Source organism: Salmo salar, chromosome ssa07 (assembly GCF_905237065.1).
Source record: "Salmo salar chromosome ssa07, Ssal_v3.1, whole genome shotgun sequence".
Taxonomy (NCBI): domain Eukaryota; kingdom Metazoa; phylum Chordata; class Actinopteri; order Salmoniformes; family Salmonidae; genus Salmo; species Salmo salar.
In genome coordinates this window covers 34,623,473-34,695,561 of record NC_059448.1, presented here as the reverse complement: position 1 = coordinate 34,695,561, position 72,089 = coordinate 34,623,473, and the positions used below count along the sequence as shown (strand labels likewise).

The following is a 72,089-nucleotide window of genomic DNA, read 5'->3' as shown; positions in this document are numbered from 1 at the left end:
CCCCTATCGTAAGCGGAGACGGTGGCTATGGAGACATATGTCTCCAAATCCCTGCGTCAGGGGTACATTTGGCCCTCCATTTCACCCGTCTCCTCGAGTTTTTTTTTTGTGAAGAAGAAGGATGGAGGTCTGAGCCCGTGCATTGATTATCGAGGTCTCAATAAAATTACGGTGGGGTACAGTTACTCACTACCTCTGATCGCCACGGCGATTGAGTTAATACACAGGGCGTGCTTCTTCACTAAACTGGATCTCAGGAGTGCGTACAACCTGGTGCGTATCCGAGATGGAGATGAGTGGAAGACAGCATTTAGTACCACCTCAGGGCATTATGAGTACCTCGTCATGCCGTACGGTTTGAAGAATGCTCCATCAGTCTTCCAATCTTTTGTAGACGTGATTTTCAAGGACCTGCACGGGCAGGGTGTAGTGGTGTATATCGATGACATTCTGATCTGCTCATCTATGGGAGTGGATCCCACTCCCATGATCCCAGCCTCTTGTTTGGTGGCACCGGTAGTGTGGGAGCTGGACGCAGACATTGAGCGGGCGTCACGTGCAGAGCCCGTTCCCCCTCAGTGTCCAGCTGGGCGTCTGTACGTTCCGTCTGCTGTCCACGACCGACTGATCTACTGGGCTCACACGTTACCCTCCTCTGGTCGTCCTGGGATTGGTCGGACGATGCACTGTCTTAGTGGGAGGTACTGGTGGCCTTCCTTAGGGTTTATGTTTCCTCCTGCTCGTTGTGCGCCCAGTGCAAGGCTCCTAGACACCTACCCAGAGGTAAGTTACAACCCTTACCCGTTCCACAACGGCCGTGGTCGCACTTGTCGGTGGATTTCATAACCGATCTTCCATCTTCACAAGGTAACACCACGATCCTGGTCGTTGTGGATCGTTTTTCTAAGTCCTGTCGTCTCCTCCCTTTGCCCGGTCTCCCTACGGCCCTACAAACTGCAGAGGCTCTGTTTACACACTTCTTTCGGCACTACGGGGTGCCTGAGGATATAGTGTCTGATTGGGGTCCCCAGTTCACGTCAAGGGTCTGGAAGGCTTTCATGGAGCGTCTGGGGATCTCGGTCAGCCTTACCTCGGGTTTTCACCCTGAGAGTAACGGGCAGGTGGAGAGAGTTAACCAGGATGTGGGTAGGTTTCTGAGGTCTTATTGCCAGGACCGGCCGGGGGAGTGGGCGGCGTTCGTGCCCTGGGCAAAGATGGCTCAGAACTCGCTCCGCCACTCCTCCACTAACCTCTCTCCTTTTCAGTGCGTGTTTGGGTATCAGCTGGTTCTGGCCCCTTGGCATCAGAGTCAGACCGAGGCGTGCGGAGGAGACCTGGGACGCCGCTCACGTCCACCTTCAGCGCGCCGTACGACGCCAGAAAGTTGGCGCAGACCGTCACCGCAGTGAGGCCCCGGTGTTCGCACCAGGGGACAGGGTCTGGCTCTCGACCAGAAACCTGCCCCTCTGCCTGCCCTGCCGGAAGCTGAGTCCTCGGTTTGGGGGCCATTTAAAGTCCTGAGGAGAGTGAACGAGGTATGTTATAGGTTAAAGCTTCCCCCACATTACCGCATTAACCCCTCGTTCCATGTGTCTCTCCTCAGGCCGGTGGTGGCTGGCCCACTCCAGGAGGCTGAGGTGCGGGAGGTTCCTCCGCCCCCTCTGGACATTGAGGGGGCCCCGGCGTACTCCGTTCAATCCATCCTGGATTCGAGACATCGGGCGAGGGGCCTTCAGTACCTCGTGGACTGGGAGGGGTACGGTCCGGAGAAGAGATGTTGGGTTCCGGTGGAGGATGTGTTAGATCCTTCCCTTCTGCGAGAGTTCCATCGTCTCCATCCAGATTGCCCTGCACCTCGTCCTCCGGGTTGTCCCCGAGGCTGGTGTCGAAGCGCTACTGGAGCCACGCGTGGGGGGGGGGTACTGTCACGACTTCTGCCAAAGTTGATGCCCCTCCTTGTTCGGGTGGTGCTCGGCGATCAACGTCACCGGTCTTCTAGCCATCACTGATCCATTTTTCATTTTCCATTGGTTTTGTCTTGTTTTCCTACACACCTGTTTCCAATCCCATTCATTACATGTTGTGTATTTAACCCTCTGTTTTGATTTTCGTGTATTTTTTTGTATTGGTGAGCATAGGGTATGAGTGTTGGTTTTTGGAGTTCGTGTTAGTATATTATTTATTAAACTACTCCAGTTATACCAAGTTGGTTTCACCTGCGCCTGACTTCCTTGCCACCTACACAGACGACGATGACACAAATACAGCTGTGCCAAGCTTGTAGCGTCATACTCAAGAAGACTCGAGGCTGTAATCGCTGCCAAAGGTGCATCAATAAAGTACTGAGAAAAGGGTCTGAATACTTATGTAAATGTTATATTTCATTTTTTTTATTATTACACATTTGCATACATTTTTATAAAACTGTTTTTGCTTTGTCATTATGGGGTATTTTGTGTAGATTGATGAGGGAAAAAAACAATTCAATCAATTTCAGAATAAGGCTGTAACATAATGAAATGTGGAAAAAGTCAAGGGCACTGTATGTGCTAGTATTATTTATCTAATTTACAAATGAAATTGTAAATGTGGATGGGTACGCTTGTATAACGTAGATACAGGAGTAGCCTATAGTCTACAATAATGTCTTTGAATGTGCTATAGTATAATTTATTTCATTGATGAATTAAATTGTAAATGGGGATGGTAGGCTACTTCATTCAGTGAATACTGAATGTTTTGCTATCTCTGGGAGTATGTTAAAACCTCTTACATCTAGACGTTCCGCTAGCGGAACACCTGCTCCAATATCCAATGATAGGCGTGGCGCGAATTACAAATTCCTCAAAAATACAAAAACTTCAATTTTTCAAACATATGACTATTTCACAGCATTTTAAAGACAAGACTCTCCTTTATCTAACCACACTGTCCGATTTCAAAAAGGCTTTACAGCGAAAGCAAAACATTAGATTATGTCAGCAGAGTACCAAGCCAGAAATAATCAGACACCCATTTTTCAAGCTAGCATATAATGTCACAAAAACCCAGAAGACAGCTAAATGCAGCACTAACCTTTGATGATCTTCATCAGATGACACACCTAGGACATTATGTTATACAATACATGCATGTTTTGTTCAATCAAGTTCATATTTATATCAAAAAACAGCTTTTTACATTAGCATGTGACGTTCAGAACTAGCATACCCCCCGCAAACTTCCGGAGGAATTTGCTAACAATTTACTAAATTACTCACGATAAACGTTCACAAAAAGCATAACAATTATTTTAAGAATTATAGATACAGAACTCCTCTATGCACTCGATATGTCCGATTTTAAAATAGCTTTTTGGTGAAAGCACATTTTGCAATATTCTAAGTACATAGCCCAGGCATCACGGGCTAGCTATTTAGACACCCGGCAAGTTTAGCACTCACCAATATCAGATTTACTATTATAAAAGTTTGATTACCTTTTGTTGTCTTCGTCAGAATGCACTCCCAGGACTGCCACTTCAATAACAAATGTTGGGTTGGTCCAAAATAATCCATCGTTATATCCGAATAGCGACATTTTGTTCGTGCATCCCAGACACTATCCGAATGGTAAAGAAGGGTCGCGCGCATGGCGCAATTCGTGACAAAAAAATTCTAAGTATTCCATTACCGTAGTTCGAAGCATGTCAACCGCTGTTTAAAATCAATTTTTATGCCAGTTTTCTCGTAGAAAAGCGATAATATTCCGACCGGGAATCTCCTTTTCGGGAAACAGAGGAAAAAATCACAAAGACGGGGGCGGCCAGGTCACGCGCCTAAGCCCACAGTCCCTTGATCGGCCACTTGAGAAAGGCGATAATGTGTTTCAGCCTGGGGCTGGGATGACGACATTCTGTTTTTTCCCGGGCTCTGAGCGCCTATGGACGACGTAGGAAGTGTCACGTTAGAGCAGAGATCCTTTGTAAAAGATAGAGATGGCAAAGAAGTTCCAGAAATGGTCAGACAGGCCACTTCCTGTAAAGGAATCTATCAGGTTTTGACCTGCCATTTGAGTTCTGTTATACTCACAGACACCATTCAAACAGTTTTAGAAACTTTAGGGTGTTTTCTATCCATATATAATACGTATATGCATATTCTAGTTACTGGGTAGGATTAGTAACCGGATTAAATCGGGTACGTTTTTTATCCAGCCGTGAAAATACTGCCCCCTAGCCATAAGAGGTTAATCGACAGACAGCTGAAAGTGTCCTCTCCTGTGACATCTCCTGCATTCCGTATCCTTTGCTGGGCAATCTTTCCATCTGTGGAAAGGGGATTTCCCACATTTGCGACAAACACTTGAACTAGCTACGGGTGCTGTCTGTGATTGTTTTCTCCACGTCTGTTTCTGTTCTGTGTTCCCCTCCGTTTTTTTAGCTCGGTATGAAAATGCATTTATTTCCTCACTTTCTTCGCTCTGCAAGGAGCTGCTGTCGCGCAATATCGTCTGCTGTCTTTTTACTGTCTCACTCTGCCTAACCTGGTTTACAGCTTTGGACAAGGTAAGCTGGGAATCCAACTGTAACTTTTCAGAAAGTGATATATTTCTTATTCCCACTACAATCCGATCTCGGATCAGCTCTTCCCTGAGCGCGCCAAACTGACAATGTTCTGCTAGTTTGTGAACAGCTGTGATAAAACTGTCGGTGGTTTCCCCCTGCTCCTGTTTGTGCATATTAAACCTAGCTCTCTCAAATATAATGTCGTGTCTCCCTACAAAATGCGTTTCAAAACAGTCTATAACAGCACTGTAGTTAAGTTTCTCTTCCTCAGTCAACGTTGAAGCATTTAATATATCCTCGGCTTCAGCACCCATAGAGTAGATCAGTGTATTAACTTGAAATGCCTCATCTTTCACGTTTAAGCCTGATTCTACCCTGTACCTTTCAAAGCGCCTGATCCATTTCGGGACAGTTTTGAATGTCCATACAAACAAAATTCTCCGGGGGACTAATGCGAAATCCGTCAGCCCTAGTCATTGGCCTGCCCGTTGAACTTGGTGTCGCAAACCCTGATATCCAGTTGCTTCCTCTTGCAACATGTTGCTTAGCAGTAACTTAGTCCTTGCTCGTTAGCTAGCAAAACAATGATATACGCTGTTTTATCTCCAATACTGTGCCCTCCCTGCTTTGAAACAGCCTGAATGTATGATTTACTTGGTACGTCCTTCACGTTTATGTGAATTTTAAAACCACTTCTGACACCATGTAGTATGATCTAAAATAAGGACGCGCGACAACGAGGTTCTAGCTCCAGCCTGTTTATTAACCTAACCCTCGCATGTCATACATAGGTATGGATACCCCCAAGGGACATCCTACTACAGTGACGTCACGATAACATGTGTTAAAGTGTTAATATTTGTATAAAAATTGCGTTTAACATTTCGCTAGCTTGATGTTAACCAAATGTTGCTTGGCTAAGCGCTAGCTAGCTGTAGGCAATCTTTCTGTCAATGTTAGCTTACATGTTAGTGGTTAATAATGGAATGGTTGTAGCATTGTTTCGCATAGGCTTCCAGTAATTTATATATTTTTCGAAATTGACACTGATAGTACAGTGAGTTATACATAATGTGTATGTGTAGATGTATTGTGACTCCAGGTTTGGATGAACAGACTAACCAGACCCTCAAGACTGCCATGGGCAAGTCCCTTGAAGGGCAGGAATGGTGGGAGGACAACCTGAAGGTAATTCTCTTTGCACAAAACAACAGCGTCCAGGCCTCCTGAGTACTCACCCTATCGCCTGCTGTACGGACGGGAGCCACAGCTGTTTACTGAGGTAAACAATGCAATTTCATATATAATTATTGCATAGAGTGGAGTATTAAAATTTGTGATTGGCTTAGTGTTGTTTGTCTATTTCTATTTTTGTATAACGTACTTTGAGATCACTGAAACTCCACCTGATGTGGTGGAAGTTGTCAAACCAGATCAGAACGTTTTCGAGGACCACCTTCATGCATGGGCTGAGAAGCATGTGGAGGTTTTTGACCCGGTAAAAAATATTGTCCGCGGTTAATTTATTTTCTGGCCCTCCAAGAGATATGTAAGAGACGTCTTAGTAATAATATGAAATATAATTTCATTTATTTCTAACGTTTATTTATTTAAATCTTAAATATTGTCTGATAGGTTTTCACAGCTGTTTCACAAGGTGTTCATTATTGTAAATTTTAACGTATCCCTTGACGGTATTTGTTAGTTCAACATTAATCATAGTTGTGTCCTAGGACCTACAATAGATATATATTCAATCACAATGGTGTACTAATGAGCTATATATTTTTTTTATCATAATATCGGACTACTGATATAATATTATTTCAGTGTAGATAAGGGAAGGACAGTTTAAAATGAAAACATGCCAGACAGACAAGCCAGTGTATGAATCAAATGTATTTACATATGAATGAAGTGGAAATTAGCTGACTTTGTTATCTGTAAGGTAAGTAACATTAATGTATGTGGGGGAGCATCGAAACAAATTATTATATATTTTTTACCCCGATGCCTGTTTATTCATAACAAACAGAAGCTAGAAAATAGAATTGATTGCAATGGTTAGCCTATGCAAATGAATAGGACAACATTAAAAGCTCATTAATAGGACTACATTTAGCCTAATTGGGAACATAATGTGGGGGAAAGTCAAAGGATCCTAGTCAGGCTATTTGTCAAACCAGATTAAATGTAGGTCTTCCTTTGTGTCAAATCTGTAGGTGATTGTTAGCTAAATCAACGACAAACTGCTGAAATGTTCAGGCTTCATCATGATCTGTGATCAAAACAGGCTGGGATGTTTTTGGTTCCGTTTCGGTTAAAGTTATGCGTAATAACGCAACTGCACTGAAATGAATTGCCTGATTCAATGCGATTCTCCTGAATAAAAAAGTGTACCTGTTAAGCTGTTTGGTATATGAATAGACCCATCCCGATTCTATCTTTCTGGTCTTTTGCTGTATGCATAGCCTACCACTAATATTCTAAATTAGGGAGCATTTAATAAAACAACCACACTTTTCCTGTGATGATGAGGCTGAGCAAGACCTTCGATAGGCTAGTAGACTATGCAGAAATTAATTGTGGAGTTAATCATTATTATAGCCTAGATCACTTTATATAACCCGGACTGTTTTCTAAGGCTAAGCAAACAAGGGGTAGCATATGCTTTTTGCCCGCCTAAATAACAAGGTTTAGGCCTATATCCTCACATACCTCCTCAATTCAAGCCCTGCTTTTAACCATAACCATATCCACAGAAATGTATAGCCTAAGGATTGCATGGTGACAGTGATTGTGTCTGTTGAACCGGTACATTTGTGGTAAACTTGGAACTCTGGGGAAAAAACGAGGTCAAATCATGACATCAGGGATTTTCAGGTCAGAGAAAGATGCCAGAGTTTCTGATTTGGAATTCCGAGTTGGATCACCGTTCAAAACTATTTTTCCTAGTCAGAGCTCGTGTTTCCCCCCCAAGTTCCCAGTTGTCTTGAACGCACTGAAGTCGGAATTCAGAGATTGCTGAGTTCCGAGTGGTTTTTGAATATTTCTGAATAGGGCTACCTCCAACAAAGAAACCCTTGTGTCTGTATTGATTTGAGAAATAGGCATATCTACACAGTAATGGTGGCTGGCTACAAATCAACTAGTCTAATAATTTTTGTATTGAAGTGATTTGCCTATTTTAGCTAAATCAACAAATGAAATTAATTTCATTACTGTGGCAAATGAAAAATATTTTTTACAAAATCATATACATGTAGACGTCATGTAGATGTTTGTAAGGCGTTCATGGTGAGATCTTTAATAATAAACTAAACAGACACTTAAACTAACACGTGACACGTAAATGTCGCGTGTACATGTACACGACTTGAAAGCATGATGTACACGTAGATGTCATGTAGACGTTTTAAGGCGTTCATGGTGAGATCTTTTGTAATAAACTTACAAGCAAACTGAGGGGTTCACTGTAAATAGAAAAAAACACTTCAAGAGCCATTCTAACAGTGACAGCATCAACACATCAACACACAGGTTAAATACGTCACAACTCACTGGAAAACTTGATATTACAAAAAGAATACAATTTGGAATGAAAATCATGAAAAGAATTGCTTGAATTAATGTTTATATAGCATGCATCATAGTATGCCACTCAGGAAAACACTGGGCTCTGGTTATCCTCTTTGGGCTAGGGGGCACTATTTTCACGTCCGGATGAGCGTGCCCAAAGTAAACTATAGCTAGGGCCAGGAGTTGTAATGATGAATTAATGATGAATAATAAATAAGCTAAATCATGCAAATATGACTTGTCTGTGTAAGCAGTATATAAGAGAATGTACAGGACTTCAGACCGGTACTTTATGCATCTAAGTTTGATGGTGACCTCTCCAGCTTGCTGTTAATAAAGAATGATTAATTTAAGATTGACTTTAGTGTCCCATGTGTAGAATTTTCACGACATACCCTTCCTATCCTGCCTTAGTGAGTGACAGTGAACGTATGTATGACACCTGACTATCTCATTCTCACTTCTCAGTCCTTGCTACCAGGGCCTACAACTAACTGTTTTGTCTACCAGCCACTGTGGCAGGTAAATAAAAAAATCTACCAGCCACTCAGATTTTTTACCAGCCATTAATTACACCAAAAAACACAAATCAAAATGGATGAGCATGCTTAATAATGTTTATAAAACAAGGAGTGTATGACTAATAAGAAGTAATGTGCTATTTTGCTCAATTTAATATTTTGTGACCTTTTAGCCAAAATATCACAGATGAGACAAAAATGTTCAGCTGCCCCTTTAAGCTTACCATAGAAGCCACTCAAGTCCTCAAGTGTGCCTTATAAGTACTGAGGGGACACTAAATATAACACGGCAGTGTTCAGTAAGTTATTAAATTCTGGAACGTTCATTTTAACAGACGGTGCAGTACTGAACAAATAGTTGAAAAACGGGTTGTGGATTGGGGATCGGTGTCATCATGGCCACTGCCCTTTAAATACATCAATCATTGCTTTATGGCGCTTTCAAGACACCTGGGAACTCTGGGGGAAAAAACGATGTTAAAACATAACGTCAATGATCTTCAGGTCAGAAAGTTGGAGCTCTACAAAGAGGCTCAAGTTCCTGACTTGGAATATCGAGGTGGATGACCGTTCAAAACTATTTTCCCAGTTGGAGCTGTTTTTTTCAGAGTTCCCAGCTGTCTTGAACGCACTGAAATCAGAAGTCGGAGATTTCAGAGTTCCCAGTTGTTTTGAACATGGCATTATTATGTCACACCTCGCCACACTAACCAAACGGGAGTAAACATACCTCAAAGTCTGTTCAAGAACACACAAGAACATTTTGGGGAAACATGTCGTTCAGGACAACTTTGGCTCTCCTAGATATAGCCACTATATTGTGATCACTAAATCCAATGGGTACGGATACAGCTTTAGAACAAAGTTCTACAGTATTAGTAAAAATGTGATTAATACATGTGTATGATCTTGTTCCTTTAGTGTTTGTAGGTCGATTAATAACCTGAACCAGATTACAGGCACTGGTTACAGTGAGAAACTTCAGCTTGATGAAATCAGTCAATATTCAGGTCCCCAAGAAAGTAGACCACTGTTTACATCACATCCACTATCAAGCTTTTCACACACATTATTTAGATACTGACTGTTAGCACTTGGTGACCTATTGCAACACCCCAACATATTTGTTGATCTGATGTGATTAATAAGGAGCATCCAGATGATGTACTTGATGAATTTATGAAATTGCTTCTTCCAATTATTGATAAACATGCACCTGTTAACAAACTGCCTGTTAGAACTGTTAAGGCTCCATGGATTGATGAGGAATTGAAAAACTGTATGGTTGAAGTATTTGGACCCATATTCATAGCACACAATGACTACATCAAGCTTGTGACTCTGCACATGTGTTGGATGCATTTGCTGTTTGTTTTGGTTATGTTTCAGATTATTTTGTGCCCAATAGAAATGAATGATAAGTAATGCATTGTGTCATTTTGAAGCCACTTTTATTTGAAATAAGAATCAAATATGTTTCTAAACACTTCTACATTCATGTGGATGCTACCATGATTACGGATAATCCTAAATGAATTGTGAATAATGATGAGTGAGAAAGTTACAAACGCACAAATATCAAACCCCCAAGACATGCTGACATCTTATCATTACAACAACATGGGAGGTTAGCATTTTTGGTGGGGTATGATATTTGCATCCAACAAATGTGTAGAATCACAAGCTTGATGTAGTCATTACGTGCTATGAAAATAAAATCTGACAGTCTGCACTTTAACCTCATAGTCATTGTTTGATTTCAAATCCAAACTTTTGGAGTATAGACACAAAAGATGAAAAAATGCATCACTGTTCCAATAATTATGGAGGGCACTGTAGATTTTTTGTTTGTTTTACTCACTGCTTTAGCACACTCTGCCAACCCGGATGTCTTATCCGTGTCTGAATCCTGGCTTAGGAAAACCACCAAAAACCCTGAAATCTCCATCGCTAACTATAACATTATAGATAGAACTGCCAAAGGGGGCGGTGTGGCAATCTACTGCAAAGATAGCCTGCAGAGTTCTGTATTACTATCCAAGTCTGTACCCAAACAATTCAAGCTTCTACTTCTAAAAATTCACCTTTCCAGAAACAAGTATCTCACTGTTGCCGCTTGCTATAGACCTCCCTCTGCCCCCAGCTGTCCCCTCGATACCATATGTGAATTGATTGCCCCCCAATCTATCTTCTGAGCTTGTGCTACTAGGTGACCTAAACTGGGACATGCTTAACACCCCGGCCATCCTACAATCTAAGCTTGATGCCCTCAATCTCACACAAATTATCAATGAACCTACCATGTACAACCCCAAAGTTCCGGGACACTGTAAAGTCCATGGAGAATAAGAGCACCTCCTCCCAGCTGCCCACTGCTCTGAGGCTAGGAAACACTGTTACCACTGATAAATCCACTATAATTGAGAATTTCAATAAGCATTTCTCTACGGCTGGCCATGCTTTCCACCTGGCTACCCCTACCCCGGTAAACTGCCCGGCACCCCCCACAGCAACCCACCAAAGCCCCCACCATTTTACCTTCACCCAAATCCAGATAGCTGATGTTCTGAAAGAGCTGCAAAATCTGGACCCATGCAAATCAGCCGGGCTAGACAATCTGGACCCTCTCTTTCTAAAATTATCTACCGAAATTGTTGCAACCCCTATTACTAGCCTATTCAACCTCTCTTCCGTATTGTCTGAGATTCCCAAAGATTGGAAAGCTGCCTCTTCAAAGGGGGTGACACTCTAGACCCAAACTGCTACAGACCTATATCTATCCTACCCTATCTTTCTAAGGTCTTCGAAAGCCAAGTTAACAGATTACCGACCATTTCGAATCCCACCGTACCTTCTCCGCTATGCAATCTGGTTTCAGAGCTGGTCATGAGTGCACCTCAGCCATGCTCAAGGTCCTAAATGATATCATAACCGCCATCGATAAGAGACATTACTGTGCAGCCATATTCATCGACCTGGCCAAGGCTTTTGACTCTGTCAATCACCACATTCTTGTTGGCAGACTCGACAACCTTGGTTTCTCAAATGATTGCCTTGCCTGGTTTACGAACTACTTCTCTGATAGAGTTCAGTGTGTGAAATCGGAGGGCCTGTTGTCCGGACCTCTAGCAGTCTCTATGGGAGTGCCACAGGGTTCAATTCTCGGGCCGACTCTCGTCTCTGTATACATCAATGATGTTGCTCTTGCTGCTGGAGATTCTCTGATCTACCTCTACGCAGATGACACCCTTCTGTATACTTCTGGCCCCTCTTTGGACACTGTGTTAACTAACCTCCAGACGAGCTTCAATGCCATACAACTCTCCTTCCATGGCCTCCAACTACTCTTAAACGCAAGTAAAACTAAATGCATGCTATTCAATCGATCACTGCGCGCACGTGCTCGCCCGTCCAGCATCACTACTCTGTACGGCTCTGACTTAGAATACATGGACAACTACAAATACCTGGGTGTCTGGTTAGACTGTAAACTCTCCTTCCAGACTCACATTAAGCATCTCCAATCCAAAATTAAATCTAGAATCGGCTTCCTATATCGCAACAAAGCATCCTTCACTCATGCTGCCAAACATACCCTCGTAAAACTGACCATCCTACCGATCCTCGACTTCGGTGATGTCATCTATAAAATAGCCTCCAACACTCTACTCATCAAACTGGATGCAGTCTATCACAGTGCCATCCGTTTTGTCACCAAAGCCCTATACACTACCCACCATTGCGACCTGTACGCTCTCGTTGGTTGGCCCTTGCTTCATACTCGTCGCCAAACCCACTGGCTACAGGTTATCTACAAGTCTCTGCTAGGTAAAGCCCCGCCTTATCTCAGCTCACTGGTCACCATAGCAGCACCCACTCGTATCACGCGCTCCAGCAGGTATATCTCATTGTTCACCCCCAAAGCCAATTCCTCCTTTGGTCATCTTTCCTTCCTGTTCTCTGCTGCCAATGACTGGAACAAACTGCAAAAATCTCTGAAGCGGGAGACTTATATCTCCCTCACTAGCTTTAAGCACCAGCTGTCAGAGCAGCTCACAGATCACTGCACCTGTACATATCCCATCTGTAAACAGCCCATCTATCTACCTACCTCATCCCCATACTGTATTTATTTATTTGTCTTGCTCCTTTGCACCCCAGTATCTCTACTTGCACATTCATCTTCTGCACATCTACCATTCCAGTGTTTTAATTGCTATATTGTAATTACTTCGCCACCATGGACAATTTATTGCCTTAACGTACCTCATTTGCACTCACTGTATATAGACTTTTTGTTTTCTTTTGTTCTACTGTATTATTGACTGTATGTTTTGTTTATTCCATTCCATGTTCCGTGTAACTCTGTATTGTTGTATGTGTCGAATTGCTATGCTTTATCTTGGCCAGGTCGCAGTTGCAAATGAGAACTTGTTCTCAACTAGCCTACCTGGTTAAAGAAAGGTGAAATAAAAATAAATAAAAATATTAAATTATTGTAAAGATGGGGAGAGGTCTATCCATACTAAAGAGATGTTCTTCTTTTTTGACACCACACTCCAAAAAGCAAGTCCTGCAGGCTCTTGTTTTGTCTTGTCTTGATTATTGTCCAGTCATGTGGTCAAGCGCTGCAAATAAATACCTAGTTAACCTGCAGCTGGCCCAGAACCGAGTGGCACATCTTGCTTTTCATTATAATCAGAGGGCTAATATAAATACTATGCATGCCCGTCTCTCTTGGCTAAGAGTTGAGAAGAGACTGACTGCTTCACTTCTTCTTTTTAGAAGAAACATTAATATATTGAAAATTCCAAATAATTTGCATAGTCAACTTACACACAGCTCTGACACACACACACACACACCCCACCAGACATATCACCAGGGGACTTTTCACAGTCCCCAAATCCAGAACAAATTCAAGAAAGCATACAGTATTATTTAGAGCCATTATTGCATGGAACTCCCTTCCATCTCAAATTGCTCAAATGAACAGCAAACCTGGTTTAAAAAAACAGATAAAGCAACACATCACAGCACAATGTCTCTTCCCTATTTTACCTAGATATTTAGTGTGTATGTATTGATATGTACAGTGGGGGGAAAAAGTATTTGATCCCCTGCTGATTTTGTATGTTTGCCCACTGACAAAATAAATTATCAGTCTATAATTTTAATGGTAGGTTTATTTGAACAGTGAGAGACAGAATAACAACAAAAATATAGAGAAAAACGCATGTCAAAAATGTTAGAAATTGATTTGCATTTTAGGGGAAATAAGTATTTGACCCTGTCACGTCCTGACCAGTAGAGGGTGTAGTTGGGTCAGGACGTGGCAGAAGGGAGTGTGTGTTTTTTATTGTTTCATTGATTTTGGCCGTGTGACTTCCAATCAAGCACAGCTGTAGAGGGTTGTGGTTGATTGGGAGTCACACATAAGTTGCCTACGTTTCCTTTGTGTTTCGTGGGTAATTGTTTCTTGTTTAGTGTGTTTGCACCTGACAGGACTGTTGGCTGTCAGTTTCCTTGTTTTGTTTGTTATAGTGTTCTTTCTAATTAAATTGAAAGATGAATACTAACTCCGCTGCATTTTGGTCCATTCCTGAAGACAGCCCTTACAGAATTACCCACCAAACCCGGACCAAGCGGCGTAAGAGGAAGGAGCAGCAGGAGTACAGCGTTATGGACCAATGGACTTGGGAACAGATCCTGGACGGAGAGGGACCATGGACTCAGGCTGGGGAATATCGCCTCCCGCAGTGGGAGATTGAAGCGGCAAGAGCGGAGACGCTATTACGAGGAGAGAGAGCGCAACGAGCGCGAGAGGCAGCCCCAATAATTTTTTTGGGGGGGCACACGGGACAGTCGGTGGAGCTGAGGTCGGAACCAGAGCCAGTCGGGATGACATTGGAGGTGAGCGAGGGATATGAGACAGAGACTGTGACGGGATTAATGGGGAAATTAGGAGAGAGAGAGATGAGAGAGCTGCTAGTATGGTGCATTAAGTACGGCATTCGCCCTAATGAGCGTGTCGTGGGAATGATGTCACCTGAGGCAGCTCTCCAAACTCGTCCTGAGGTGCGTGCTGGTTGTCTGGTAAAGACTGTGCCTGCGCCCAGAAACAGGCCTCCTGTATGTCTTCCCAGCCCTGCACGTCCTGTGCCTACGCCCAGAACCAAGCCTCTTGCATGTCTTCCTATCCTGGTCAAGCCCGTGTCTCCTCCACGGACCAGTACTCCAATGGGTCTCCCTATCCTGGTCAAGCCCGTGTCTCCTCCACAGACCAGTCCTCCAGTGGGTCTCCCTATCTTGGTCAAGCCCGTGCCTCCTCCACGGACCAGACCTCCAGTGGGTCTCCCTATCCTGGTCAAGCCCGTGTGTCCTCCGCAGACCAGTCCTCCAGTGGGTCTCTCCACCCTGGTCTCTCCTGTGCCACCTCCTCAAACCAGGCCTCCAGCGGGTCTTCCCAGACTGGTGAGTCCAGGGCCTGCGCCCAGAGCCAGGGCTCCGTTATGTCTCCCCAGCCTGGTGAATCCTGAGACGGAACTGCCAGAGTGGCCAGACTGACCGGAACTGCCATAGTCAGAGCTGCCCGCCAGTCAACAGTCGTCAGAGCTGCCCGCCAGTCAACAGTCGTCAGAGCTGCCCGCCAGTCAACAGTCGTCAGAGCTGCCCGCCAGTCAACAGTCGTCAGAGCTGCCCGCCAGTCAACAGTCGTCAGAGCTGCCCGCCAGTCAACAGTCGTCAGAGCTGCCCGCCAGTCAACAGTCGTCAGAGCTGCCCGCCAGTCAACAGTCGTCAGAGCTGCCCGCCATTCAACAGTCGTCAGAGCTGCCCGCCATTCAACAGTCGTCAGAGCTGCCCGCCATTCAACAGTCGTCAGAGCTGCCCGCCAGTCAACAGTGGCCAGACTGCCCTGAACTGCCGGAGTGGCCAGACTGCCCTGAACTGCCGGAGTGGCCAGACTGCCCGGAGCTGCCGGAGTGGCCAGACTGCCCGGAGCTGCCGGAGTGGCCAGACTGCCCCGAGCTGCCAGAGGTGCCCGCCTGCCAGGATCTGCCAGGGTGCCCTGCTTGTCCTCCGGCCCAGCCCGAGTGGCCCTCCTGCCCTCCGGCCCAGCCCGAGGGGCCCTCTTGCCCTCCGGCCCAGCCCGAGGGGCCCTCCTGCTCTCCGGCCCAGCCCGAGGGGCCCTCCTGCTCTCCGGCCCAGCCCGAGGGGCCCTCTTGCTCTCCGGCCCAGCCCGAGGGGCCCTCCTGCTCTCCGGCCCAGCCCGAGGGGCCCTCCTGCCCTCCTGCCCTCCGGCCCAGCCCGAGGGGTCCTCCTGCCCTCCGGCCCAGCCCGAGGGGTCCTCCTGCCCTCCGGCCCAGCCCGAGGGGCCCTCCTGTCCTCCGGCCCAGCCCGAGTGGTCTGTCTGCCAGGGTCAGCCCGAGTGGCCCGTCTGCCCGGCGCAGCTATCGGCGCCACCAAAGTGGGCGACGCCGAAGGTGGAGCGAGGTCCACGTCCTGCACCTGAGCCACCTCCAGGATAGCTGGGTTGGGGAGGGAGGGTGTAGCACAGTGCCGTCGGTGATGGCAGCCACCCTCCCTTCCCTCCCTTATTGTTTAGGTGTTCCTTTTTGTTGGGGATTTTCTTGTGTGTTCTTTTTTTAGGTGCATCCCGGGGTCTGCACCTTGAGGGGGGGGTACTGTCACGTCCTGACCAGTAGAGGGTGTAGTTGGGTCAGGACGTGGCAGAAGGGAGTGTGTGTTTTTTATTGTTTCATTGATTTTGGCCGTGTGACTTCCAATCAAGCACAGCTGTAGAGGGTTGTGGTTGATTGGGAGTCACACATAAGTTGCCTACGTTTCCTTTGTGTTTCGTGGGTAATTGTTTCTTGTTTAGTGTGTTTGCACCTGACAGGACTGTTGGCTGTCAGTTTCCTTGTTTTGTTTGTTATAGTGTTCTTTCTAATTAAATTGAAAGATGAATACTAACTCCGCTGCATTTTGGTCCATTCCTGAAGACAGCCCTTACAGACCCCCTCTCAATCAGAAGGATTTCTGGCTCCCAGGTGTCTTTTATACAGGTAACGAGCTGAGATTAGGAGCACACTCTTAAAGGGAGTGCTCCTAAACGCAGCTTGTTACCTGTATAAAAGACACCTGTCCACAGAAGAAATCAATCAATCAGATTCCAAACTCTCCACCATGGCCAAGACCAAAGAGCTCTCCAAGGATGTCAGGGACAAGATTGTAGACCTACACAAGGCTGGAATGGGCTACAAGACCATCGCCAAGCAGCTTGGTGAGAAGGTGACAACATTTGGTGCGATTATTCGCAAATGGAAGAAACACAAAAGAACTGTCAATATCCCTCGGCCTGGGCTCCATGCAAAATCTCACCTCTTGGAGTTGCAATGATCATGAGAACGGTGAGGAATCAGCCCAGAACTACACGGGAGGATCTTGCCAATGATCTCAAGGCAGCTGGGACCATAGTCACCAAGAAAACAATTGGTAACACACTACGCCGTGAAGGACTGAAATCCTGCAGCGCCCGCAAGGTCCCCCTGCTCAAGAATACATATACATGCCCGTCTGAAGTTTGCCAATGAACATCTGAATGATTCAGAGGACAACTGGTGAAAGTGTTGTGGTCAGATGAGACCATAATGCAGCTCTTTGGCATCAACTCAACTCGCCGTGTTTGGAGGAGGAGGAATGCTGCCTATGACCCCAAGAACACCATCTCCACCGTCAAACATGGAGGTGGAAACATTATGCTTTGGGGGTGTTTTTCTGATAAGGGGACTGGACAACTTCACCGCATCATTTGACGGGGCCATGTACTGTCAAATCTTGGGTGAGAACCTCCTTCCCTCAGCCAGGACATTGAAAATGGGTCGGGGATGGGTATTCCAGCATGACAATAACCCAAAACACACGGCCAAGGCAACAAAGGAGTGGCTCAAGACGAAGCACATTAAGGTCCTGGAGTGGCCTAGCCAGTCTCCAGACCTTAATCCCATAGAAAATCTGTGGAGGGAGCTGAACGTTCGAGTTGCCAAACGTCAGCCTCGAAACCTTAATGACTTGGAGAAGATCTGCAAAGAGGAGTGGGACAAAAGCCCTTCTGAGATGTGTGCAAACCTGGTGGCCAACTACAAGAAACGTCTGACCTCTGTGATTGCCAACAAGGGTTTTGCCACCAAGTACTAAGTCATGTTTTGCAGAGGGGTCAAATATTTATTTCCCTCATTAAAATGCAAATAATTTTATAAAATTTTTGACATGCATTTTTCTGGATTTTTTTGTTTGTTATTCTGTCTCTCACTGTTCATATAAACTTACCATTAAAATTATAGACTGATCATTTCTTTGTAAGTGGGCAAACGTACAAAATCAGCAGGGGATCAAATACTTATTTCGCCCACTGTAGGCTGTGTGTTCTGTTTTTAAATATATGTTGTTCTGTCCTTGAGCAGTTCTTGTCTATACATTTTCTGTAATATGTCATGTTTCATGTTTTGTGTGGACCCCATGAAAAATAGCTGCTGCTTTCGCTACAGCTAATTGTGATCCTAATAAAAAAACTAAAATACCTCTGAGCAAGATTTAGCCTCTCTCGCATGAGTGTAACCGATGTGAAATGGCTAGTTAGTTAGCGGTGGTGCGTGCTAATAGCGTTTCAATCAGGGACGTCACTAGCTCTGAGACCTGAAGTGGTTGTTCCCCTTGCGTTGCAAGGGCCGCAGCTTTTGTGGTGCGATGGGTAACGATGCTTTGTGGGGTGTCAGTGGTTAATGTGTGCAGAGGGTCCCTGGTTCGAGCCCAGGTTGGGTCGAGGAGAAGTGCGGAAGCTTTCACAGACAGAAACCTTTCAAATATGTTCACAAATGGCCAGAGTAAACTATACACCATCTTTGGCCCCATCTGCCCCCTATCCTGTGAAGCCTCAAAGCATGCATGAGGATTTACATACATGCAGCCTAGTAATTTGTTCTAAATTCAGTCTGTATTAACATTCAAATTCCCATTTAATGTGTGTTTCATGCTGGTTGAGACAGTCTAAATTTAGACTCACTCCACACATTTAGATTTCACATTCACATTGTTCTCAGCAGTGATTAGTGAACAATGACTATTATACAAGTCTTTCATAACAATGTGTTATGCCTGTGTTTCTAGAAATAAGACAAGTCAAATATGTTCATAAATGTGTCGAGTTTTGTTGTGTCAACCATATGCCCACCCGTGATGATTTCAGTGCCCCTGGGAGAGACACTTCAGGTCAAGAAACCCCGTTGGTAAGGTTAAAATTTAAGAGCAGTAATAACAGGAGAAAAACAAACAACACCGTTGGGAAAATTGATTATTGTCCCTGTATTGGCGATGGCATATGCAAACAATGCATCATAACGTCTGAAAAGAACTAGTATGCACGTATCGATCTATTAAGAAGTGTTGCAATATCGACGAATTTTTAGTGTTTTTTTTTATTGTCCCCGTCGCCATATTGGAAAACCCTTCAACTCAGTGACATCATAACGCGTGTTTCTTCCGTCCGACGCTGTGTGGACTTGTTTCAACTGAATGTGAACTGCTAGGAGACAAAGCGACGAAGTAAATCCCCCTCTGGATCAATCAAATGGGTCGTATTTAACTGTTTAGTAACAGAAAGCCAGTGAATTATACACTAAGATTTCAAGGTATGTATACTATCTTGGTCTGTGATTTCTAGGGGTTATTTTTGTTAAAATAACGTCGTGATTAATGTGCTGGGCTGATTCGGTTGGTCTGTGGTTCTTCTGTTCCATTACCAGGGAAGGATCTGGTTCTGTCTCACCAGATAGGTTATGCCCAGTATGGCCTAGCTAGCTGGCACGACCAGGTTCCGTACTGTATCGGACACTGTTGCCAGTTAATACACAGGCGGCTTCATATATGTAGTTGAAAGGATAGTCGGTTTGTGGTTTCCGATTTCTGTTTTAGAAACCTATATTGTGTGTGCATGTTTTTTGTGTAGCTAACCAGCTAACCTCAGACACTGGCATTGCTATTAACTTGGCTGGCTAGCTAAGGTTAGCACTTAGCATTAACTCAATGGGCTCCAAATTATGAGTTGAGTGAAATAACTACTATTTTAAAGCAAATCAATGTGTCACACCTTAATCCTGGATGTTGGTCGTTAGCTAACTCTAGCCGGAAAAGTACTAGCCATCCAACTAACGCTGTATCAGGAAATAAGGCTCCTGTAGCTAGCTAGCTGTCAAGCTAACTAGTTAGCTGTCACGCTAACTAGCTCATTAGCAGTTGGATAACGTTCTAGTTAGAAAAAGCAGTATGATACTACTCTAGTTGTTTTGTCTAGATTCCAGACATAATTATGATCCGATCGGATTATGTCTGTGGTTGCTGCAGTCTTGGTGAAACATAACATTCGTTGTGGTTTGCTGGTACGTTAGCTGGCTGACTGGCTGCATGCATGAATAACGATTAATTCCCCATTTGTCTCTTGTTCTGGGTTAGTTAGTTAGTTAGTTAAAGAACACTCCTCAATATCCCTGTGTAAATAAGCAGTTTAATTTATAGGCAAATTAAAGACATTGTTGCTAATAAAAGGTTTACTTTCTGTGGCAACCATGAAACCGGTTATTAATTTGATACCCAATAACAATGTGTTGTGTATTGTGTTCTAGGCTATTTTTCATTCATAAATTGGGAAATTATACTCCCATGATTTAATTACATTATATTATCAACATACCTACATTGAATATTGATAACATGTCACCAATGAATGTTAGACTATACATTTTGTCATACATTAGGCTTAAAGGATCCCAAAATGTGTCATTGCTGGAAGCAACATTGAAACCAATTGAATATACATGTTTTGGGTGGGATACCACCTAAACAATGGTAGGCTAGTATCACTCTGGACCTCGAAGCCAGTTGCACTGTATTTTTTGTTGTTGTTCCTCTCTAATCAGGGACTGATTTAGACCTGGGACACCAGATGGGTGCAATTAATTATCAGGTAGAACTCTGCACTGTCATACTGCTAAGCATGGCTAATATAACCTAAAACATCTGTTTTAGGGGTAATGTGAGGACCTTTGGATTGCAGCCTGACATGCTATAAACAGTTTCTAGTCTGTCAACTTGTTATTATCTGCTATTTGCTGAAATATCAAATGTTTTATTGAATTTCTCTCTCATTCCAGATCCTACTATAAAAGGTGGAAACTTCTCTTGACATGTTCGTAAATAGAGAAAATGGACTACAAGCTTGCTCCTGATCTGGACAAAGACTGAAACGTTGGTGTGAGAAATGCTCACACACTCATGAACTTTTGGCAAGCTGCGTTAGATAAGAACATTTGATTTTCTCCCAGAACTTTGGTCGGCTAACATGGACGGAGAGGAAGACCTCTCTCTTAAGAGTGAAGATGTAGTAGACTCAGAAACTAATGGCATAGAAAACAAGAAAAGAGAGGCAAAAGGAACATGTCTAAAAATTGAGGGGCAAGATGGCTACGTGTTTAAATCATACAGCATCACCCCCCATGACACTGCAGACGCAAAAACCTTTTGTCCGTCTAAAACACGGGCTAAAGATTCTTCCCCCGTGGCTTCTATTCACGAGGAGGAACCAGACAATTTATCTATTTCTCAGGTTGATGGACAATTAACAATTAATGAGTCTGTCAATGAAGCGGATGAGGCATGTGATAAAGAAGACTCTCTTAGGCCTACTTCTCCAGCCATTTCAAACAAAATCCTAAATCTAAACACTGAGGTCAAGATAGAAAATGGCACATCTGAACATAATAATGAGGAAGAGGAGGATCCAAACAGTATGACGGGGACCCAAGAGGATGAAAGGTTATCGTATGATAGTTCTGTAGGCCCCTTTGTTACTAGAGATGATACAGATGACAATACAGATGATTACAGTAGTATGCTTAGTGGGTACACAAGCACTCTTTATGATGTTGCAATGGATGCTGTCACTCAAAGCCTATTGTCATCCATGAGAAGTCCCACTAACGCTAATCCCAGGAAGAAATCCCCTGCCTGGAACCATTTCTGCATATCTCCACGCGATAGTACCAAAGCAATCTGTATGTACTGTATGAAAGAGTTCAGTCGAGGTAAGAACGAGAAGGACCTCAGTACAAGTTGTTTAATGAGGCACGTACGAAGGGCTCACCCCACTGTGCTTTTACAAGATGGTGACCTCTCCTCAAATACTCTGACTGCTTCAGTTGCCTCATCTGTAATACCCCCCTCAAATTCATCAAATAACGGAAGCCTGGCAGCTAGCATTACTACTCCTGCCTCACGAAACAACTCTTCACCGTCCACCTCTTCAGCAGAGGGCTCTGACATATCATCCAAAGAAGTGTTACCAAAACTCGAAAAGGGTGCCAAAAACGACACTGGCATAGTCTCATCCTCACATTCCAACAACAACCACGAAGAAGTGATGGATGGAGGTGGGTGTGAGCGCCTCGCTGCAACTCCCAAAAACTCAAGTTCTCGTAGAAGATCAGCTGTGTGGAAGCATTTCTACCTGTCCCCTGCTGACAGTTCCAAAGCAGTATGCATACACTGCATGAATGAATTTAGCAGGGGTAAAAATGGAAAGGACCTGGGCACAAGCTGTCTGATTCGCCATATGTGGAGAGCCCACAGAGAAATTGTCATTGAAGAAAATGGACAGGGCTCGAACATCCCACCACCATATACAAACCCATCAACTCTATTGTCTCGCTCTCAGCTGCATCAGGACTCAGTAGTGGAGATTAAAAAAGAATCCCCTTTCGCTCCATCCTCCCCAGAAACAATATCTGACGAACTGCCCCATAACAAAGATGAAAGCATGGATGTGAAGGAGGAGTCTGATACAATAAACCAATCAGAACAGGATTCCTCCCTCAATCTCTGCTTTGGACTTAGAGATGAGGATGTTCCTTTACCTCCCTCACTGTGTGATCTGTCTCTAGAGGGCTCAGGCCTGAAAGAGGATCCGGCGAGTTCAATTTTCCAACAAAATAAAAAAATCATGAAACGTGTGAAATCCGAAGTGTGGCACCATTTCATTGTCTCTCCAGTGGATCAGCTTAAAGCCCTCTGCCGATACTGCCCCTGTGTCATAAGCCGGGGGAAACGGGGAGACTTCGGAACCAGCTGTTTGATGAGGCATCTAATGAGAAGGCACCCTGATGTCCTCAAAAACCAAAAAAGCACAAATGATAAGGACTCCTCACCTCATCCCTACGCTACTCTCTCTGCTGCTGAGGCTGTTCCAGCCAAACTGACTAACAGCCCTGCCAAAGAGAAAAAGCCACATAACTCTGTATTCAGTAAAAAGACATCAAAGTTGTGGAATCATTTTTCTATTTCCCCTTCTGATCCCACTAAGGTGGTTTGTTTGCACTGTAGCCGCACAATAAGTCGGGGCAAAAAGACAACAAACCTCGGTACTAGTTGTTTATTCAGGCACATGCAGAGATTTCATGGAAATGTTCTTGAAAGTAACAGTACTATCTCAGGTGATGTGCCGTCTGCTGAAATTCACGTTAAACACGAACTCATGGACACTTCTTCTGTGTATGACGAAAACTGTGAAAGATTTGATGAATACCACCCGGTTGCCAAAATAATCACCAAACTCGTTGCCGAAATGCTTGCACTGGATCTTCAGCCATCAGCCTTAGTAGAGAACACTGGTTTGAACCGATTACTGGAGTATCTTCAACCCCAATATTCTCTACCCTCCTCTTCGTATTTCACCAGCACTGCCATACCAGACATGTATGAGAGGGTGAAGGAGGTTGTTCTCACACACCTGAAAGAGGCTGAGAGTGGTATTGTCCATTTTACAACAAGCATCTGGGTCACTAGCCAGACTCGGGAATTTCTGACTCTTACTGCCCACTGGGTTTCATACGAATCATGTGTTAGACCTCAGGGTGAGGACTTTCACTGCTCCGCTCTCCTCAGTGTGTCACAGATAGACTGTGACCATGACACGCTCAATATACAGAAGCAGCTCGAATACTTCTGGGACACCTGGATCAGCTCCTTAGGGCTGAAGAAAGGATTCACTGTAACCGACAACAATGCTATTGCAAACGTCCTGGAGGACAATGACCATGTCATCGTGCAGTGCTTTGGTCACACCATAGATCTAATTGTGAATGAAGCCATAAAGAGTCAGAGGATGGTCCAGAACCTTCTAAGCAACGCTCGGAAGATCTGCGAACGCGTGTATCGCTCAGACAAAGCAAAGGAGAAGTTGGCAGAACTGCAGAAGGTTTACCAGCTACCTGAAAATTGCCTCATCCAGGATGTTCCCTCAAAATGGAGGACATCCTTCTTCATGCTTGAACGTCTGGTGGAACAAAAGAAAGCGGTTGACGGGATGTCAGTAGAGTGCAACTTCAGGGAAATGATCAGTTGCGACCAGTGGGAAGTGATGCAGTCGGTATGCAATGCGTTGAAGCCCTTCGAAGTGGCCTGCAGGGAGATGAGCAATCGCACTGCTACTTTGGGTCAAGTCATACCACTGATCCACATCCTCAACCGGAAGATAGACATGCTCTTTGACGAGACGATGGGCATCGACAACATGCTCAAGTCTCTGAAGGAAGCGATGGTGAGCAGGATGTCGTCGACCCTACACGACCCCAGGTACACTTGGGCGACAATGCTGGACCCGCGGTACAAGACTTCCTTGTTCACAGAGGAAGAGGCGGAGCAATGCAAACAAGACCTCATCAGTGAACTTCAGGTGTCCCTTTCTACCTCAATTGAGATAAAGCCTTCACTATCCAACGGATGTGGTGGAGAGGTCCCAGTTTCATCAAGCGGTTCTCCCTCAAACAAGGACAACCTCTGGGCGCTCATGGATGACATCAGACACAAGATAAAACAGGAGGACAAGCCAAAATCATCAGAGCTGGCAGTGCTGGAATACTTGGAGGAGGACATACTTGATCAAAGCTGTGATCCACTAGACTATTGGAACCTGAAGAAGTTACTATGGCCTGACCTTGCCAAGGTCGCTGTCCGCTACGTGGGCTGCCCTCCCAGCATTGTCCCAGCAGAGATTCTGTTCAGCACAGCCAGTGTGAACTGCGCTCTGAATCAGCCCATGCCATTACTAGAAAACATGGAGGGGCTTCTCTTTCTGAAGGTCAACCTACCCTTAATTTATTATCAGCACTGATTTAAAACCATTGCTTATGAGGCTCCTTAGCAAGGTCCAATTCATAGAACTGTGAAATGACAGGGTAACTTTTTAGATTCAGGGGCAACTAAAGGAGAATAAACAATACACTGAGCTTCATTTTCAAAACATGAGCGCATTTGGAATTGTTAATGAAGTTATTCTTAATTGCATTTTGTGTACTACTGTCAACACTTTAGAACTTGCATCAGTCAGAGACTCAGTGAAAAGTGTCAGGGAGGGAGGGGTGCATTTAGCGGTAGGGGTTGTGAATATTTGTTCGTGTCTTAATTTTGTTTGTCTTCTCTCTCCTTGTGCCTTATCCAAAACTAATTCAGGTCAAAATGCTGTAAATACTTTGATGCGCAAATCAAGTCTTTCAATTTAAATGGCTTAAAATATTAGAAAAAAGATGCTGTTTTTTTTTTTCTTCTTCTAAATGAACACATTGCCCAAAAATAAATGCTGTGACTGAAAGATGTTAAGTGTGTTATTTATTTAATTATGAATGTGGCTCATGGTACTGTCGATTTAGAAATTGCTTTTTTTAACTTGCTTAAATATTTTAATATTATGCAAGATTGCTGTATTTTTTTCAGAAGCAATTTGTTTGATATGTCTTTAGCACAATGACATTTATTTTCAAGGGATTAAATTATGGGTTGTCAAGTAAAATGTACTGTACATTTGTTATAATGATTGTTGAACTTAATTTCATAAATGTGGAAGCATTCAGACTGGAACCATGCAAATTGTGGTCATTTGTAAATAAAAGGTTTCTTATGTAATCCTTTTGTTCCTGTTTTTTTTTTTTTTTCTGCTTTGTGTACAAAAATTGCCATGTTTGATAGGGGACACTAGCAAAATGTTTGGCAACAGAAAATGTTCTTACTAGAAATGTTAAGGCACTACCTGCCAGTTTCACTTAGTGTGATGTCAGGGTCATGTTTAGTAGGGAAAACACACATGGAGAAACAGTCACCAGGGAATGTCTATTTGCAACATTTAAATGTAACTTTTCTGAAAAGTGGTCTCAAAGCATGTAATATTGCCTCAAGTGGCACAAGTACTTCCTTGTAAGTCAACAAGCATTTCCTCTTCAGTTTTATTCCAAAGCTCATGAGCTGTTTTGTTCATATAGGAAACTATAAATACATACAAAACATTAAATGGAGAACTAGCATAATGAGTTCTTTGAACTTATTTCAGATAAAAAGAAATGCACTGTTTTGAAGGATGGCAGTTATTGAACTGACCACTTCGTTTGGAGGAAGTGTTAGACATTAAACCAGTTACCTGGTTTGGTGGAGTAAAATTGGAGGATATGGAACATTTTCAGTTGAAGTAATGAAAGAGCTGTATACACTTTGCATGTGAATGGAGATCTAAGCTGGCCTAGACACTTCTTTTTTTTTTTTATATGTAAATGACAAAGCAGGTGATCCTATCAGTGTATCCTACCAATATCCGGTTCCAACCACCTTATATCCCAAAAGAGTGATTGAAAACAGAACTCAATACACTGCAATTTAGTTTTAGTTATTTACAATTTGGTCATAAGAAAATACTAAATCCTGAAAAACTACATCACTTTCCTCAGTTCAACTTGGATGCTCTGGGTCAGGTACTCTTTCTCGCAACACCAGTTTGTCTCCCAAGTTTATACTGAAGAAAGGAAACCGAAAGGCATTCAAGGTCATGTTGCTGTAACCTTGGATGAAGGCCAAAGGCACGTGGGAGTCTGAGTAGTGCAATGTGGGTGGCATTGGCCTCCATCAGAACATGGGAGTATGTCTTCATATCAGGGTGTACAGGGCCAATGTCTTCTCTCTTGTCATACCTGACAATAGAACACAAAGCTGAATCCTTAGAATGCCTTTAGAAGGTTGGAAACAGTTATATTCCAGAATAGAATACCTAGTCAAACTAACCTCCAGTTTCTGTTCAGTTCTAAGAAATATGACACTCCAGTTTGGGCAGCAAATACATCAATATGAACAGACATCTGAGGAGAAGCAATGGATTACATACAACCTTTAAATCTGTTTTTGCAACCATGACATTTTCCTGTCTGATTTGATAACAGATATGATATAACAAAAAATGTATAACCTCTTACGAAGTGATAGTGGTTAAACACTGATAACAGCGAGTAAATTAATGCTCCCTACTATACTTTTTCCGCAAAAGCTGGTTAAACGCTCGCTCAAAATAAGAAAGGCGTGTAAACAGCCTTGATGTGCATTTACCCTCTACTACATCACTGCTCTTACCTGATGTAGATGGTACTAGTTTATGCAGTACCTGCACCCCCCGGCCTCCAGGGTAGTTGTGATGGGACACGAACAGAGATATGCTGGAGTATGCAGCATTTGTCACCAACTGGCCAAACATGATTAAGGAGCCAAGTTTATACATCCAAGATTTGTGGTAGTTGTTCAGACTGTTGGACCGAGAATTAAAAGGTTTTCAACATTATTATATAATGTGGTTTCTCTGTCCATACTTTTTTAAGGTCCATCACACATGTCCCCTGAAAGACAATTGAACTGTGACTCCAACATCCTGAAGGCCAAAAATGTCAAAATAAGCACTAATCATGTTTTTGCAACATTATTATACTAAATTGACCTCCCTGAACAGACAACAATCATGCCAATAACAGCCTTTTTCTCTTTACATGAAGGAGCAGCCCCGTGCAGCCACTATATTCAGCACAGGGAAGGTGTAGAGGATAAAGCGTAGCTCCTTATGGGGCAGGAAAGAGTAGAGCAGGATAAATCCTATAGTAGGCAGCAGCAGGGTGCGTGTCCGTCTGTCCAGCAGGCCTAAGGGGACGAACAGCACTGCGCAGCCCAGAGCACGGGGCAGAGCAGAGTAGAAATACCACAGAAAGGGGGCGGTTTACTGGGGGAGAAAGTCAAGGAAAGGTAGGAAGTTGTTGTTTTCAGGTCAAAAGTGGGCTCTCCGTGATGAGTGGAAAATTAACCCATTACTTTCATAATATTATCACAAACGTTTATACTAACTCAGAATCGATCAAGGAGAAGCAGGTGTCTAAAGCTGTGTTGAATGATTTAATTAGTTGACTTTATGAACATTGTTATGAGTTTATAACAGGCATTGAGTGAAGTGAAGGATATTCCCCAGTTGGAGCTCTTGTTCAGGATGGTGTTGTACCAGAGTACCTGGCCCTCGGGCCAAATCAGCTTATCCCAGAAGAATGAGTCAATGCCGACAGTCAAAGCTGAAAGAGACAGAAGACAAAATTAGACGTTCATCTAAAAGAGATAATACATTTATAACACTTCTAATCCTGAAAAACTACAGGGTATGTATGCATTTGTTCCAGGAAAGCTACAGCACACCCGACTCATCTAACTACTATAGCTTAGCCAGGTGTGTTAGTGCTGGGCTGGAGCAAAAGCCTGCACACCCTGTAGTTATCCAGAACCAGAATTAGTCTTTATGATAACAGATTTACATAGTGACAGAGCACCTGCAGGAATGGCATAGTAGAGCAGTTGAAGGATCCTTAGCCTTCTGCTCAGTAATGACATGAGCAGCATCAGACCCAGGTAGAGAGACAGTTCTGATCTAAACATGATGATGACGAGAGTAGAGAGACAGAGGAAAGACCCGTACCTCTGCCCCATCCATGCAGTGAACGCCAACAGGACTAGGGAGAAAACATAACAGACCTTTAACTGCACAAGATTACCATCAGAGAAACTGCTGGAAGACTCCTAAAATACACTATATATACAAAAGTATGTGGACGCCCACACACGTTGCTGACGGGTATACAATTGAGCACACAGCCATGCAATCTCCATAGACAAATATTGGCAGTAGAATTTCTCTTACTGAAGAGCTCACTGATTTTAACGTGGTACCGTCATAACATGCCACCTTTCCAACAAGTCAGTTCATCAAATTTCTGCCATGCTAAAGCTACCCCGGTCAACTGTAAATGCTGTTATTGTGAAGTGGAAACATCTAAGAGCAACGAACAGCTCAGCCGCGAAGTGGTAGGCCACACAAGCTCATAGAACGAGACCACCAAGTGCTGAAGCACGTACAAATCATCTGTCCTCACTACCAAGTTCCCAACTGCCTCTGGAGGCAACGCCTGCACAATAACTATTTCTTCAGGAGCTTCATGAAATGGGTTTCCATGGCTGAGCAACCGCACACAAGCCTAAGATCACTACGTACAATGACAAGCGTCGGCTGGAGTGGTGTAAAGCTCGCCGCCATTGGACTCTGGAGCAGTGGAAACGAGTTCTCTGGAGTGATGAATCACGCTTCACCATCTGGCAGTCCGACGGACTAATCTGGGTTTGGCGGATGCCAGGAGAACGCTACCTGCCCCAATGCATAGTGCCAACTGTAAAGTTTGGTGGAGTAGGAATAATGGTCTGGGGCTGTTCTTCATGGTTCTGGCTAGGCCCCTTAGTTCCAGTGAAGGGAAATATTAACACTACAGCATACAAGGACATTCTAGACGATTCTGTGCTTCCAACTTTGTGGCAACAGTTTGGAGAAGGCCCTTTCCTGTTTCAGCATGACAATACCCCTGTGCACAAAGCGAGGTCCATAAAGAAATGGTTTATGAGATCGGTGTGGAAGAACTTGACTGGCCTGCACAGAGAAGAACTTGACTGGCCTGCATAGAGCCCTGACCTCAACCCCATCAAACAATTTGGAATGAATTGGAACACCAACTGCGAGCCAGGCCTAATCACCCAACATCACTAATGCTCTTGTAGCTGAATGGAAGCAAGTCCCCGCAGCAATGTCCCAACATCTAGTGGAAAGTCTTCCCAGAAGAGTGGAGGCTGGTATAGCAGCAAAGGGGGGACCAACTGCTCGACCTCCGACCGCAAGGCACTACATAGGGTAGTCCGTACAGCCCAGTACATCATTGGGGTCAAGCTTCCTGCCATCCAGGACCTCTATACCAGGCGGTGTCAGAGGAAGGCCCTGAAAATTGTCAAAAGACTCCAGCCACCCTAGTCATAGACTGTTATGTCTGCTACCGCACGGTAAGCGGTACCGGAGCGCCAAGTCTAGGTCCAAGAGGCTTCTAAACAGCTTCTACCCCCAAACACAGGAGTGACGGTTGCTGATAATGGGCCTCTGTACGCCTATGTAGATATTCCATTAAAATCAGCCATTTCCAGCTACAATAGTCATTTACAACATTAACAATGTCTACACTGTAATTCTGATCAATTTGATGTTATTTTAATGGACAAAAAATGTTTTGCTTTTCTTTCAAAAACAAGAACATTTTTAAGTGACCCCAAACTTTTGAACGGTAGTGTACTTCACATTGATTTTGGCACAATGATTCTCTACAATGTTCAGTGCTTCTTTTCTCACAGAAATTGAGCAAACAGTGTAGAATTGTAGCCACCAGGAAATGGCAGAGCGATTTTTACATTGGCCACTTGATCCAATATCCACTACATAACAGCTTTCCCATTTTGACAACAGGTGCCACTTTGGCAGGAGAAATCAATAGTCGAATATCACAGCCAATCACAACACTGCGGGTAAGTAATACTGTGAAACACTATCATTCCACTATTAATGCAGATATTATGGACATTATCTGAAATGTAAAATATATATAATTTCCTGTAGCACTTTTAACACATTGGTGGACATTTTTATTATAGATTTTAATTCTACATGAGGCTTGTCTCCAACAGTATTTTGATACACATTTTTTTCAGTATAATTTACGTATATTAGATTTTCATCCAAGATAGTTTTATACTACAATCATGTCTACAATATATCAGTGTCTCTTACCTATTGGCAGTGCAAATACATTGGGGAGGGGTCTCGTGCTGTAGAACATGAGATGGAACTGTGAGGCACAGGTGAGACAAAACAGTCCCGCAACTGTTGACCCAAACTGCCTCCGAACCTCCCTCTGCATGCGCCATAGAGCTAACGTCACACACACTCCCAGGCAACCTCGCACTGGACAGCAAAAAGGTACACATCAATACACTTGAGTAAGTGGACTGATTTGTGAAAGACCTGTCATTATACATATCAAGACGTACTTGATTTAGTTTGTCTGGCACTATGAGTAGTCCCAGTAGTCCCAAAAGTAGTCCCAAAAGTGAAAAATCTATTGGACCCAGGTCTGCTCCATTGCACTGCTGTTTATGTTCTGGGACACTGTAAAGTCCATGGAGAATAAGAACACCTCCTCCCAGCTGCCCACTGCACTGAGGATAGGAAACTCTGTCACCTCCGATAAATCCACTATAATTGAGAATTTCAAGAAGCATTTTTCTACGGCTGGCCATACTTTCCACCTGGCTACCCCTACCGCGGTCAACAGCACTGCACCCCCCACAGCTACTCGCCCAAGCCTTCCCCATTTCTCCTTCTCCCAAATCCAGTCAGCTGATGTTCTGAAAGAGCTGCAAAATCTGGACCCCTACTAATCAGTCGGGCAAGACAATCTGGACCCTTTCTTTCTAAAATTATCTGCCGAAATTGTTGCAACCCCTATTACTAGCCTGTTCAACCTCTCTTTCGTGTCGTCTGAGATTCCAAAAGATTGGAAAGCAGCTGCAGTCATCCCCCTCTTCAAAGGAGGGGACACTCTTGACCCAAACTGCTACAGACCTATATCTATCCTACCCTGCCTTTCTAAGGTCTTCGAAAGCCAAGTCAACAAACAGATTACCGACCATTTCGAATCCCACCGCACCTTCTCCGCTATGCAATCTGGTTTCAGAGCTGGTTATGGGTGCACCTCAGCCACGCTCAAGGTCCTAAACGATATCGTAACCGCCATCGATAAGAAACAATACTTTGCTGCCGTATTCATTGACCTGGCAAAGGCTTTCGACTCTGTCAATCACCACATCCTCATCGGCAGACTCAATAGCCTTGGTTTCTCAAATGATTGCCTCACCTGGTTCACCAACTACTTCTCTGATAGAGTTCAATTTGTCAAATCGGAGGGCCTGTTGTCCGGGCCTCTGGTAGTCTCTATGAGGGTGCCACAGGGTTCAATTCTTGGGCCAACTCTTTTCTCTGTATACATCAATGATGTCGCTCTTGCTGCTGGTGAGTCTCTGATCCACCTTTACGCAGACGACACCATTCTGTATACTTCTGGCCCTTCTTTGGACACTGTGTTAACAACCCTCCAGACGAGCTTCAATGCCATACAACTCTCCTTCCGTGGCCTCCAACTGCTCTTAAATACAAGTAAAAGTAAATGCATGCTCTTCAACCGATCGCTGCCTGCACCTGCCTACTCTGGACGGTTCTGACTTAGAATATGTGGACAACTACAAATACCTAGGTGTCTGGTTAGACTGTAAGCTCCCCTTCCAGACTCACATCAAACATCTCCAATCCAAAGTTAAATCTAGAATTGGCTTCCTATTCCGCAATAAAGCATCCTTCACTCATGCTGCCAAATATACCCTCGTAAAACTGACCATCCTACCGATCCTCGACTTCGGCAATGTCATTTACAAAATAGCCTCCAATACCCTACTCAATAAACTGGATGCAGTCTATCACAGTGCCATCCGTTTTGTCACCAAAGCCCCATATACTACCCACCACTGCGACCTGTACGCTCTCGTTGGCTGGCCCTCGCTTCATAATCGTCGCCAAACCCACTGGCTCCAGGTCATCTACAAGACCCTGCTAGGTAAAGTCCCCCCTTATCTCCGCTCACTGGTCACCATAGCAGCACCCACCTGTAGCACGCGCTTCAGCAGGTATATCTCTCTGGTCACCCCCAAAGCCAATTCCTCCTTTGGCCGTCTCTCCTTCCAGTTCTCTGCTGCCAATGACTGGAACGAACTACAAAAATCTCTGAAACTAGAAACACTTATCTCCCTCACTAGCTTTAAGCACTGTCAGAGCAGCTCACAGATCACTGCACCTGTACATAGCCCATCTATAATTTAGCCCATACAACTACACTCTTCCCCTACTGTATTTATTTATTTTGCTCCTTTGCACCCCATTATTTCTACTTTGCACTTTCTTCCACTACAAATCTACCATTCCAGTGTTTTACTTGCTATATTGTATTTACTTTGCCACCATGGCCTTTTTTGCCTTTTCCTCCCTTATCTCACCTCATTTGCTCACATTGTATATAGACTTATTTTTCTACTGTATTATTGACTGTATGTTTGTTTTACTCCATGTGCAACTCTGTGTTGTTGTATGTGTCGAACTGCTTTGCTTTATCTTGGCCAGGTCGCAATTGTAAATGAGAACTTGTTCTCAACTTGCCTACCTGGTTAAATAAAGGTGAAATAAATAAATATGTATACTGCTGTATATGGATATCATATAATAGCAGCAAGACATCAGTTGTGTGTAGAATTTGGAAGCCTCTAGTAGTGACAGCAGGTAGATTAGTGGGGTGCAGACCGTTGATCGGAAATACAGGTCCAAGGAATGTCCGTGACATCACACCAGGGAATTCATGGTGGTCATACTGGTGAGAAATTGGGTAAGACACTGTCAACATCAGCAATGGATTTCTGGCATTTGTCATTGTTTGGGTGGGCACAAAATAATATACGGGCATGTAATGTTGCAGAAATCTTTATCAAGAGATGAAAAAGATCCAGTGTAACGCTGTCAACAAGCATTTGCACCATACATGTGTAAAGAAGATTAGCTAACATTTAGCTAGATACCGTTAGTTGGCTGATGTATGTGTAGTTCTCAGTCTTAGCCTTTTCAAAATCAAGTCTGTGATAAAGAATGTCATGCACTGCCTGTTAGTTGAAACTCTCTTCAACTTTTATAAAAGGACAAATAAACAAAAGTAATAGAGCCACCGAAATTAGTAAAAACAACAGTGATTTCCCAGACGCAGCCCTCTTCTCTGCCATGACGTGAAAGTGTATTGGAAGTTGACGCATGCGCACAAATCTGGAAATGTCAACATATTTTCCACGTGGGTAGAATAAAGACGTTTGTCCCACGCGTGGCGGAATATCATTGGTACTCACAGTAATTGATGGGCAAAATGGCAAATCACGACAAGCCACAATCGTACCAAGAGGCTGATGCGGAAATAAAAAAAAATGTAGCTCCTTTTTTCTTCCTGCATGTAAATATTACTTTCGTACGCTTTGCATAGATATCGCTAGCTAATTTCCAATACATTGTGTATATGTGTCTAGACTCTGTGCTGTACGTTTTTAGGGATAGGAAGCTTGCTGGCAAGTGTCTAGTGTGTAACATTAACTATGATATGAAACTTCGAGTCATTCAACTGCTTTCCGGCAACTGTAGCTAGCCAGAATGTTATCAATCAATCAATTATTGTGGCTATTTTGTAGCCTAGCTTTTATTTTACTATCACAATGCACCTATGCAAAATACATAAAAAGCTCATGTAATACCTGCAAACAAATAGCTGATAACTTCAGTAAGGTAAGTTTGAAATGTTCTTCTGTGTAATTTGTCTTGGCTAGCTGGGCAATGCTATCAATTGGTCTGAATCAAACCACAACCAATTGATGTGCTTTTATTTACCAGTGGGCAACCAATGATGGTGTATTGTGCTTGTAATGCATTCATGTATTCAAGCCCTATTCTGACCTTGATGTAGGCTATGTTAAGTGACTGAGCATCATAACACCAGTGTACTAGTCAGTCAATTAACGTTAGACCAGTTTATAATGTGGGAGTCAGACCTAATAACTGGCTAACGTGTGTTTTTTACACCCAGATTATCAGACAGTGCTGAGGTACCTTTTCACCATTGATCAAATTACTGCCAATATCTGTGTCTGGTTAGCTAGTCTTCATCCTCACACTTCTGTTCCAACAGGGATTGGACCGAACGAAAAAGCAGAACTTTGGTGGAGGGAACACCGCTTGGGAGGAGAGGGCACTTTCCAAATATGAGACGAGGTAAGATTCCTATACACCGCTCATCATAATACACTATTCCTCCTAATGCTGGACTGTTGCTGTGCTTATCGCATATCTGCTTTCTCTGATCAGTCATTGCTAAACCTATTTGTCATGCTGACCCAGACCACATATTCTCTGTTGACCCAGTGGCACAATAGAAGCTGATTTCTGTCTCTTCCCTTTGCCTTCTCCCCCTCTCCTCAGTGAGATCCGCCTAGTTGAGATTCTGGAGAATCTGTGTGACAGCAGCAGCTTTGACTGTAACCACATGGTAGAGGAGCACGAGGACCACTTTGAGACCTGGTGGTTCAAGAGGTGAGTACTTGACTGCTCAGCTAGAACAACAGGGCAGCACGTCTCATTAGCACAAAACCCCTTACTACTTACTTAGTCCTTTTACTTCTCCTGGAGCATAGGCCACAGACATCAGATTTCAAGACCCCACTATCTTTGTCATTGTGGAATCTCTGAACTTCCAGGCTACAATTCAAATGTGTATTGGGATTTCTGACATCTCGCTCTTCCAATCCAGGCAAAATAAGCATCCTGATCTGTATAAATGGTTCTGCATTGATACCATCAAGGTGTGCTGTTCGACAGGAACGTTTGGCCCTGATTGCAATGGTAAACACATACTCCTCCAAAACCACATTTATTTGACTAATACCAACCAGCCATGGGTGAATGAGAATCATCTGTTTCCTTCTGACAGCCTGTGTGGCGGGTTCCGAGAGGCCTTGCCATGGCAACGGTGTGTGTGACGGTGACGGAACCCGAGGGGGTAACGGCAGGTGCAACTGTGACCATGGTTACAAGGGGGAGTTCTGTCTGGACTGCATGGACGGATACTTCAATGAAATTAGGAACGACACGTTTTCACTATGCACAGGTAATTGGTTTATTATGTTTGCATGTTCTTTTAACCTCTCTAGGGTCGGCGGGACGAAATCGTCCCACCTACGTAACAGCCAGTGGAATCCTGTGGCGCGTTATTCAAATACCTTAGAAATGCTATTACTTCAATTTCTCAAACATATGACTATTTTACACCATTTTAAAGACAAGACTCTCGTTAATCTAACCACACTGTCCGATTTCAAAAAGGCTTTACAACGAAAGCAAAACATTAGATTATGTCAGCAGAGTACCCAGCCAGAAATAATCAGACACCCATTTTTCAAGCTAGCATATAATGTCACATAAACCCAGAAGACAGCTAAATGCAGCACTAACCTTTGATGATCTTCATCAGATGACAACCCTAGGACATTATGTTATACAATACATGCATGTTTTGTTCAATCAAGTTCATATTTATATCAAAAACCAGCTTTTTACATTAGCATGTGACGTTCAGAACTAGCATACCCACCGCAAACTTCCGGTGAATTTACAAAAAATTTACTAAATTACTCACTATAAACGTTCACAAAAAGCATAACAATTATTTTAAGAATTATAGATACAGAACTCCTCTATGCACTCGATATGTCCGATTTTTAAAATAGCTTTTCGGTGAAAGCACATTTTGCAATATTCTCAGTAGATAGCCCGGCATCACAGGGCTAGCTATTTAGACACCCAGCAAGTTTCGCACTCACCAAAGTCCGATTTACTATAAGAAAAATGTTATTACCTTTGGTGTTCTTCGTCAGAATGCACTCCCAGGACTTCTACTTCAATAACAAATGTTGGTTTGGTTCAAAATAATCCATAGTTATATCCTAATAGCGGCGTTTTGTTTGTGTGTTCAAGACACTATCCGAATGGTAAAGGGTGACGAGCACGACGCATTTCGTGACAAAAAATGTCTAAATATTCCATTACCGTACTTCGAAGCATGTCAACCGCTGTTTAAAATCAATTTTTATGCAATTTTTCTCGTAAAAAAGCGATAATATTCTGACCGGGAATCTGCGTTTAGGTAAAAAGACGAAAGAAAATAAAGCATGGGGTCGACTTGTGCACGCACCTAAGCCCATTGTCCTCTGATCGGCCACTTGCCAAAAGCGCTAATGTGTTTCAGCCAGGGGCTGCCTCGATATCATTCAGCTTTTTCCCGGGCTCTGAGAGCCTATGGGAGCCGTAGGAAGTGACACGTTACAGCAAAGATCCTCTGTCTTCAATAAACAGAGACAAGAAGCTCAAGGAATGGTCAGAGAGGGCACTTCCTGTACAGAATCTTCTCAGGTTTTGGCCTGCCATATGAGTTCTGTTATACTCAGACACCATTCAAACAGTTTTAGAAACTTTAGGGTGTTTTCTATCCAAAGCCAATAATTATATGCATATTCTAGTTTCTGGGCAGTAGTAATAACCAGATTAAATCGGGTACGTTTTTTATCCGGCTGTGTAAATACTGCCCCCTACCCCCAACAGGTTAACAATGGCTTACACAAATCCAGTCCTTTCAGATATAAGCAATGTGCCTAGGGGATAGGCTTGGTGTCTATTTGGAGCAGGGCATGTATCTCAACCACCTTTCCCACTCAATTCCCTACACTACAGAGTGCCACACTTCCTGCAAGACCTGCAGTGGTCTAACCAATGAGGACTGTGAGAAGTGCAAGACTGGCTGGGGGGAGGATGATGAGGGGACCTGTCTTGGTGAGAGACATTTTTATACCTTTTCATGGCATAATAACTACTTTCCCCATCATGAATTTGACATCAAGATCAAACTCACTTTTCTTGTTCCTTCTCATTGTGTGACCCTAGATGTGAACGAGTGCTTGAACGACCCTCCTCTCTGCAAAGAGGATCAGTACTGTCTGAACACGGATGGCTCGTTCTCCTGTAAAGGTACTGTAAAACTGTGGTCTACTACTTAGTGAGAGGACCATATTTACTATGTTGTTGGATGGATACAGCTAATGTATTAGAGACAGAAAATATAAACATGTATACTGACTAAGCTATTTGTAATAAAGTTTAAGCAAGTATTAACATTTGACATCTGTTCTCCTCTCTGGCAGGCTGTGACAAAGTGTGTTCAGGCTGTACTGGGGCAGGGCCTGATAAGTGCCAGAGCTGTGCTCCTGGGTACCAGGACACAGAGGGCACCTGCACAGGTAGGGAGTCATGGGGAAACTGCATACGTGGAGTGTGTCTGAAAGTGGGCTTTGCAAATCAAGTGGGAGGATCAACACAAGTGGGTGTATTGAAAAGTAACTGCATGTTGGGCAGATTTGTGTGGCTGCATGCTGCTTCCTTGTGGCATTTTAGCTAAGCCTAAGCCCTTTCCTAACCTTAACCTCATTCTCCTAACGTACCTTACTGGGTTAGCGAAAATGCTACAAGGAAGCAGCCACTCAAGTATTGTGGCAACCAATCTGCCCAATTAGCTATTTTGACACACGCACTGGTGTTGCTCCTCCCACTTTTCTATCTTGCAATGCCCACTTTCAGTATGGCCCTGGTGGAATACTGAGGAAGTATCTTCCTTCCTTTCTTTTCTTCATTATTTTATCCTTCTTTCCCTCCGATATAAGCCACTGTCAGTTGTCCAGCCTGTGTACCCTGTTGGCCAGTAACAGAGAAGCAGTAGTCTTGGACATAGAGTAACTCGTCCACAATGGCGGTATGTCCATAGTCTGGACACTACCTTAAAGGCAGGACGATACAGTACATTACCACTCCCACTGCAATGCTACTCCTACATTTCTCTACATGCTAAACCTAGATCCATGTTTAAACAGTCAGTCAGATACTTTGCTTAAATATCCATTTATGCTTTAAAGATGCACTATGCAGAGATCGCTCCGCCATTGCCTGGTTGCTGAAATTCTAATGGTTGGCCTAATTTCAGTTTGACAAAACAAGTGTATAGTATCATTGCACCATCTAAACTGTTGTGAAATGTATTTTTCATAACCAAAAAAATGGGATGCATAGAAATGACACACATGGAACAGATCTACTGCTTCATAGACTTGGTTTCAATGAGAAAGAATTGTGAGTTATAGATCTGTGAATTTGGTCGGTCGCCCAAAAAGTTACATATTGCAGCTTTAAATTCAAAGGAATGACATGGATGTTGTTGAATGCCTATTGACGTGCTTGTAACTCCTTGGCGGTCGGTGACGTTTTAGATGAGGGAGGACAATTATTTGTTTCATGAGCATGGCCTAATTTCTAATACAGCATATTGGATGACTATCATTCATATTCTATTCACCCAGCTCAATGTAACATCGATAGGTTTAGGCTACTACATAATACTCAAATTTCCACTATACCATCATGAGGTTGCTACAACCTAGCCTATGAAAAGTTAACAACATCAGTACACAGGTCAAGAGAAATTACAGTAATCAAGGTGACATACCGTGACACATTCAATACTGCCTTGCACACTCTTACCTTCATCTAGCTGATCTATGGCGTAATCATTAGTTCAACAGTTGCAAATTAGTTTCTATTGGACAAATTCAGGTATGTTTATCCCCATTCTGTTTAAGAAATGTTTTTCAACAGAATTGCCAGAATGAATACACCCCTGATAACATGCAAACACAGTTCACTTTCATAGCAGCCACATACGAACAGCATGATCATTTTGCTAATTCCTTCTTGCATCTACATACTCTCCTCCTCACCTTTTCCCTTCCTTTGTGGACTTCAGTACAAAACACATCAGCTGTCATATCATAACTGCTACACACAGCCTACATTGTTGTCACCATATTAGCTAATGTCATTGCCAACATGGCTACTAGAACCAACACATTAGTGACCCCCGCTGCAATCATGCAGTTTAGCACTTGCACCGGCGGGCCCTGGTGGCAATAAATTAATAAAACCAAAACCTTACCTTGACTTGGAAGCGTTCCAGTGATGGATAGCTAGCTAGTTAACATAGCATCCCTCTGTTTGAGTGTAGGCTAAACTAGCTAGCTAAGTGAACATGAAAGAAATACAACTAAATATAGCTAGCTTTATCTTGTGAATTTTAAGAAATACATTTTCTCAACTGTTAAACTATTGTCTTCCTCCCTCTGAGTCAACAACCCACCACATTTAAATGCATTGCAGTGCTAGCTAGCTGTAGCATATGCTTTCAGTACTAGATTCATTCTCTGATTCTTTGATTGGATGGACATGTCAGTTCATGCTGCAAGAGCTCTGATAGGTTGGATGATGTCCTCCAGAAGTTGTCATAATTACTGTGCAAGTTTTGGAATGGGATGAGAACCATGAGCCTCCTAGGTTTTGTGTTGAAGTCGGTCTACCAAGAGGAGGACGGAAGCTAGCTGTCCTTCGGCTACGCCATGGAGAGTGCTGTTGAGACTACTGTAGACCTTCATTTCAAAACCAGTGTGTTTTAATAAGTTATTTTGGTGATGTGAATATATTTAGTAGTGTTGTATCTAAAAAGGTTAACTTTTGTTTTAATGTTTCACTTTTTTATGACATTCACTGAGGATGGTCCTGTTTGTTACAAGTACTTTGCCAACTGCTGATGTACAATGACTTTATAAAACTTCTTGTCTCAAACAACTTTTCAGGAAATGGAAAGAATTGCCATATTTTTGCCATTAACGAACATACAATTATAAAACTTCAGAAGCTATTTTGAATACATTTATCTTGGTTCTAGAGTCATGAAACTAGTACACTGAGGGGAGATAATGCTTTCAATAAATTTAACAAGTTATAGTAATTGGCAGAATTGAGTCATCAGACAGTGCCCGAAAACCAATTTGATTGATTTGTTCAGATGTGAACGAGTGTGAGCAGACTGATGCTGTGTGTACTGCGGAGAACCAGGAGTGCGTGAACAACAAAGGAAGCTACGTCTGTATCTGTGCCAGCAGGTACGAGGAACTTGAGGGCGTCTGTGTCAAAATACCAGAGTCAGGTAATCAATAATGACTATCTGGACTAGTTTATTTATGATTTTAAAATGCATTATATACATGATAACACTTTGAGTATAGTTATCTTGTGTTATTGAAATATTGTTTTTATGAAATATTTTTTATGTAACTGCAATCTGCATAATAATTATTGTCAACCATAAATGACATTAAATCCAAATCAAATCACTCTGACTTGGCAGGTTAAGTACACTGTAGTTACTACTACAGTAACCGTATACTCTCTATGAAATACTGCAGATGTATCAGATGACTCTTGGTTGACGCTGTATTTGCCAGTGCGTGATCAAGCAAGTATGTGTTATAATTAGAGATACTTCATTGTCCTCAATGAGGTCATTCCTTTTGCAGCATACACTATACATGAAGACAAAATAAACACACAAGGATATTGTGTTGCCTTGTACAGCACATGAGTTGAGGGGTGTGGGACTTGTGCTGGTCAGTTCTTATTTTCAAGTGCTTGTGGTTTTCTTTGTTACTTTCAGAGGAGAATGAGGCAGAAACAGTGAAAAGTCCAGAAGAGCACGAAGACCTTTGACCTCAGGAAATGAACCAATAGGAACAAACCAGGAAGGGCATTTGGAGTAAATTATGAGGTGGGTGTCACCCGTGAGACGACACCCCTATAGCTCACAGCATGAGGCCACTCCTTTTAAAGCATTGGGACTACATGGCAGTTGTTGAACACTCGACATGCATACTGCACTCTTTACAGATTTATACCTGTCGATCATGGATGGACAGCCAACAGAATGGCTGTCCATTCAACCACCCCCTCCCCCCAAGTACTCTGGTTCTTGTTTTTGCTGTGGTTAACCCAACAAGTGTTGTCTGGTTTTTAAATTCATGCAGGATCTTGAATGTTATTCAAATAAAGTTTGAGAACAGAAATTATGCTGCAGATCTGATTTTATGCATCTTTCTGGATTAGCAGTGCCTAAGACGTCAATGCAAATTTAAATACTGTTGTAGTTTTCAAAGTTGAACACAGAGTGGCACCCTAATCACATAGAATATATCTCAAATCCGCTGTTAGTTGGATGAATCAGCAGAATGACGTACTGGTTTTGTTGGATATGAAATGGCTCAAATGTGGTGGTATTTTAGGGTTAGGCAATGTCTTGTGGCTCAACTATTGAAATGTGTATGATCCAAATCATCTTCCAACTGTTGTCTGCTCCTGATCAAAGGCAGCATATCCCAATAACCTGCTTCTCATCCCCTTAAGGGATGATGTAAGTTTTGATTGTCTTTGCAGCTTTAGCGCTGGATGAGGAGCTGGTTGAAACCTGTCCTGGCTGGTGCTTTCCACAAAAAAAAGAAGACACAACCTCCTCCAGCTCACACACACTGCTTATTGCCCACATTTCCTCTCCTCTGTCTGTGGTACTTCTCCAGTGTTTCATCTGCTCAAAACAGCAATGTGTTCCAAAAGTGAGATGAGACTTTAGTTTACAAGAAACCTCAATGATATTCCCAATCTGTGTGCATAATGGCTTTGTTTTTTTGCACCCAGATGCAAGATGTTACGTCACCATTGTAAAGTAAGATGGGCCAAGATCTCCCTATTTAGGCTTACACACAACGGAATACAACAAATGCAATTCAGGTTTGTATAGATGGGTTAGGGGCAGTCGTAAACTCAGCAAAAAAGAAACCTTTTTCAGGACCCTGTCTTTCAAAGATAATTTATAAAAATCCAAATAACTTAACAAATCTTCATTGTAAAGGGTTTAAGAACTGTTTCCCATGCGTCTTCAATGAACCATAAACAGTTAGCGGCCGTTCCACAGGTGCATGTTCATTAAGACACTAACAGCTTACAGACGGTAGGCAATTAAGGTCATTGTTTTGAAAATTTAGGACACTAAAAGAGGCCTTTCTACTGACTCTGAAAAAACACCAAAAGAAAGATGCCCAGGGTCCCTGCTCATCTGCATGAAGGTGCCTTGCATGCTGCAAGGAGGCATGAGGACTGCGAATGTGGCCAGGACAGTAAATTGCAATGTCCGCACTGTGAGACGCCTAAGACAGCACTACAGGGAGACAGGACAGACAGCTGATCGTCCTCGTAGTGGCAGACCACGTGTAACAACACCTGCACAGGATCGGTACATCTGAACATCACACCTGTGGGACAGGTACAGGATGGCAACAACTGCCAGAGTTACACCAGGAACGCACAATCCCTCCATCAGTGTTCAGACTATCCGCAATAGGCTGAGAGAGGCTGGACTGAGGGCTTGTAGGCCTGTTGTAAGGCAGGTCCTCACCAGATATCACCGGTAACAACGTTGCCTATGGGCACAAGCCCACCATCGCTGGACCAGACAGGACTGGCAAAAGTGCTCTTCACTGACGAGTCACGGTTTTGTCTCACCAGGGGTGATGGACTGATTCGCGTTTATCATCGAAGGTATGAGCCTTACACCGAGGCCTGTACTCTGGAGCGGGAGCGATTTGGAGGTGGAGGGTCCGTCATTGTCTGGGGTGGTGTGTTACAGCGTCATCGGACTGAGCTTGTTGTCATTGCAGGCAATCTCAACTGTGTGTTACAGGGAAGACATCCTCCTCCCTCATGTGGTACCCTTCCTGCAGGCTCATCCTGACATGACCCTCCAGCATGACAATGCCACCAGCCATACTGCTCGTTCTGTGCATGATTTTCTGCAAGACAGAAATGTCAGTGTTCTGCCATGGCCAACGAAGAGCCTGGATCTCAAATCCCTTTGAGCACGTCTGGGACCTGTTGGATCGGAGGGTGAGGGCTAGGGCCATTTCCCCCAGAAATGTCCGGGAACTTGAGGTGCCTTGGTGGAAGAGTGGGGTAACATCTCACAACAAGAACTGGCAAATCTGGTGCAGTCCCTGAGGAGGAGATGCACTGCAGTACTTAATGCAGCTGGCGGCCACACCAGATACTGACTGTTACTTTTGATTTTGACCCCCCCCCTTTGTTCAGGGACACATTATACCATTTCTGTTAGTCACGTGGCTGTGGAACTTGTTCAGTTTATGTCTCAGTTGTTGAATCTTGTTATATTCATGCAAATATTTACACATGTTAAGTTTGCTGAAAATTAACCCAGTTGACATTGAAGGGTTGTTTCTTTTTTTGCTGATTTTAGTTTTTGTGATGCCCTAATAGTGCTCGGAAACACAAGGAAAGCTCCACTTGCAACACTCCACCGACTCAAGTGTATTGCAGTCAGTGAGGAAAGTATGTGTTCGCGTCACAACAGGTTGCTGTGGAGACTTAGTGATGCCATGAGTAGTCCTTCAACTTTGCTCTTTTCCACCATTTCTCTCTCTGTCGCTCTTGCTCTCAAGCTCGAAAACGACAATAGACTGTGAAGATTGACATGGAAGTCTTTGCAGCTGACTTTCCTAGACCAAGGCACTTCAAAAGGAACTAGTATGCTCCATTGATGTTCTTTTTAGCCTGCATTCTAACCCTTTTGTGGAGTAAATCCTTGCCTGAACTGTCAGATGGCCTCTGAAGTCCAAAAGTAAGTGTGTGTGTTGGTTGAAGGGGTGCTAGACTCTCTTCCACATCTGATGTGGTTTTGGGCTGCCAGTAAAGGCCAGCTGAGGGCCACATGGTCTGGTTATACTCAGGGTGACCACATGGACAGGGAGTACATATGGACTTCCCAAAGGATGGTGAAATTGTTTATTTTCATTCAGAAATGCTTTCATGAGTTCAAGACAGGTGACATCCATTGATACGTTTTACATGCATCTCTGGTGTCATCACCCCTTATTAAATGGGTTTGGATGGACCTTAAATGAATGTCATGCTATGATCTGAATTCACTTCTCTGAGGGCAGTGTGCCCATGGATGTAGAGTCAATGATGGGCCACGGAAGTGCAATGCAGGATACTCGTTCCCCCCTTTCTCTCTGGCTTCAAATTCTGTGCCCTGTCTTTCCCTCTCCTCTCACCCCTCCAACTGTGGTTTGGGGTTTGGATCGCTGCAGAGCAGTGAAGCAGTTGCATCATGTCCTTTCGCTTAGGCTACTGCCTGATGTGGCTCGCTTCTTTCCTCTGGTCTCTTCTGGTGTGGTCAGGTCTGCTTTTTCTACACACAGCTGGACTGAGAAACCGCCGTCCATCAATGAAGCCTGGACAAATTTATAGCCATGCAGACAGTTGGAGAATGGATAGTCAGAAGCCTTGGATGTGTGTAAGGTTGTGTCCCAAATTGCACCCTGTTCCCTATATAGTGCACTACTGCCCTATGGTCCCTGGTCAAAAGTAATGCACTACATAGGGAATAGGGTGGACTTTGGAATGGACCCTGGGTCTGAGTAGAGGAGAAACCAGCTGGGGCCTGTATTGTGGCCTGAGGCAGAGTAGAGGAGCTGCTTGCTGGGAAATTGTATTGTTGTGTGAAGTGAATTAATTTCCTGGCCTGACTGACTCGCCCTCCCTGTGACCTCTGTAACATGGCAGACCCCTAATGTTGAGATACAGGGAGCTCTGTGTTAGCTTAATGCTGCTGATATACACCCGTCAGCAGCTGAGCACAGAGTGTTTATACAGTGGACTACCAACACTTCTGCCTTTCCATCATGATGTCATTGAGTCGCTCACCCTCCCTTCTAGCTAAATTAGGGTGATGCATCAAGGCCATTGAAAAGACCTATGATGAATATCCATAATCTTTTCACTTATTCACAGCTGCTTACTTTGGTCATTAGTAGTGCACTATATGATGTATTACTCTGATGAAAAGTATGCACTGAATAGAAAGTGATTTGAGACTTGTGCTCTGCTCCTAGGAGTGAGTCTGAATGTAACCAGTGCTGTCTGCTGCAGTCTGATGCAGACCTGAGTCAGGCAGACAGCAGCATTTTTCTCAGGAGACTGGAGGGAGTGGCGTTGGCACACACACTTCTGCTGCGCAACGCTACTGAGAGACTGCAGACAGATGGGTCAGATGGATTGATGTTGCCCCTCTCTCTGAGCCAGTGTGTGTGTGTACACACACCCTTGCATGTTTACGTGTCTGTCACCGCTCTGATCTCTAGCACACACACTTCAGGAATTAGACTTTGACTTTGATCTCTCAGGAAGGCTTTGTCTGGTTTCCACTAGACGAGAGCTGCACGCCAGCCTCAGCTCAGTGCGGTCAATCAACATCGACTGCATTGCTTGGTCGAAGAAGAGAGGTGCCATGGCTTCAGCATTTAGTGGTGTTGGCCTGGGCCATGTTTTATAATGATGGAGGATGTAGACAAACATGGAGGAGCAGGAACAAGGAAGCTATGAGATGATGTATGCAGTCCATGAGGCACTAGGAGGGAGTAGGAGGATGTTTGAAGAGCTACTTTCTGGCCTTCAGTATCTTTCAGACATTTGAACAAAATGTTTGAAGCATTTTCTCAAGACTGGCCATCAGTCTGTTTTAGGCATTCGGGTGAAATTTCACATCTACTTTATGGAATGGTGTGTCGGATGCACAGTCCTTCAATATAAAATCAATCAATGTTTAGTCAGCATAACATCGAGCCATTGAATCATCAGCATTATAATGTTATAATCTAAATTATACCATGACAACTTTCTTTAATCATACCGTGTTATGCCTTTTTATTTTTTATTACATCACTTCATAATATTGAGACTGTATAGGAAGGGAAATTAGTCTTGACTTTCGTGTAAAGTCTGTAATAACCCCAGCCACCACATCACAGAAAACCATAGCCACAACAGTTTCAAAGCAGGTACCAGCTCGTATGCTGCTTATTAAAACAGGCTTTATAGTGATCCAGATCTTGTGCATGTGTCCCAAATGGCACCCTATTCCCTATATAGTGTATTACTTGGGGCTCTGGTCAAAAGTGGTGCACTACATAGGGAATAGGGTGCCATTTGGGACATAGCCTTTTGCTTCTGCGTTTTCTCTTCTCTTTCATTTCCTGACCAATATCATCTGATTCTGTTTTATCTCGACCGTGACCCTGAGTGGGATTGAGAATAAGATGGGTTCCTCTTTGAGAATCTTATGAGGGTTTAGCGGTGTAATTCACACACTATCATCATTCTGACCAGGATGTTACTGGATGTTACTTAACTTAAGCACATAACGTTTGACAGTTTACAATTTTAGAAGAAGATGAAATTGAAATACCAAAACATTGAATGACGTTTCAAAGGACTGTGTTTATGACAAGTCACTGTAATGTAATCCTGTGAAAATAGAATGTAGGTTTGTATTGTGTTGCTGTTTAGTCACATAGTACAGTGGAAAGCCACTCCACCATGTCCTGTGTAACTTACCTCTCCCTTCAGACGAGTACTTCAAGAGTTCAGGGTACTTTTAATACTGCTGTGAATGTACAGTACATCTACCACTTGTCAGACAGTTTGTCACCGTTTGTGTATTGTCATTGGAAATTAATCAGCAGCTGTAATGAAAGTGATGTATGGAATAATCACATTTTGTGAGCATGTACACGTGTTTATGCGCATGTGTGTATTAGAGTGGGTTGGGTGGGGGGCAGCGAGAGAGAAAGACAGTGATGACTCTGCAGTCCCATTCCTGCCGGGTAGAGATTGAGGCAGGGAGCAGTGCTGGGTCAGCTAGCTGCCTTCTAACAGGTCAGCAATTTGGGGCATATATCAGCAGCTCTTTTGCGCACACTTGTTTACACATGTCAACCTATTGCTAATCTGAGTATCATCCTTATTTTCACTCACCCCCCCGAGTATCAGGCTGGTGGACAGGACTAATTTGACGCTGGCATTGATCTTGTTCAAGTGCCTATTCTCCACTAGGTGACGAAGTTGTTTAAACAAACTTACTGTACTCAGTGAGTTAAATGTCAGTATCACTAATATAATCTGGCCACATTAACAATATAAAGCCACACCAGCCGTAGACTGCCGTTGTCTTAAAGGGGCAATCTGCAGTCGTTACATACATTTGTGTTTGATAACATTCCATTCACTCCATTCCAGCCATTATTATGAGCCGTCCTCCCTCAGCAGCTTCCACTGATATGTACCCATTTGATTCTTGACGAATATAACTTTTTGAGCTTAGTAACATTTTTGTACCTCATCAGAACCCACAATATAAGCTGGTTTTACTCCAATATTTATAAAGAAAGTTAATGTAAACAAACTCTAGTAGATACCATCGAAACATGGTTAAAACTATATTTTGATATCATGGAACATCAGTCCTTGCAGCCATAGCTCTGTGAATTTGAGAGTGGTTACATTTCTCCAGCCCCATCCCTCAGCTTTGAACAAAACTGTGGCGGGAAGGCCACTTTGTTATTGTTTCAACTGCCGATTGCCGCTTTAAGGACCGTTTCCTAGTCAGACTGCCAGAATTTTTTTATTTTTGCCTCAGGACCAAACACTTTTTAGTTTGTGGCCCAGCTTATAGCCATTGATCTAGCTGCTCTTACGTAAGCGATGAGGGAGCTTCCCTTTTGGAACACTCCAGGTACAATTTGCCTCTAGGCAAAGATCTAGGATCAGCTTTCCCTCCCCCGATACTAACCAAAACCATTAGAGAAAAAAGAAATCTAAACTGACCAGTGTCTAGGATCGAATGGGAGATGTGTGTCACCAACACCCATTAATTTTCTCCCTGCTGAGCCCCCATTCAGCCACCTGTATCAGTGCATATCTTTGCCCCCGGGGCTAACATCCTTTCCCCCTCCCCACCTCTCTTCTCCTGTCCTTCTTTCCCTTCCACCGCTCTCCTCTTACCCTCTCCTCCCTCCTTTCATCCGCTCATCTCTTCTACCTGAGTAGGATGGTTCTGTACCTGGCCTGTGTATCATATCCAGACAGTAGTAAAGCGGTAGAAGAGGAGGTGGGCCCTCTGAGTCTACAATCCTCAGAGGAGAGAGAGAGAGAGAGAGAGGACAAGCCTGGCCTACTGCTGCGGTCTGTGTACGCAGGCCTAATTCGTAGGAGAATAACAAGCCATCCAGCCGCTTCCCCCTCCATCCTTTCCACATGCCTACTCCATTCCCTCTTCTCCTTTTGTGCTCATGTTATTGCCTAAACTCTAAACCCTTCTCAATGGTCTGATTGACAACTTGGAAAATTGCTCAGCGATTGGCTGATGGTGAATGAAATAGCTAAGATGTTGAACATATTGGGGAGGCAGCGTGAGTGTTTTCACAACACCCTCGTAGACCTTTCCCTGCACTCTGACCTCAGGGTAACGCATGCATCAAGGGTGTCATAATACTTTTGTTCCTACCTCTAATCATCTGTAGAGGAATGCCTGAATAGAATGTCCATGTGGCCAATAAGCAGTCAGCTTGATCAGACATTTATATAATTCTTTATGGCATTTGTGCTTGTTTGTTTGGCCAAGATTGGGTTTGTTTCTGGCTCTGCACTGATTCAACAATGAGTGTGTCATTGCAGCCGGTGCTGGTGCAGCACTATGGCTCTCTGTCAGTGTGTTACTGACTGTGGAACTGAATGGTGCTTTCTTTTACTTCCTACTCTTTCCATCCGGCTCTTGCCCACACACAATCGTACGCACTTGCATCCAAGCCAAAAGGAACCAACGTGCGGCACACATACACAGAAGCCAACTGGAGCCAAAACACTGGAGCCCAGGTGGATGCATTCGGAAATCAGAATGGACATTGTTACAAAGCAGCACTAACATTTCAGGCCAATTTTCAAACTTAGAGTAGAACTTGGTGGCAAAGCATGGATGAGAACACTTTCTTATGCGAAATGCATGGCAACAAATGTCTCTTTCAATATTCATTTTGTGAGATAGGAAGTCAGTCAGCGCTGGCTTTTGGCCCCTTTTCCACCTCCCCTCCTCCCCCTGCCTGCCCTTTATGCCTCCCTTCTCTTCCCTGCCTCCCCTGTAGCTCGCAGAATGTGACCATTTAGTTAGTGGGTGGAGATGGGAGAGAAAAGAGTGTTCTTGTGATTGTGTGTGTGCCTGCCTATATACATCATTCCTCCCTGCACCTGTGTATGTACTGCGTTCACGCCGGCCGCTTGTTTTGAAATGCAACCCAGGTCCACTGAAAGAGTTCCTAACTAGAACAAAATGTAGAGGCTCCCGCCACACACAGCTATGCTCTCCCTAGTCTGCCAGCATCCCAAATTGCAGCCTGTTCCCTGTAGTGCACTTCTTTTGACCAGAGCCCTGCTCTCCCCAGTGTTACGTGAGCCTAACAGGCTCTCTGTTGTGCCTGGTGTCACCTTGCTCTGTTGCTCTAGGCCCCAGTTTCCACACCTAGAGCCCCAGACCTGTTCCCTGGGCTGTTCTCCTGGTCTGCCTGGCCTGGACAGACAGAGCCAAGTGAGGGAGCCTGTGTGAGAGCTGAGGTTAAAATGTTCTCTTTCACTCAGTCATGGATACTCTCACACACATACATTACTCAAATATAAATAAAGAGATATGCCTGGTGGAGACATGGAGTAGACCTGATGACCTTGACCAGAGAGAACCGAGCATCTCTCCCACACAAACAAATAACCTGCTTGCAGCCAGGGGGCAGTGGCGACCCGCTCTGCCCCACCTGTTTAGCAAAAAATATACATAAGTTTTGTTGCCTGTTTTGCATGTTATTTTGGCATTTAATACGTGTCACATCAGTTTGCAAACAATGTTAAAAAAAGAAGAATCTTTGCGTTTTTAATATAGCCGGATACGAACATGGTCTCTTTTTTTTGCTTTCTTGACTAAGGCAGCTCTAAAATACAGGTGTTTCCGCCTAGCTCAGTGCTTTCTGTGGTGGTGGGGCAGCCAGCGGAAAATATGGAGCGTAGGGGTTTGTAATGTTCGTTCGTTGCACCGTGTTTAGCTCAGTGTTCTGTCACTCATGGGGACACTACGTCACTGTAAAATCTACGGGGAGAGCTTGAAAGTTCAAGCCCCTTGAGTGTTGCCATACAGTTACATTAGAAGTGCCCATCCAAGAAGGCTCAAGGTCATTGGCCACAGATAAAATTACATCAAATCACATTATATCTACCGTAGCTTTGATTGGACTGATCATGTCAACATCATACTTTCAAAATCGTAGCTAGAAAGCTAGACAAGCATTCATCATCATGAATCATGTCAACAATCTACTGTCAAATCCTTGTCATATTCAGAGAAATTATAGATAAAACGTATCGGTGCTCATTGGACATAAACATGACACAAGTTGGAAATCACAAATTCAACAATGAGTGGTTTGAAAGGAATCAGTGGCTAACTGCAAGTGTTGCAAAGCAATCGCTAGCCTGCTATTCAGTGGAGTGGGTGTGTGGTCCATGTCTGGATTTAAGGGTCTCCTTTCTAAGCTTAAAAGGATAAACATTCAACACCATGGGCCAGAAAAGTTAGAATACATTGGCCATGCTGTCAATCCAGCATAATTTCTGCTGTGTTCAAAATAACTGGAAACTCAGAACTGGGAAATCTCAGACTTCAGTGAGTTCAAGACAACTTGGAACTCCGACTGGGAAAATACGTTTGGAACGGTCATCGAACTCAGAATTCCAAGGCTCCGACCTGAAGATCACTGACGTCATGATTCAACCTTGTTTTTTTGAGTTCCCAGTTGTCTTGAAAGCACCATAAATCCAGAGAATGCCAGACTTTGATGATAAAGTTTGATGACAAAATTTACCCACAAGAAGGACCGCCGCGGCACCTTCCTGTACAAGTGAACACAGCAAAACAAGGTGAGTCCTAAAATGTATTGTATGCTGCCACATAAATTGTAATATGCCAGGGAGATATGTATACTGTAGCTAAGAAAGTAATACTAAGTGTATGTTGTGTAGTACGCCATTAGTAGCACATGTGCCTCACCCTAATAATTTGGTCCAGTTCTAACTTGGTGTACAGGGATAATACTGTAAGAACGGCACATGTTCTGAATTCTGTCGGTGTACATTTCAAAAGTCCTGAACAAATGGTTATATTGACTACGTCCGTCCTAGCTCTCTCATTAATGTCTTAATCAAAATGACACATTGCCTCTTATCTTCTCATCGTCCCCTTATGCCATAGTTTGTACATATCAATTGTCAGTAGAAACCACTTTTGTTTAAGCAAGTCAGCCATATCAGCTGTCTTAATTTTTAGATTAATTTTTTTAAAGCAGTAAATAAGGCTGAATTAACTGTTAGCGAAACAGTTAATTCAGCCTTATTTACTGCTTTAAAAAAAATTATCTAAAAATTAAGACAGCTGATATGGCTGACTTGCTTAAACAAAAGTGGTCTGGCAGCGAGCCAGACAAGGCTCTGCTTATAGCCAGGTGTAGCAGTGGTAAGGATTCACTAAATGCTGCTGAAAAGAAAGCTCTGCTTTTGGGCAGCTTTGTGTAGGCCCTAACAGTTTGTGGGCACTGTTATAGTGCAATTAATGTATTGTTTAGTGTTGTTTTGTGTAGTGGCTTTGCTGGCATGAATCCCCCCCCTTTATTTATTATTTTGCCTCACCAATATTGAAACGCTAAAATCGCCACTGCCAGGGGGGCATCAAGGTCAAGCACAAATGATAAAGCAAAAATCTGTCCTTGTGACGGGAACTTCTGTGCTTTGTCTGAAGTGCAATTACCCACCTCTTTCACAAAATGCCCCCCTCTCTCACAAACATCTCCACCTGGTCGATCCTGTCATTCAAAGAGGAACACATGGGGTGGTAATTGGCTGTACTGCTGAAAACTGAAGCAGAGCTCTTGTTCGTTCAATCATTCATCCATCCCTCCCCTGGTCAAGAACTGTAGGCTGGTCAAGAACTGGTTCTAGTGTACCTCTGCTTCAAACAATCACTATCTGTTTTCATTATAACACTCAGTGGTTGGTGGGTGAACCAAAGGTGAATGGCATGGTTTTCAGAGAAACAGAAAGAATGTAGTGTACCTATTGAAGGTAGATTAGTATGGTATGAAAGAGAAGGGTTGTATTTTATGGCTTACTCACTCATGTCCCTGTGTTGTGGTATTGTAAAGTGTGATAATGCAGCTGCCGTGTTGCAGGAAATGTAGCCCTGGCCCAGTATAATGGCAGAGCTGCTGATGATGTTGCTGATGCTCATAGGTTCTTTCACAGTTCACAGAACATGCTCTGACCAATAACAATGACTGCCTACTGGTGTTGACCAATGACAAAGACCCTCTGAAGGTCCAGGCCTGAGTCCAATTGATAAAAAAAACAAATGAACTAAAAACACCATTCACAACTGTGAATGTAAATGTCCATTCTTATCATTCTAGCCGAGGTGGGGCCAGGACAGGGCCTGCTCTGTGTGTGACACCCTGGGTGACAGTATATGACCTGAATGACCTCTTTATACCAGGCCTCCTTACATTGTCCTAAAAAAGTACTGTATCTCTATTGACAGCTATCTCGCACAAATTCTCACCTCTTATTATCGGGGACTGGAGATTTTCCTGACCAGAAAAAGCTCTGGGTTGTTAGGTACTATAATACTATATGTCATTCTGTCATGGTCCTGAGAGTACATTTGCTCTTTGACTGCGGACAGCACGTGAGGTACAACACGGTTATACAGAGAGAAAAATCCTGTGGTGCCCTCATTGATCCAGAGTCCATGATAGACCATGAACTTCCTCACCACAGGGCACCAAGGTTAGCTGGCAGGTATAACAACAACAATAAAACAGCCACACAATAAGATAGGGGCACAACATCTGAGGGGTTTACTACAAAGCAGAATCAATGAGTTGGCCAGCTAACATGCCTAAATATTCAGAAATAATGTTTATTTCTTTTAGAAAGGATAGCTTGAAATGAGCATTGTCTATTTGACTCTTCAATCAAAAACACATTGAAGTCTGACTTTCTTAATATTCTTGAAAATCAGTAGATAATTTGGGTTGTTTATCAAAAGTTAGCTGGTCAAGTCATTGATCCTGCTTAGTACGGATCTTAACTTGATCACTCTTTTTTTGCTGAAAATGTACCTGCTGCATAGGAAATTCAAATGAGCCTGGTGAGTCTCTGAGCAGTTCTCTTTCTCCCCATGAGTGGGCAGTCATTGGGATCATGGCTTGCTCTCATCAAAATCATTTTCACTCTTGCAAGCTCAAACGTTACGCCTATGTCCTATTACTGCAATGCAGCCATACACATCAACAACCGTCGTTTTATATAGCATTAGGTTACGGCATGCAAGTGTCAAGTGTATGCTAAGGTCAAAATTCAGTTAAATCGTGGCCTGGGGTGGTCTCGTGGTTAGGGTCACTGACTTGAGCATGCACATATAGGCCTACCAGGTTGGCATGGGTTCAATTCTGGTCCATGTCCTTCTGGCACTAATAATTAAATCCCACCCCCCCAATTGACTTGATTTATTTACTATTTAAAATATGGACAGTCCAGTGATATTTTACCCCCAATCTTGATGATAAATGACCATACCAGACACTTTTGGGTAACATAAATAAATAGGAAACAAATAAAATAATAACAATAGACTACACCAAGGATCATCAACTAGATTCAGCCATGGGCTGATTTCTTTCTTGAGCAGCTGGTCGGGGGCTAGAACATAATTACAAATAATTTGTAGACTGCAAATAGACCGAAAGAAACCCAAACAGATATAATATTTTACTAAAACATAATAATTTCAAACCTTGTTTACATTTGTATACGATCACATGATAATGGCACTGGAGGAGATGGCTGCAGTTTTATGGTCCCCTAACCAGTGGTGCTATTGTTTTTTTTCACAATTTATTTTGTACATAATGTTTCTGCCACCGTCTCTAGATATCAGGACAGCGATTACTCCCCTTGTACTGGAATATTTTTTTAGTCGGACACAAAGGATTTACTTTTTTTTGCATAAAAAAAAAGAAAACCGAGATTACTGAATTATATAATAGCTAAATATTGCCATCACTTTAATTTATGCGCAATCTGTCACGGTTGTCGTAGGAATGAGCGGACCAAAGTGCAGCGTGTGTCGTTCCACATTTTATTTATACTGTGAAACTATGCAATACATAAATACACTGGAAAAAAAAAAAAAAAACGTGACGCAGATACATACACAACTCAAAATTAATCACCCACAAAACCCAGGTGGAAAAACCCCTACTTAAGTATGATATCCAATTACAGACAACAAGGACCAGCTGCCTCTAATTGGAGATCATCCCAAACAAAACCAACATAGAAATACAAAACTAGAACCTAGAAATAGAAAACAGAGAGAAAAAAAAACCCTGTCACGCCCTGACCTACTCTACCATAGAAAATAACATCGTTCTATGGTTAGGACGTGACACAATCGATTGACCTACCTAGTATTAAGCCATTGGGCTACATCTGAGCTGCTTCAGTATTCATAGGCTATCCTATCTATTAGCCTACTATTATCTAAAAGCACAAGCATTTCACTGTAGCCTAACCAATCCCGAAGGTCAACATATTAGGTCTATGGTAACTTCACTTAACTTGCTACTTAATGTGTTTTTTTGTATATATTTTCACATGACCCTCGTACTGTAAAATAAATTGAACACCCTCCCCCCTCATAAATTTAACTCAAAATAATGCTTACGAATTAATTCAAAATCATGTTTACGACCAGAAGGTTGAAGGTTTGCTGATCACCACAGACGAGCTCACTTTCCCTGTCTGTTTTATTACATCATGATCAGAGCCGGTTGCAGACCATGATCAGCTAGGGAGAAATCAGATTTTCAACATTTTGATGCCAGATATATAATTATTGTTACGTTACAGCCTTATTGTAAAATGGATTCAATTGTTTTCACCCTCAATCTATACTCAATACTCCATAATGACAAAGCAAAAGGTTTTTAGAAATGTTGGGAAATGTATTTAAAATAAAACACTGAAATTTCACATTTACAAAAGTAATCAGACCTTTTACTCAGTACTTTGTTGAAGCACCTTTTGGCAGCGATTAAATCCTTGAATCTTCTGGGATATGATGCTACAAGCTTGGCACACCTGTATTTGGGGAGTTTCTACCATTCTTCTCTGCAGATCCGCTCAAGCTTTGTCAGGTTGGATGGGGAACATCACTGCACAGCTATTTTCAGGTCTCTCCAGAGATGTTAGATCGGGTTCAAGTCCGGACTCTGGCAGGGCCACTCAAGGACATTGAGACTTGTCCTGAAGCCCCTCCTGTGTTGTCTTGGCTGTGTGCTTAGGGTTGTTGTCCTGTTGGAAGGTGAAACTTCGCCCCAGTCTGAGGTCCTGAGCTTTCTGGAGCATGCTTTCATCTAGTATCTCTCTGTAATTTGCTCCGTTCATCTTTCCCTCGATCCTGACTAGTCTCCCAGTCCCTGCCACTGAAAAACATACTCGCAGCATGATGCTGCCACAACCATGTGTCTTTTACTAAGGCTTGGGTTCCGTCTGGCCACTCTACCATAAAGGCCCGATTGGTGGAGTGCTGCAGAGATGGTTGTCCTTCTGGAAGGTTCTCCCATCTCCACAGAGGAACTCTGGAGCTCTGTCAAAGGAACCATCGGGTTTTTGGTCACCTCCCTGACCAAGGCCCTTCTCCCCCGATTGCTTAGTTTGGCCGGGCGGCCAGCTATAGGAAGAGTCTTGGTGGTTCCAAACTTCTTCCATTTAAGAATGTTGGAGGCCACTGTGTTTTTGGGGACCTTCAAAGCCAGTGGGTTTGGCGGCGAGTATGAAGCGAGGGCCAGCCAACGAGAGCGTACAGGTTGCAGTGGTGGGTAGTATATGGGGCTTTGGTGACAAAACGGATGGCACTGTGATAGACTGCATCCAATTTGTTGAGTACAGTGTTAGAGGCTATTTTGTAAGTTACATCGCCAAAGTAGAGGATTGGTAGGATGGTCAGTTTTACGAGGGTATGTTTGGCAGCATGAGTGAAGGATGCTTTGTTGTGAAATAGGAAGCCGATTCTAGAATTAATTTTGGATTGGAGATGCTTAATGTGAGTCTGGAAGGAGAGTTTACAGTCTAACCAGGCACCTAGATATTTGTAGTTGTCCACATATTCTAAGTCAGAACCGTCCAGAGTAGTGATGCTGGATGGGCGGGCTGGATGGGCGGGCAGGTGCGGGCAGCAATCGGTTGAAGAGCATGCATTTAGTTTTACTTGCATTTAAAAGCAGTTGGAGGCCACGGAAGGAGAGTTGTATGGCATTGAAGCTCGTCTGGAGGGTTGTTAACACAGTGTCCAAAGAAGGGCCAGAAGTATACAGAATGGTGTCGTCTGCGTAAAGGTGGATCAGACACTCACCAGCAGCAAGAGCGACATCATTGATGTATACAGAGAAAAGAGTTGGCCCAAGAATTGAACCCTGTGGCACCCCCATAGAGACTGCCAGAGGCCCGGACAACAGGCCCTCCGATTTGACAAATTGAACTCTATCAGAGAAGTAGTTGGTGAACCAGGTGAGGCAATCATTTGTGAAACCAAGGCTGTTGAGTCTGCTGATAAGTATGTGGTGATTGACAGAGTCGAAAGCCTTGGCCAGGTCAATGAATATGGCTGCACAGTAATGTCTCTTCTTGATGGCGGTTATGATATCGTTTAGGACCTTGAGCGCGACTGAGGTGCACCCATGACCAGCTCTGAAACCAGATTGTATAGCTGAGAAGGTATGGTGGGATTCGAAATGGTCGGTAATCTGTTTCTTAACTTGGCTTTCAAAGACATTAGAAAGGCAGGGTAGGATCGATATAGGTCTATAGCAGTTTGGGTCAAGAGTGTCTACCGCTTTGAAGAGGGGGATGACCGCGGCAGCTTTCCAATCTTTTGGAATCTCAGATGATACGAAAGAGAGGTTGAACAGGCTAGTAATAGGGGTTGCAACAATTTCGGCAGATCATTTTTTAAAGAGAGGGTCCAGATTGTCTAGCCCGGCTGATTTGTAGGGGTCCAGATTTTGAAGCTCTTTCAGAACATCAGCTATCTGGATTTGGGTGAAGGAGAAATGGGGGAGGCTTGGGCGAGTTGCTGTGGGGGGTGCAGGGCTGTTGATCGGGGTAGGGGTAGCCAGGTGGAAAGCATGGCCAGCAGTAGAAAAATGCTTTTAGAAATTCTCAATTATAGTGGATTTATCAGAGGTGACAGTGTTTCCTAGCTTCAGTGCAGTGGGCAGCTGGGAGGAGGTGCTCTTATTCTCCATGGACTTTACTGTGTCCCAGACCTTTTTTGAGTTTGTGCTACAGGATGAACATTTCTGCTTGAAAAAGCTAGCCTTAGCTTTCCTAACTGCCTGTGTATATTGGTTCCTAACATCCCTGAAAAGTTGCATATCACGGGGGCTATTCAATGCTAATGCAGAATGCTACAGGATGTTTTTGCGCTGGTCAAGGGCAGTCAGGTCTGGAGAGAAACAAGGGCTATATCTGCTCCTGGTTCTACATTTTTTGAATGGGACTTGTTTATTTAATTACGATGGTGAGGAAGGCACTTTTAAAGAATAACCAGACATTCTCTACTGATGGGATGAGGTCAATATCCTTTCAGGATACCCGGTCCAGGTCGATTAGAAAGGCCTGCTTGCTGAAGTGTTTTAGGGAGCGTTTGACAGTAATGAGGGGTGGTCGTTTGACCTCAGACCCATTACGGATGCAGGCATTGAGGCAGTGATTGCTGCGATCTTGTTTGAAAACAGCAGAGGTGTATTTGGAGGGCAAGTTGGTTAGGATGATATCTATGAGGATGCCCGTGTTTACGGATTTGGGGTTGTACCTGGAGGATTCATTGATAATTTGTGTGAGATTGAGGGCATCAAGCTTAGATTGTAGGATGGCCGGGGTGTTAAGCATGTCCCAGTTTAGGTCACCTAGCAGCACGAGCTCTGAAGATAGATGGAGGGCAATCAAATCACATATGGTGTCCAGGGCACAGCTGGGGCAGAGGGTGGTCTATAGCAAGCGGCAACAGTGAGATACTTGTTTCTGGAAAGGTGGATTTTTAAAAGTAGAAGCTCGAATTGTTTGGGTTACAGACCTGGATAGTAAGACAGAACTCTTCAGGCCATCTCGGCAGTAGATTGCAACACCGCCCCCTTTGGCAGTTCTATCTTGTCGGAAGATGTTGTAGTTAGGGATGGAAATTTCAGAGTTTTTGGTGGTCTTCCTAAGCCAGGATTCAGACACGGCTAGGACATCCGGGTTGGCAGAGTGTGCTAAAGCGGTGAATAAAACAAACTTAGGGAGGGTGCTTCTAATGTTAACATGCATGAAACCAAGGCTTTTACGGTTACAGAAGTAAACAAATGAGAGCACCTGGGGAATAGGAGTGGAGCTAGGTACTGCAGGGTCTGGATTAACCTCTACATCACCAGAGGAACAGAGGAGGATTAGGGTATGGCTAAAGGCTAACAAAGCTGGTCGTCTAGTACGTTCGGAACAGAGAGTAAAAGGAGCAGGTTTCTGGGCGTGAATTAATAGGTTCAAGGCATAATGTACAGACAAAGGTATGGTAGGATGTGACAACATTGGAGGTAAACCTAGGCATTGAGTAATGATGAGAGAGATATTGTCTCTACACTGCGTGCACAATTATTAGGCAAATTGTATTCCTCGGGATTAATTTGATTGTTGAACAAACACAATGCTCTCAGTCAATCCAAAATGTTATTGAACCTCAAACCTGAATGTTTAAGAAAGGAAAAGTGAGTTATATATTTCCCTGAGAAAGACAAATTGGGACATGTTATTAGGCAACTAAATTACAAAAATAATTTCTCTCAACTCACTTGTTTATTCTAAATTTTTAGAGTAAGTAACAGATAAGTAACACAAAATGACAATTATTTAACATTTTTGGCCTTTCAAAAATATTCAGTGACCAATATAGCCACCCTTATTTTCAATAACTGCCATGAGCCTTCCATCCATGGAGTCTGTCAGTTTCTTGATCGGTTCACGATAAATTTTCGCTGAAACAGCAACCACAGCCTCCCAAATGCTGTTCAAAAAGGTGCATTGTCTTCCATCACTGTAAATCTCACGTTTGAGAAGGGCCCACAAGTTCTCAATAGGATTTAAGTCAGGTGAGGAAGGGGGCCAGGTCATTATTCAGGCATCTTTGAGGCCCTTGCTGGCTAGCCAAGCAGTGGAGTACTTGGATGCATGTGATGGAGCATTGTCCTGCATAAAGATCATGGCCTTCTGGAATGCTGAGGACTTCTTCCTGTACCACTGTTTGACGAAAGAATCTTCCAGAAACTGGCAATAGGTTTGGGAGTTGAGTTTCAGTCCATCTTCAACTATCTTCAACTACTACTCCAACTACCTCATCCTCAATGATAGCAGCCCATACCAGTACCCCTCCTTCACCTTGCTGGCACCTGACTCAAAGTGGTGCCATGTGTCCATTACTGATCCAGCCACGGGCCCATCCATTTGGTCCATCAAGAGTCACTTTCATTTCATCTGTCCATAAAACCTTTGAAAAATCTGTCTTCAGGTATTTCTTTGCCCAATCTTGACGCTTCAACTTGTGAATCTTATTCAGTGGTGGACTTGTTTCAGTTTTCTTGACCTTGGCCATGTCTCTGAGCACTTGACACCTTGTACTTCTGAACACTCCAGGTTGGTTGCAGTTCTGGAATACGGTGTCACTGGAGGATAATGGGTTCCTGGTAGTTTGACGTTTAATTCTTCTCAAGTCTTTTGCAGTTAATTTGCGCCTTTTCTTCCCCATGCGTTTTTTGCACCCCAGTTGACTTTGCAACAAAACGTTTGAATGTCCGGTGGTCACACCTCAATAGTTTAGCTATTTAAAGAGTGTCGCATCCGTCTGAAAGGCATTTTACATTTTTGGCTTTTCAGTGTCAGTTAAATTAATTTTTTGGCCCATTTTTACCTGAGGTAATGAGGCTGCTTAATAATTATGCACACCTTGATATACGGTGTTATTCACTTTCGCCACACCCTCCCTCATTACACAAATACATATCACCTGAAAATGAGTAAATCCAAAAAGCATTCAAGTTTATATGGTTTGGAGTTCGAAAATGTGAATAGAAACAATGATAAGATCAGAATACTCACTTGCCTAATAATTGTGCACGCAGTGTAGAGACGTTTAAACCAGGTGATGTCACCACATATGTAGGGAGGTGAAACTAAATGGTTGGTTAAGGCTTATGGAGCAGGGCTAGAGGCTCTACAGTGAAATAAGACAATAATCCCTAACCAGGACAGTAATGGACAAGGCATATTGATATTAGGGAGAGGCATGCGTAGCCAAGTCTGTTTTAGCCTCCGTGTGCGGTGACGTCGATAGACCACTCATGATGGATTAGTAGGGTTCTGAGTAGCACAGGGGTCCAAGTCCAATTGGCAAAATAGGTGTAGTGGCCCAAGAAATTGGCCGATGGATCTATTCAGCTAACAGTCCAATTATGCTCTAGACAGCTAGCGGGCCGCGGATAGCAGGCTAGCAGATGGGCATTCAGGGGACGTCGCGGCATAGGGGCTAATTGAGTACCCCCTCGAGCAGGTTACGTCGGTAGTCCAGTCATGAAGGATCGGCAGGGTTTCGTGCCCTGTACCGGCAGTAGAAGGGGTCTGGGTATTGTAGCCCAGGAGTGGCTGATGGGCCTCTTCAGCTAGCCGGGAGAATGGGCCTAGCATGGGCTAGCTCCAGGCTAATTGGTGCTTGCTTCGGGACAGACGTTAGCCAGGAGTAGTCACTTGGGTTGCTGCTAGCTAGCTGCGATGATCCGGTGAAAAGGTTCAGAGCTTGTGGTAGGAATCCGGGGATATGGAGAGAAAATAGGTCCGGTATGCTCTGGTTTGAGTCGCGTTGTACAAACTGGTGAGAGCTTTCCGAGCTAAAGGTTAGCTGATGACCATTAGCAGTGGTTAGCTGACTACTAGCTAGTAGCTAGTGAGCTTGCTAGCTTCTGTTGGGGGATTCCGGTTCTGAGGTAAATTAAAATACTTTAGAAAAAACAGATCCACACCACATTGGGTGAGGCGGGTTGCAGGAGAGTATTTTTTAAGTTACGGTTTAGAAAAATATAAAAAAGATATGCGAAGAAAAAGATATTTACATGGGACAAGACGAGGACAAAGACGTCTGACTGCTACGCCATCTTGGATCAATAATGATGCCTCCCCCAGACAAACCCTCCCCTAACCCAGACAACGCTGGGCCAATTGTGCGCTGCCCTATGGGACTCCCGATCACGGCCGGTTGTGATACAGCCCGGGATTGAACACGGGTCTGTAGTGACGCCTCTAGCACTGCGATGCAGTGCCTTTGACCTCTTTGCCATTCAGGTTCCCAAAACCTGATCACTGCACTTTCACCACCCTGTGAAGTTCATCATAATTGATTTAATCTGTAGACTAATAAACTGCATGCTTTCCCATGATGTCTTGACATTTTTTACCCGACATGTAGGCTACTTTACTCTATAAAAAGGTTGGACGGAAACCTGGTTAATGTCAACCCATTTTGAGGATGCTGGAATTAGATTTTGGATGAATGTGCGCATACCTACAGGAGACTTTTGAAGTAGCCCAATCAGATTAACTGACTTGCTTATTTAAATAAAATACAATTGTGCATATCCGATTCTAATCTGTTATTTTTCCTGCAGTCTGAATACCCAAAAAGCACATGGAATTGGATATTTCAAGCCACATTTCAAACCACCTTCATAGGTGGTTTGAAGTCAGATACACATGGCCAGGGATCAGTTTTGTATCTGAATGGTCAAATCTGATATATTTATTAGTTTTTAGACTGTTATTTGGCATATCTTGATGCTTGCTAGCTACTCTGACAGTTTGACAAGAACATATGGTAGATAACTAGCTTGTTAATTGTTAACAAACACATTAGTGACTGTGCTAAAAAGTTAAACAACTACCTAGCTAGCTAGTTGACTAGTGTGGCTAGCCAAAAATGACTCATTTTGAAAGTTGGACCATGTTATCCTTTGAGGTTTTAAGTGTTTTTACCCTATGATTTTTAACATTCAAAGCATCTTGGAAATGTCCATGGCAGGCTTTGTTGTCACCGTAGCTTGCTACATAACTTCTGAGTGATAGGAAGCACCAGCACCACCACCAATCAGCCTACACCACTGCATACATACCGGTCGTTACTATGACAACTAGCGTAGCCTTGTCAGCAAATGACTGCTGTCTGAACACACATCCGATTTGGTTACTTGCAACTTGTTGTTTGGAAAGTCAGACACATGGATTTGAAAAACAAAACTGATTTGAGCATTAAGTCCTGAAGTGTGTACAAGGCTTTAGACAAGTGTCAAACTCATTCCACGGAGGGCCGAGTGTCTACAGGTTTTTGCTCCTCCCTTGTACTTGATTGATGAATTAAGGTCACTAATTAGAAAGGAACTTCCCTCACCTGGTTGTCTAGTGCTTAAAAAACAGCTGAGATTAGGCCCTCCAGGGTATGAGTTTGACACCCCTGCACTAAGAGCTTTGCATACTTAGGTTTTACAATATTTGCCCATTATTATTCAAAACATTCTTCAAGCTCTGTCACATTGGTCATTGATCATTGCTAGACAGACGTTTTTAAGTCTTGCCATAGATTTTCAAGCCAACACTGTAGCTAGGCCACTCAGGAACATTCAGCGTTAGCGTTGTCTTGGTAAGCAACGCCAGTGTATATTTGCCCTTGTGTAGTAGGTTATTGTCCTGCTGAAAGGTGAATTTGGCTCCCAGTGTCTGTTGGAAAGCAGACTGAACCAGTTTTAAATCTAGGATTTTGACTGTGTTTAGCTCTATTCCATTTATTTTTATTCCAAGTAACTCCCTACTCCCAAGCATACCCAGAACATGTGTCCAACACCATACTTGATAATATTAAGTTGTACTCAGTGATGTGTTGGATTTGCCCCAAACATAACACTTTGTATTCAGGACTAAAAGTTAATAAATTTTCCTTTGCAGTATTACTTTAGTGCCTTATAGCAAACAGGATGCATTCTTTTGGAATATTTGTATTCTATACAGGCTTCCTTGTTTTCACTCTGCCATGTAGGTTAGTATTGTGGAGTAAGTACAATGTTGTTGGTCCATCCTCAGTTTTCTCCTATCACAGCCATTAACTCTTTAACTGTTTTAAAATCACCACTGGCCTCATTGGTTTCCTTCCTCTCCGGCAACTGAGTTAGGAAGGATGGCTGTATCTTTGGGTGTATTGATACACCATCCAAAGCATAATTGATAACATCCCCATGCTCAAAGGGATATTCAGTGTCTGCCTTTTTTATTTTCACCTATCTACCAATTGGTGCCCTTTTACAAGGTATTGGAAAACCTCCCTGGTCTTTGTGGTTGAATCTACTTGAAATTCACTTCTCGACTAAGAGGCCTTACATGTAATAATGTGTATGTGTGTGGTACAGAGATGGTGTAATATGCAAAAATCATGTTAACCACTATTATTGCACAGAGTCCATGCAACGTATTACGTGACTTGTTAAGCACATCTTTACTCTTGTACTTATTTAGGTTTGCCATACAAAGGGGTTGAATACTTATTGACTCAAGGCAAGCTTTGAATTTGTATTAATTTGTAAAAAATTATAATAACATAATTACACTGACATGGGGTATTGTGTCATTTTAAAATCAGGCTGTAACACAACAAAATGTGCAAAAGGTCAAAGTGTGTGAATACTTTCTTAAGGTACTGTAGGTGGTAGTAGTTCCCTATAATCAAATGTATACAGTGAACAGATCAGAGTGGCAGCAAGTCTCCGACCTATAATGATTGATAGCCATGTCCTTTTGATTTGTAGTCTCTGCCAGTTTAGAAGCCTTTGTTGAGGCCTCGACAAGTGCAAGTTATATAAAACACAAAATATTCAATATATATATGCTGTTTGCACTAATCCCATGTAATTACAGTAAAATACTGTGAAACACCAACATGATTACAGTAACATTTACTTTCTTACAATAGGCATATTTTACAGTATTTTACTGTGACATTGTTCTATATTTTCCAGTAACTTACAGGAATCTGGTGGCAAATTACTGTGATTATTACAATAACATAGTTTGCACAAGCTAGAGATGCATCCAAAATATATATTGTTTTTAATAGAGTATATTTTGAAGACCAATGTATCCTTAAATACAACATTCCCAGTAACGGTTACAGAAATGGTTAACTCGCTATGACTGTGATATGTGTTTTTTTTATAAACCTTAGATGAATGCATTGACTAAGTTTGTCTGGACACGAGCGTCTGTTTAAATGACAAATGTAAATGTTAAAAATTGAAATTTGCAATGCAGACTGTTGGGTATTATTCTAATGAACTATGCCCTCAAACTATTTGTATTTTGATCAAATTTGGCCTTGTTTGGGGGTGGATCATTAGAATAATACAGAGCAGTGTGCTTTGCAAGTGTTCATATTTACATTTACACTTTGGTCATTTAGCAGACGCTCTTATCCAGAGCGACTTAGTCAGTGTATTAAACTAAAGTAAACAAGAATATACCACAGTCATAGGCAAGTAAAAATATGATTTTACTGTTAGCGAGAATGTTGTAGTTACGGGCTACTTGCAAGTCTATATTTGTATTAGAAAATACAAAATGAATGTATTCTAATTCAATTCTTCCAAAATAGGCTACATGAATTGTTGATCATGCCAGTAAAATACAAAATGGGTATGGAAAGTATTGAAATACCTATATCAAATACATGTAACAGAAATACTGCACATCGTTGGCACTAGCTACATGCAGTGTAAATCTGCGAAGGTTTACTAACCACTGTGCTTCCAGTAACGCATTGTAAATTCTAGAAATACAGCATGTTACTGTAGTCAGGTGTTCCAGTAATATGCTGTAGATTTGTTACAGTAAAGGTCCTGTAAATCTGCCAGTCATTTACTGTAAAAAGTAGAGGAAATGTTTTATAGTGCAGTCCACCCACACACACACAACATACCAGCATAACACTGCTCATTATGACAACGACAATAATAGCAACAATGCTGCTACTACAAGCTATTTACCATCACACTCTCTTTATACCCTACGTCAGCATCAATAACAACAAACTGCTTCTGCAACCAATAACACTAGTACACTACCGGTGCGAAGTTCCATAGTATTTTGTCAACCTTATGTATATGAAACCAGTAATATTAAAACTGCTAGTGCTAAATCCCATAGCAATATGTCAATGTGGGAAAGATAATGATCTAAAAGCCAAGAGCATGATACTATGGGGGATGATACAAATAGGAGTACAAGTATACAATGTCTCCCTATATCTCTCTTCTAATCTATAGTGTGACCCAGATTTTAGCTCTGGTCATTCCGTGAACCACAACTTCTGTTGGGTAATCCTATGAGCTGTGTGCCTGCTTTCAACTCAAGATAAACTTGCTGACCAGCCCCTTTATATTCCTACTTCCAAGTTACTTTCCGTTTCTTCCTTCTTCTTCACAACACAATCTATGCTGACATGTCATATCGGCAACCAACGGCCATGCATGTATTATTCAAGGAACTCATGCGGGAAAAAAACATCCATAAATTGAAGGAATAGCATGTTTTCAGACGTTTCATCCAAGGCCAAGTGAATCAGGAAGAGGTTGGAGGGCAAATGTAAACTGTCTTCGACTATGTGACAGATGTGTGTGTATCAAGACCCTTGATAGAATATGTGCTGGGCAGAAGTTTGAAAAACAAAGACGTGTCTCTAAATCACACACACTCTCTGGGCAAATCTCAATACGCACCCAATAATAATAGTGCGCTATTATTGACTTGAGCCGTATTAGGCTACTATGGTAACAGCTAGGCCATGCACTACTGCCACTCCATCAACAGACCTCCCCAGCGGGTCAGAAAGGAAAGGATCTTTATGACATCATCTAAACGCTCCATGATTATTCTGGAACCATGACAGCTGGAAATTGGAATAAGTGCAATTCCGGTTCCAGGTTCCGTTCCATTCCACGGATGGATGGATTGGATGATGACGGCGAAGATGTCATTGCATAAGTTAACCTCACTAGAACAAACACCTGGACAATAAACCTGGTCACCATGGCGACGAGGGACAATAAAGCCAGGTGTTTACAGGATGTTGGTCCTGTGTGGGACGTCACCTCAGCCTCACTCTGTGGTCTTCTGTTGCGCACGCACACACACGCACTCACACACTTTCACACACAAAGATCCCTAAATAACCTGGTTTCCATCCACAACAACAGGATGTCATCACTAAGGCAAATCAAACCACACTGGACAGGTATACCTGTGAGGTCATCATTGTGAGCCATATGTTGACAGTAGAAATTAATGGGACATTTCCAGAAATAGACATACAGGTAAACAGCAGCAGGTGTGTTACTTGATACCCGTAACCTTTCAGTGGTTCGGTTGAGTTAACATTGACATTAAATTTATCTATTTTAAATTACTGAGGTGAACTGAATGTTCTAGCTACTGTAGGTCACACACCTTAGCAGTACATACACGTGCACAAACACACACAAACTCTGTATTACATAAAAACACTTAATAGAGGACTCTGTATCCTACTGATACTGGTTTACATGAAGGTCAAGCTGAAATCCAGCCAGGTCACTCAGTACATGAGAAAAACACTGGTTTACTGTAACTCTTTTCACTGAAATTCTGTTATCAGCCCTTCACACTTTCGCTTTATCTCTCTCACTTTTCCTCCCCAGATGTCCTCCTCTCCACAGGCCTTGGAGCAGATTGTACTAGGGACCGTGTTTTGTGTAAATCCCGGTTGAGTAACAGTACAGAGGCCGGGGGAACATTCACAAGCCCATGCCAGGAAAGTCTCTGTTGAAACAGGGTAGTCTGGTGACAAGTTCCCGTAAGTGAAAGAGCCAGCCCTCACACTCACAACAGGGTTTGGTTCTGAGAAAAACCTGTCCTAGTTGAAACCAAGGAGAGCAGTGACAACCTGGAACGTCACCATTAGCTAGGTGAGACACACACACACACACACACACACACACACACACACACTGTCAGCGAGGTACACACACACACAGGGATAGGACAGGTAAACACGAGGGGTGGAGGAGGAGGAAAAAGGAGAAGGAGGAAGCAGATAGAACTCAGTTAAACAGATATGGGAGGAAGAGGAAGGTTCAAATTTGTAGGTTAAAAGTGACTGACTCAGAGAAAGACGTACTCTCTCCCAAGAACAACAACAATAACAACAGCCTTCATGGGAGTTTACTGTTGTTTACAAAATCGCTTGCTGTAGGAAATGGTCACCCAGGAACAGTTCACTAGCTAGTTTATATGACCTGTATTGTTAAGATGGGACAATAGGAACATAACACTCAAATAGCATGGCATTCTTACATAAGAGTTGCTTGAGGCCATCAGTGCTTCGTTGCCATCAATGAAAAGCTGAGTCTGGCACCTCCAGTACAAACAAAAAAGGAAACAAAAGTATTTGTGCTCAGCACTAAGGCCCTTTATCCTTTTCCAGGAAGCATTATTGACAATATTTATCTTTCTGTGTTCCCTTTGGCTAAAATACCTCACCTACCTACCTCAGAAACACAACACTATTGATATCTCTACTCATATGTCTATTGTATTTTAATATATCTGTGGCATATTTCAATAGATATATATTTTATGTTGACACATTGACTTTTGAATGGCAGAGAATCGAGAGCTACATGAATAGATATGAAAGTGATGGACTATATTGTAGTGAATTCAGGGGGGTAGCCCCAACTGGGACTTAAACCGGGATCCAATAAATGTCTAGCTAACACCTTAACCGGTATGCCAAGAGGTCCTAACCTCTTGACGAGGTCACTTGGTGATGCTTTAAGGTTTTTTACAATATCTTATCCATTGGACAACTCTTTATGTTGCCAAACTGACTTAGTGACTTTGACTTATAAATGAAAGAGAATGGAGAGATATATACATTCTTTAAAAAAAGGGTTATTTTTTTCCCCCATAGGAGAACCATTTTTGGTTTCAGGTAGAACCCTTTGCTGGTGAAAAAGGTTCTACTTAGAACCTTTAAGTGATGAAAGTGATCCATGTAGAACCTTAAATATATCGTGAAAGGGTTCCACTTGGAACCAAAAATATATATTTTCAGAGGGTTCTCCTATTGGGACAATTGAATAACGCTTATTGGTTTTAGGTAACACCTTTTTTACATTCCTGATTTTATTTTATTATTAAAAAATATATATATATTGAGTTTTTTTTTGTCAAGTATAAGGGTTATATGTTGAACCATTTCCATCAAAGGGTTATTTTCATATCGGGAAGGATTCTTTACTTCCTGTTCTTCCCCTCTTCACCATGTTTTCCCTTTAGGCAATGAAATCCTACAATGTGAAAAAGTTCCTGTAACTTTACGGCACACTACTGGCTACTGGTTGTGTTACTGTATTTTTACAGTAGAATTAAGTTATTGCTGTAAAAGTGAAGTAAGCTGCTGATTACTTGAGACCATACCTCACTTGGAGATTTTACCTCACAACCTCTTGGTTGCTAATGACCAGAATTTACTGCTAAGCCAAAAGGTCTATGGGCATGACAGAGATTGGCCATAGATGTATTGCCAAGTATACATTTCAGTACTTTACTAAAAGTTGCAGTAAAAATAAAGTAAATATTCGACAAACTTAAAGGGTTATTGCTGGAAAATGGCTATGCTTCTGTATTCTGATTACAGTACACCGTTGTAAACTATGATATTTACTGTTTAACAAACTCAGTAACCAGTAAGTTATTGTAATTTCACAGGATAAGTAATACAGTAAAATCTTGTAAAATGATGTACTTTGAGCATACTTGGGACTCAACCTCTACTGGGATTTGAATTTACGCTCTATTGGTTCTAATCTTTTAACAATATCTGTCATAACCACAGTCCCGGTGGCATAACAGGATATTCAGGTTGCTGGCAACCAAGAGGTTGTGAGTTCATAGCCCAAGTGTGGTTAATTCCAAAGTAATCCGAATACGGCAGCCTGCTGTCTTTTACAGAAAGAACATCTTAATCCAGCAAAAAAAAAATACAGTAATTTGTTGTATATTTTCACTGCAACCACTGGCCAGGATTTTTTTTTTTTTTTTACAGTGTAATGATTCCTTGTTCCTGGTAGAATGGATGGTTATACAAAGAACCAATATAAAAAGGTTCTCCACAGCCCAAAAAAGACTTCGCCTTCAGGGGCAAAATGAATTTGCACCAATTTTTTAAACTACGACCTTTTTTTCTGAGTGTAAGAGTGTATGAAGGAATGGATGGGTCATAGTGATGGTGTGGGAGTGAAAGTTGCCTAGGGAATAAAACTGTGTGCGTCAGTGAACTCACTCCCTCAGTTCTGCTGTGTTCAGTCCGCTCCAGTCCCCTACATTGGGGTCACTGTATTCCCAACTTGGTATTTTACTAAAGGGACATGAATGATGACAGGGTAATGACATGTCGCTGAGGAGACAGCCCGGAAGGGGCTCAGGTGGACAGGGAGAGTAGTTGAGGAGGAATGCTTTTAGTCCAAAATACACACAAAAAATACCCACCCCAAAATAAATCTTGATCTGACGCAAACAAAAAATACATTCTGTAATGAAAATGGGATGGAATTGAGGTGAGTTTAAAGACAACTCTTCTTGAGAAAGGGGTGATGCTGAATCCATCAGAAAATAAAGACACATTCATTGAATAAGTGCTGAAAAATAAGACAGTTTTAAATATTGCCACTGCACAGAGTTTCTCACGGAGACGAAGCGTTTCCTGAAGCAGAGAGACCAGCAGTGGAGCCCAGATGCAGCCATCTGGAAACGCAGGCCACTGCTTACTGCGTCACACACACACACACACACACAAACACCTCTGTTGCCATGGGTCATGTCCTCTTTACTTTGTTAACCTCAGTGAGTCTGGGTGAGATGGTTGACATGGTGAATCTGGTTGAGCTGAAGTGCTTTGATGGGGGCCAAAATGAATAGACATGTTCTCCACAAACTGATAATTTTCCTTTCTCCTCAAACAGCTCCCCAGCTGCACTGCATTCTTGTTGCAGTCCTAGCTGCTCCCAGGATGAAGTGCTTGTGTTGGTTACAACAGGAGGTTGGTGGCACCTTAATTGGGGAGATCAGCTCGTGGTAATGGCTGGAGCGAAATAGGTGGAATGGTATCATATACGTGAAATACCATTCCATTCTCTCCGTTTCAGCCATTATTATGAGCCATTCTCCCCTCAGCAGCCTCCATTGTTGGTTACATACATGTTGTGTTACTTCCCCTGTAATCAGGACTATAGCCCTGCACCCAGGGAGGCTTGGTTTGAGATGAACCTCTACGGGATCGGTGTCCCCCTCGTGGCTAATATGATTAGCATGAGGTTGCAAGTAACAAAACAATTTCCCAGGACATAGACATATCTGATGTAGGCAGAAAGCTTAAATTCTTGTTAATCTAACTGCACTGTCCAATTTACAGTAGCTATTACAGTGAAAGAATACCATGCTATTGTTTGAGGAGATTGCATAATTATGAACTTGAAAATGTATTAATAAAACGTATTAATAAAATTAGGCACATTTGGGCAGTCTTGATACAACATTCTGAACAGATATGCAATGGTTTATTGGATCAGTCTAAAACGTTGCACATACACTGCTGCCATCTAGTGGCCAAAATCTAAATTGCACCTGGGCTGGAATAATACATTGTCTTTCTCTTGCATTTCAAAGATCTAATGTGTTATTCTTCTACATTAATTTCACATTTCCACAAGCTTCAAAGTGTTTCCTTTCAAATGATATCAAGAATATGCATATCCTTGCTTCAGAGCTACAGGTAGTTAGATTTGGGTATGTCATTTTAGACGATTGTTGAAAAAAAGAGTCCGATCCCCAGAAGAATCGGTTGGTGAGCGCTCTGCTTGTGTTCTCAGCTTGTAATCAGGCCCTATTTGTTCTAAAGTTTAAAGTAGACCTTTCTTTCAGCCTTTGCATACTTTGAACTGTATAACTCACATGGGAGATTGGAGGTAAAAGAAAAAGTACCAGCTATTCCAATATTGGAAACAAGCTTTTTACCAAGATGTATTACTTACAGTATGATACATGTGCTCAAAAATGAAGTGACCTGCTATAACCTAACCTTTACTTTATATCTGTGCAATATAAAATATAAATATATAATCTGATTAGCCAAACATGGGTTAATTTAACCATCAGTTTAGTTTTCTATTCACTTTCATTCTGAGTTGACTCAGCAGCTGGGTCTTTTTTAATGTAATCCATTGGTTATTTCCAGGAGGTGTGGCCTATTGGGGGCTTGGCTTTCATATAGTTATTTTTGGTCACCTGTGAGAGTAAATGCCATTCCTGTTCATCATGTTAAGTTTGCACACTGCAACATATTTGCCTTCAATATTTTTCCCTGGTCTGA

The 72,089-nt window shown here is 42.9% G+C and overlaps 2 protein-coding genes and 1 long non-coding RNA gene across 11 annotated transcripts; 2 read left to right on the top strand and 1 right to left on the bottom strand.

Annotated features, from left to right (window-relative positions):
• Positions 1-18,970: 18,970 nt before the first annotated feature.
• Positions 18,971-25,653, top strand: LOC106609107 (zinc finger BED domain-containing protein 4). Its single transcript, XM_014207528.2, has 2 exons — positions 18,971-19,334; positions 20,853-25,653. The coding sequence occupies exon 2, from the start codon at positions 21,041-21,043 to the stop codon at positions 24,863-24,865; it is 3,825 nt and encodes a 1,274-aa protein (XP_014063003.1). The 5' UTR covers positions 18,971-19,334; positions 20,853-21,040; the 3' UTR covers positions 24,866-25,653.
• A 47-nt stretch (positions 25,654-25,700) lies between these two features.
• Positions 25,701-27,253, bottom strand: LOC106609155 (uncharacterized). Its single transcript, XR_006770632.1, has 3 exons — positions 27,139-27,253; positions 26,797-26,870; positions 25,701-26,705 (listed from the first exon to the last, which is right to left on the bottom strand). It is a non-coding gene; the product is annotated as an uncharacterized lncRNA (long non-coding RNA).
• Positions 27,254-33,927: 6,674 nt separating this feature from the next.
• LOC106609106 (cysteine-rich with EGF-like domain protein 2) lies at positions 33,928-41,580 on the top strand. Of its 9 annotated transcripts, XR_006770628.1 has the most exons (12): positions 33,928-34,321; positions 34,722-34,804; positions 35,012-35,122; positions 35,340-35,431; positions 35,520-35,696; positions 37,316-37,414; positions 37,526-37,609; positions 37,783-37,878; positions 40,527-40,667; positions 40,927-40,980; positions 41,175-41,412; positions 41,446-41,580. XR_006770628.1 is itself a non-coding variant. In XM_014207526.2 (11 exons), exons 1-10 carry the CDS (start codon positions 34,190-34,192, stop codon positions 40,937-40,939), a joined length of 984 nt encoding a protein of 327 aa, XP_014063001.2. In that variant the 5' UTR covers positions 33,928-34,189; the 3' UTR covers positions 40,940-40,980; positions 41,175-41,580. The 9 variants fall into 9 exon arrangements, 5 of the variants coding, with proteins under 5 accessions (XP_014063001.2, XP_014062997.2, XP_014063002.2 ...); XR_006770631.1 differs by lacking the exon at positions 40,927-40,980 and having other exon boundaries at positions 40,527-40,623; XR_006770629.1 differs by lacking the exon at positions 40,927-40,980.
• Positions 41,581-72,089: the final 30,509 nt, after the last annotated feature.

What these genes read in the sequence shown, in the direction of transcription:
- LOC106609107 (XM_014207528.2), top strand. Translation starts at nt 21,041, where the DNA reads ATGGACGGAGAGGAAGACCTCTCTCTTAAGAGTGAAGATGTAGTAGAC.
- LOC106609106 (XM_014207522.2), top strand. Translation starts at nt 34,190, where the DNA reads ATGTTATCAATCAATCAATTATTGTGGCTATTTTGTAGCCTAGCTTTT. An exon ending in GAGACCTGGTGGTTCAAGAG is followed by an intron (nt 35,123 to 35,339) that starts GTGAGTACTTGA and finishes CTTCCAATCCAG; the next exon opens with GCAAAATAAGCATCCTGATC. An exon ending in TGGCTCGTTCTCCTGTAAAG is followed by an intron (nt 37,610 to 37,782) that starts GTACTGTAAAAC and finishes CCTCTCTGGCAG; the next exon opens with GCTGTGACAAAGTGTGTTCA.